This window comes from Amblyomma americanum, chromosome 11 (genome assembly GCF_052857255.1).
Source record: "Amblyomma americanum isolate KBUSLIRL-KWMA chromosome 11, ASM5285725v1, whole genome shotgun sequence".
NCBI lineage: Eukaryota > Metazoa > Arthropoda > Arachnida > Ixodida > Ixodidae > Amblyomma > Amblyomma americanum.
In genome coordinates this window covers 90,184,772-90,256,860 of record NC_135507.1, presented here as the reverse complement: position 1 = coordinate 90,256,860, position 72,089 = coordinate 90,184,772, and the positions used below count along the sequence as shown (strand labels likewise).

The following is a 72,089-nucleotide window of genomic DNA, read 5'->3' as shown; positions in this document are numbered from 1 at the left end:
TCAGACGTGGCTGTAGGTCCAGTGGACGAGGTTCCGGCCACCCAGAGAAATGGCAAGACAACCACGTGGAAGAAGAAATGGACGCCACGAGCGCCCGGCCGAATGGGAAAAGAAGACCCCGGAAGAACAAAGCAGGAGACCAACCCGTCATCAGCCGCTAGTAGCAGCTCTTCAGCAGTGAGGCCCCTAACGAAGCGCGCTTTCCTTGAGAAACCCCCACTTCCCTTTAGGTCTGGGGAAAATGAGTCTAAGAGTGAGGAGGACACTCCCAAGTCCAAGCCCTGTAAATACTGTGGGGGGGGGGGGGGGGGGTAGACGTGTGACTGTGAGGTACCATCTGACAATAGTGATGAGTCAAATGACTCCTAACTCCACTCCCGGCTCGCGCGCCACGGACTCCGAGGGAGCCTTTTCACGTCCGCTGACTAAGAGACCGTTCCCCCTCCCGCCTCCCGTCTTTCTTCTGCTCGCCCCGCACCAGCATGGCCTCCCTTGTATTAGGCACGCTCAACTGCAGAGGCTTCACAATGGCAGCTAAACAAGCCGAGGTCGGCCTTGAGGCGCGAAGCAAGCGCAGCGACGTGTTAGCCTTGCAATAGACATATGTCCATAGTCAGGAGCAAATTTCTACTTTTGACACGTCGTTCGGTCCGAAATCGTAGTCGAGTTTTGGTAAGAAGGATTCTGGGCTGTCGCGCTAATTTTCCTTCGCGACATCGGACTCAAAGCGCTGCGTCATGATCAGGACGTTGAATGCCGTATCTGTTCCGTGGATTTAACCAACCGCATGCGTGTGCTAAGCATTTACGCACCTTGCTCACACGGCCAACAACATCAGGGTTACATGAAAAGCTGGTGGGCCCTGCGCGTGTGATTCTCCTTGGCGATTTCAATAGTGTGTTGTATCCTGATGATAAGCAATCCCATCGTTGCAGAACCCTGTGCCCTTATCGGGAACCAACTAGCACTCGACCACAGCTTGCTATCTTGGGCGAGTTGGATTTGACAGACTGCTGGCGCGCGCTGCAACTAGATTGTGCGGGCATGACCTGGGCAGGCCGCGGTAGCGAGAGCAGAACGTACAGGGTGTATGTCTCGCCGATTCTCTCGAGCAGCCTTCAGTCCGCATCGCTTTTTACAACCGCCTTAAGTGACCACAGGTTGATTGTGACTGGTCTGTGTAACCAGACATTGCACCACGCGCCAAGGGGCGCTGGAGACTAAATGTCAGATTCTTCGATGACCACAGCGTAGGCCAAGATGTCACACGTGTAATAAATCAGCACATCAACCCCATCCATGGCAGCGCAATCTTGGGACGAGATGAACCAACGCGTTAAGGAAACTTTTAAAGAATGGGTGGAAAAGCTTGCACGGGAAGAGCGAGAGGAAATCAGAATAGCGTCTCATGGCATTATTGCGCAATCCGACCCTCTCTCGCAGGGACCGAGCATTTCTCCAAGCCCGGCGGCGCTGCGCAGGGATTTACGTCAGCTGCTCAACCTCCGCTGGGACCGGCTACGCGCAAGCGAGCGCGCCCAGCGATGGAAACGCGATGCGTGGCGTGCTAGACATTTGTTGCGTCGCCGACTGGTAACGAAGAGTGACATGCTCACCGCGATAGCGGACCCTGTCACAGACGCATTGTCAACCAGCGCAGACTGGGTGCCTTATTCCGCGCGGAACTTTTACGAGGATTTATATACAGCCGCGCCTTGTGCTTCGGGTGAGCTGAATCATTAAGGTCCGGCGATGAGCCCAAAGTTGGAGCGACTTAAATATCCGAGGACGAGCTTTACGCGACGCTGCAATTAATGAAGCTTAATTGCACAACCGGGTACTTACGGACTGTCCTGGAGCGCCCTATTACGAACCTCCTCAACAGGCTGTTGCAGCAAGGCGCGCTGACGGAGAGCACGCGTGAAGGGTTGATCACCTTGCTGTGCAAGGATAGCAGCAAGTCTACCGACTTGAGAGCATAGCGGCCTATAACGCTGTTAAACAGGGGTTGTGAGCTGCTAGCCAAGTGCCTCTCTATGCGGCTAACGCCAGCTCTCGCTACCATCTTCGTGCCGCAGCAGGCCTGCTGTGGTCGAGGGCGTTCGGTAGAGCTGCACGGACTGGCGTTAAAAATCTTGTTGACGTGGATGAAGTCTCGCGATCTGGGAGGCCCATTGCTCTCCCTCGATCAGGACAAAGCTTTCGATTGCCGCAACCAAAGCTACTTAATCAAGCAGTTAGGTCATGCACACATATGCGAAAGCTTCATAAACATGGTGCGGATCCTCTATGCGGCACCAACGCGCGCCAGTAATGGTCCAGGGACACATCTCTGGATGGTTTCCGGTTGTGCGTGGTGTTGGAAAAGACTGCCCGCTCACTCTCCGCTTCTGTATGTAATAGCCATCGAACCACTGCTACCGCGTCTAGCAGCCGACACGAGCGTTAAACGTACAGTCCTGCCGGTGGGTCCCCGTGCTGTATACCTGTTTACGGATACGCGGACAATATCACCATCGTCGTCCATGACGCAACATCAGCAGCGCGCGCATTACACTCTAAAATTTTTCACGATTAGCAAGCGTGATTGTCTATGACTTTTTTCCACGTTTATTCTAAGCGTTATGTGTTTTCACGCTTAGTAAGCGTGAGTGTCGATTCAGAAATCACGCTTCCTAAACGCGACTCACAGAGGGAGTAACGCTAGCGAAACTTGAGTGGAAGCAATTTTTCTCGCTTGTTTTAGGCTTGGTGCGCTTACAGCGCTCACGCTTGCCATGCGTGACTGGCGATCTCCCGAACGCTAAGCATAAAAATAAATGTTTTTAACTTAATGGACCCTGCATTCTACTGTTCTTTAGGCCGTCATAAAACTCTTAAAAGGAAGCTGAAAGGAGGAAATTCTTGTTATGCCCCATTTATGGGATTGGCGGCTGCTTGTAAAATACTGATGATTGCCATCAAATAGCTAATTACCAAAATTAACTTTCAATTATCATCTCGCGGCTATATGCAAACAAGCACACAGCGGTGGGAAAACGTAAAGAAATATAGCTAGCTTTTTAGAAAATCATATTGTCTATTTATAGTACAAGTATAGAAAGCAAAAATTTGGCCATTCCTTCATTAATTCGTTGACTACTCTCACCATTTTGTATTTAACGCACTGCTCGAGACCGCGATTCGTCATTGTGTGCTATGTTGCTTGAAACGACTATGCCTTCACAACAACGCTTTTTGACGCGTATGTACTGCGCGTTAATACAAGCGGATTTCAAAACGCTTAAAAAGTTGCCTATCTACGCTTATTCACTGCCGTTGCCTTTACAATCTCAGCATGAGCCTGAATGTTCTAAGAAAAGTGTTAACATTTTGTTTTTCCGAAGCTCTAGTTTCGTAACATCTTCCTACATATGGACAGCGTATCTAATGATAGAAGTGCAAAAGAAGCTCACCTCATTTCAACATCGTTTAGGAGCTGCATTACGAAAATACTCATTATGTAAAGTTTGTAGGTTTTATATCGTGCCGGAAACTGAGATTAAAGAGCACGAATTTGTTAAGTTTTCTGAAGAACACAAGCTCCGTTGAGGGCAGTGCGAGAAAAATTTTCATAATGTATCTTTCGAAAGTGCACCTAGCCAGTCCTACAACAAACTCTCTGATGTGCACTATACGTCATCCACTATACGTCATCCACTATACGTGAAATATTGGAGGCCAAGGCAATGCTGCGGCATTGTTCGCACTTGCTCAGTATCTCCATGCTAGCGGGTTCTTTTTTACTGAAAAGCGCACAGTTATCTTTTTTCTTAAGAAGTAAACTCGGAAGTGCGGCAGTTCTATTTGATCAAAAAGACCTTTTTTTTTATGTGCAAGTTAGAGAAATATGTCTTATAAGAAGAAAAAGCTCTTTGTAGAAGCTTTGCTGTTGATATCCTCCCGGAGTTGCTAATCATACCTTACCACAATGGCTGTAATTTTCCCTTTAGCAACACAACTCAAAACAATACCAGTGACGAGTGTTTATTTATGGTGCAATGCTCAAAGAGGCAGCCAGAAGAAATACAAGTATGGGAGGTGAGGACTCAGGATTTCTTTCCGCAACCTTCGTTTTTTAAACTTTCACGCGTCAAGGTTTTTGTATTTCTCCATTTCTAAAATACGAGGTGGCACATTATTTTACTTATAGCGTTAAGATGGTGCCGTGACCACCGTTGTTTGTAAAGCACGCCGGATGAGGGCAGTTGCAAGAACGCGTCCTTGAAGCAAATTGTTCTAAGTGGTGAGGACCCTCAGCGATCTAAAGCTGGACCCTCGTGTAATACGCGGGACGCGTTTTATACTCCGACGTAACACGCACGCGGCACGACGACGTCACGTTGGCCACAGCGAGACCCTCTGCACTCCATCGGCGCTTTACCGCCGACGCGTTCGGCGGGTTCAGCCAACACCCCCCTGACAGGTTTTCACCCTGTCGAGTAATTTGGATGTCGCCTTTTTATCAGACGCCTTGAATGGCGGATGTCTTTTCGGTTCAATGCGGTCTTAAACACTCCGCCTTTCTATGTGGGCCTCCCTTAGCGCCCTCCGAAGCTCAGAGTCCCGGTGTAATGTCCATTGCTACCGGTGGAGACGCGGAAGCAGGCGTGGAGTTTTCAAGAGGGAGGGACTTCCCCTCATTTGTCTGATGTTTCCCAGATGTCTGCGAAAAGCTGTGCTCCGGAACAAGGAAGTCTGGTGCAGCCGGAGGCTGCTTGGTGAGGGGCCTAGTGGACGCGCATCAGTGATGCTCAATTGCGTGCCCACTGAGACGAGACGCCGTCCGGCCCCCAGGCGTGCGGGGTCAGCATAGGATCTCTCGGAGAGAAGCGAGAGCCTTTTCCGGTCTCCCAAGAATTTGTTGTTTTCTGTTACTTTCAGCTGAAATTTTTTTTTGATATTTCTGGCATGATAGCGAGTAGGCGGCATGTGCCCCGTGGCAGTTTGGACACTCTACTTGAGCGGCACTGCAGTTGTCGGCTGGGTGCTCATAGCACCGCACTTCGCACATGTGAGTTTTCCCGGGCAAGATTTTGATCCGTCTCCGTAATTCTGGCAATTGAAAACATCTTCTCGGGTTGGGGATATATAGACGTACTCTGCAGTGGAAGAATGCTGCATTTACAGCGTCTGGAAGGCGGGACCGTTCAAAAGTCCGGATCCGCGCCTCTGGAGACCTCAGCCGTGGCTGCAGGTCCATTTGACGACGTTCCGGCCACCCAGGAGAAACAGCAAGAGGACCACGTGGAAGAAGAAATGGACGCCATGGGCGCCCGGCTGAATGCGAAAAGAAGGCGAGCTTTCCTTATGAATTCGCCACTTCATTTTAGTTCTGGGAAAACGAGTCTGAGAGCGAGGAGCACACTCCCAAGCACGATGGAAGTCTATTCTTCCACCATGCTCCCAAGTCCAAGCCCTGTCAATACTTGGGGGGGGGGGGGGCGTAGAGGTGTGAAGGTGGGGTACTCTCTGACAATAGTGATGAGTCAAGTGACCCCTGACTACTCTCTCGCCTCGCCCAAAGCAGACGCCAAGGGCGCCTTTTCATGTCCGCTGACTAATAGACCGTTCCCCCTCCAGCCTCCCGTCTTTCTTCTGCTCGCCCTACACTAGCATGGGCTTCTTCCATGTATTAGGCACGCTCAACTGCAGAGGCTTCACAATGGCACCTAAACAAGGAGATGTGGCTCATGAGGCGCGAAGCATGAGCATCGACGTCGGTCGGTCCGAAATCATAGTGGAGTTTTGGTTAGAGGGATTCGGGATTGCCGGTTCATATGTGCCATCACGTTTGGAGCACATTCGCAATGTTGGCACATTTATATGCAATACTAAAACATTTTCCGGTTCATTCCTTCCCCGCACAGCAGTAGACTGGAATCGCCTTCCCTCCTTTGTTGCAATGATTACCCGACCTTCAATATTTCAGGCGACTATACGCAATATATATAATAAAGTTACTAGCAAGTTTTGTTACAGTATAACGGATCACCTTCCTTGTTTCTTTCATTTGTATTTCTGCTGCTCTATGTGTACTCTGACATTTGACATTACAATAGGAACTGTCTATTAGGTTGTAACCTATGATCCTGCTGTATTCACACACGATTAACACTGTTACACTTATATTGCAGTCGTTCACGATATTTGTTACTTGTATCGTGAAATTCTTCCTGTGTTTACCGATATCATTTATTAACCCACTCCCCTCAGTAATGTTTCTACCTTGAGGGTATCAAGAAATAAATAAAAAGAAAAGGAATACAGTTTTTCAGGACTTGATCAATAGTGTTACCGAAGAGACGGACCCACTAACCAGTCAGGCGAAATTGCGCTTTTAAGCACTGTTAGCGGTAACGCGTTACAAGTAACGGCGTTAACGGTAACGTGTTACTTTTTTCGGTAACTTAGTAACGTACTCGTTACCTTTTCGGAAGTGTAACGGGAAACGTACTTACGTTAATATTTTTCGGTAACGTGAGGTGTCACGTTACTAGTCACTTTTTGTTCCAGTTGTGACGCACTCTGTTGTGTACGGCATGGTTGGGCGTCGCACGGCCGCTCCATCTGCCATGCCCCCTTCGGGCAGACCGAGGAGGTCATTCACCCCGCTGACCACCTGCGACTCATTAACGTCCCCCTCTCTCTTGCTCGTCCCCATCTCCCGCTCCCTCTTCCTTGCTCTTGCAATAAACCAATCTCTAGTCTCTCTGCCCAGCAACCGGTTTGAGAGGTTCCTCACTGACGGGGCTCCCACGCACCGAACCTAACACTGGCGACGAGAAGTAGGATTTAGACCGTACGCAGTTCGAGATCGCGCTGATGGCTACCGGAGTACCGCACGGTGCCGTCGAGCCTTTTAACGGCAAGAATTGGTCATAGTGGATCCAGCGCCTCACCTTCTACTTTGTGGCGAGCGACGTCTCCGATGAAGCAAAGAAGCGCGCACTCCTCCTGACGCTGTGCGGGGCTGACACCATCGAAACTGCCTGCGCGCTGGTCGCACCGAAGACTCTCCGAGAGGTCAGCTGTGAAGACCTGGTCACACTTCTCCAGAAGCACTTCGATCCTAGACCATCTGAGCTGTACAGCCGGTACGTTTTCCAGCGGCGCGACCAACTGCCGGCAGAATCGATCAGCAGCTACGTCGCAGCCCTCAGAGGTTTCACAGCTGATTGCAACTTTGGAGTGCTTACGACAACGTCTGCAACATTGCCGCCGCCGGCAGAAGGCCATACACCCGTCCTAACGAACCCCACGATGCTGCCACAGGACGTCATGCTTCGCGACGGATTCGTCTGCGGGATCCGCGGCGAGCACCTCCAACAGAGACTGTTCGCGGAGAAAAACTTGACTTTTCAACGTGCTTTGGACCTGGCTCTGTCATCGGAAAGTGCGTCGAGGCAGCAACGAGGACTCAAGGGAGTGACTAGCTCTGCAGAGGTGCACAAAACTTCTCAACTGAAAAAGGACTTCAAACATTCATCGCAGCAACGGCGCTGTTATCGATGTGATGGCTGGCACGAGGCTGATACCTGCAAGTTCAGGACGGCGCAGTGCCGTTTTTGTTCCAAGAAGGGCCACATCGAGAACGCTTGCATCGCCCGGAGGAAGAAAACCAAGGAAGGCAAGTCCAGCACCAGGCAAGGAACGCACAGTGTGAACGCTCAGTCTACGCGCAACGACACTACGCACAGCGATTCATGTTACGAGCTTCACTCCGTAAGGGAGCGATCACCCTGCCCCAAATTCCTTGTTGACGTTAAGGTCGAGGGAAGGCCCCTGAAATTCGAAGTCGACACGGGCGCCGCATGTTCCCTAATCAGCGAGGCTACGTGCCACCAAACATGGCCAACGAACGCCCCGAAGCTTTCGAGGGAACCTCTGGACTTGCGCACTTGGTCGGGAGAGGAACTTCGCACCATCGGATCAGCACGAGTTCATGTACGATTTAAGTCAAAGGACTATATGGTACCGCTCCTGGTGATGGAAGGGACTGGCTGCAACCTGCTTGGACGGGACTGGTTTTCGGCGCTGCATATTCGCGTGCATGGAATTAACCTGGTTGCCGAACCAAGACAAGAGCTCCGGGAGGTTCTCGCTCGCCATCCTGATGTGTTTAAAGAAGACATCGACGGCTATGTGGGACCTTTGGTTCACTTGGACATGGAAGAAGGCGCAACACCCAAGTTCTGTAAGGCGCGCCCAGTGCCTCTAGCCTATCAAGAGCCAATGGAGGAAGAGCTCGACCGTCTGCAAAAACAAGGCATCCTGGAGCCGACGCAACAGGCTGAAATGGCCACACCTTTAGTGTGAGTGCGCAAAAAGGACGGAACCTTTCGCGTTTGTGGCGACTACAGGAGCACCGTTAACGCAGTGGTGAAAAAGGCCGCATACCCGCTACCGACCACAACGGAAGTATTCGCTAAGCTGCGAGGTGGAACCATCTTCTCAACACTGGATCTCTACCCCTCAAAAGCTAAGGGTCAATGACGAGACAGCTGCACTGCTCACCGTCAACACCACCAAAGGACTGTTCAAAGTGAAACGGCTTCCTTTTGGAATATCCGCTGCGCCAGCCATCTTCCAACGTATGATGGAGACGACACTGGCAGGAATTCTCGGGGTGAGTGTTTACCTGGATGATATTATTGTCAGTGGGAAGGACACTACCGAGCATGCACAACGTCTATACAAAGTGCAGTCGAGGCTAAGCGAGAAAGGTCTAAGCCTCAAGCAAGCGAAATGCCGCTTCGGCATCGACTCAGTTGGGTTTCTGGGTCACAAGATAGACGCTAAGGGTATTCATACGACCGAGGAAAAGGTCCGAGCAATCCTTCAGGCACCTAAACCGACTGAAAAGACCTCTCTGCAGGCGTTCCTAGGGCTCTTGGCATTTTATGACCGTTTTTTAAAGAACCGAGCTACGGTTGCCGCAGAGCTATACAAGCTGCTCGAGAAAAACATGCCCTGGACGTGGGAGAAAAAGCACCAAACCGCCTTCGACGCGCTTAAGAGGATGGTTCGATCATCGACAGTGCTTGCATATTATGACGAAAGGAAGCCTCTCCTTCGGTCCATAGATGCGTCACCATATGAAGTAGGCCCTTCTCTTGCGCAGAAAGATGCGTTCGGCAGAGAAGCTCCCATTGCATTCGCGTCGCGAACCTGGGGAACGCAGAAAAAAACTACTCCCAGCTTGACAAGGAAGGTCTCGCGGTAGTTTATGGCGTCAGCCATTTTCACCAGTATATCGCTGGCCGGCACGTGACCGTGCTAACAGATCACCAACCGCTCCTGGGCATGATGGGAGAAAAGAAACAATTGCCCCAGGTACTCTCACCTAGAATGACTCGATGGTGTTTAAGTTGGCAACGTACAGCTACGATTCGGTGTACAGGCCTGGACGCCTGCACCAAAATGCCGACGCACTCAGCAAGCTGCCACTGCCCTCCCAAGTAGATGAGCCATGCACACCTGGTGATGTGCTCATGCTGGCGTCCACGCCAAGCGTTGAGCTGTCTCCACGTCAACTCGCGGAAATGACCTAGGAGGACCCAGTGCTATCCCGCGTAATGAGAGCTGTCTCAAGTGGTGAGCTGCACAGGTTGCCAAAAGCGGAACTTGCTGTGCTCACAAAAGTTGGATTTGACCATTGCCTCCTGTGGGGTTCCAGGCTGGTAGTTCCAGCAAAAGCCAGAAAAGACGTGCTCATCTTGGCACACGCAGGCCACAGGGGAGTGGTAGCTATGAAGGCGTGCGCTCGTGGCTATTTTTGGTGGCCCGGTGTCGACAGCGACATTGAGCGACTGGTCAAAAGTTGTGCGGCTTGCTGTAGGCGTCAAAGAGCGCCACCGAAGGCACCGCCTCCCAATTGGAAGCGCGCAACAGCACCATGGCAAACAGTCCACGCCGACTTCGCTGGCCCCGTGGAGGGAAGGATGCTGCTGATTGTTGTAGATGCGTACAGCAAGTGGCTCGAAGTTCGCCACTTGCGGAACATACAGTCACCAACAGTGGTCGAAGAACTGCGGAACCTGTTCGCAACTTTCGGCATTCCAGAAAGACTGGCAACGGAAACGGCCCGTCCTTTGTGTCCGCGGAAATGGAAGATTTTCTAAAGAAGAACGAGATAGCACACATCACGAGTGCGCCCTATCATCCGGCAACGAATGGCCAAGCGGAAAGAATGGTTTTTGAGACGAAGCAGGCACTGGCCAAAGATCAGTATGGAGCATTCTCGTGCAGGCTGGCTCGATTTCTGCTCAAGCAGCACACAACCGTCTCAGCAACGACGGGTAGGACGCCAGCCGCACTCATGTTCGGTCGCGAGCTCTCAACGGCACTCACCCGCATTCAGCCACGACCTGCTGAAACGGCGACCTCGGAGCACAGCGTTACGAATTCGCCGAGAGGAGTAGCCGTGGGGCAAAAGATCTTTTTCCGCAACTTCACAGGAAGCCCGGTCTGGATTGAGGGAACCGTGTTGGAGAGACTTGGAAATCGATCTTGGTTGATCAAGTCTGGAACTGGAACGGTTCGTCGGCACCTCGATCATATTAAGCCAGGTGCAGAATTCCACCCGACGCACGATCGCTCTAACGAACCAACATCTAAACAACATGGTACTGTGCCGTACTTATCGCGCTACCAGCGGCAACTGCGCCTGCGCACGGCCTGCCTGCAGCGCCCCACTCCCGGCATGCCCGGCTGGATGACTGCGCGACGCAGCCTCGCGACAACCGACCCAGCGGATCAACGCAGCACCAAACTCCTCCAAGACCTCATCGGGAACGGCGTCCACCCAACTGCTGCGGTGACCCGATCTAAGGAGGAAGGGATGTTGTGTACGGCATGGTTGGGCGTCGCACGGCCGCTCCATCTGCCATGCCCCCATCGGGCAGACCGAGGAGGTCATTCACCCCGCTGACCACCTGCGACTCGTTAACGTCCCCCTCTCTCTTGCTCGTCCCCATCTCCCGCTCCCTCTTCCTTGCTCTTGCAATAAACCAGTCTCTACCCAGCAACCGGTTTGAGAGGTTCCTCACTGACAGGGCTCCCACGCATCGAACTTAACACACTCCACCCCCTTTTTTTTAGAAAAAAGCGCTGATCCCCTTAAAAGATGTTGTAAATAAACAAAATGTACATGTCCTCTTGACGACCCTTGTTGCAGCTCGCATGCATGCCAGAAAACACCTGCCCATGAAGACGCACCCAACTAAACAAAAAAGACAATAGATGCATTGCACGAAATTGGCTCAGGAACACGCATTCACACACTTCCCTTCACCGAACTCCCCTTCTTAAACCACTCCCACACACAACTCTCTGAAGAGAGGATGCATGCCGAGCATAAAGATCCCCAGGTGGTCGAAATTATTCCGGAGCCCTCCACTATGGCACCTCTTCTTCCTTTCTTCTTTCACTCCCTCCTTTATCCCTTCCCTTACGGCGCGCTTCAGGTGTCCAACGATATATGAGACAGATACTGCGCCATTTCCTTCCCCCAAAACCAATTATTATTATTATTATTATTGTTGGAACATCAAATTTTTCAGAATTACCTTAAATTTGTTGAGAGTTCAGCGATGTTTTTTTATGAAGTTACAATTGATGATGAAGCGTCAATTTGTGTTTAATGTCACATTCAGAACACGGCTCCACCACGTGTCACAGAGTTTCAAGCCTTCACATGTAACTCTACAGGCAACTTTAGGCCACTATACATTGCTAAGCTGCTGCACATTTGTGCAAAATATCCTCGTTAAATCTGGATTTCGCATAAAGTCTTGTTTGGGCTAGAAGTTTTATGTGAAATGTGAGCTTTACAAAGTTGTTATCGTAAGTTCTTATTCGAAGACTGATTAAAATTAATGGCCTTGAAGTAACGGCAAAGTAACGTGCGGTACTTTTTTTCCGTAATGGTAACGATAAGGCGTTAACGTTTTTCTAGGTAACGTAGAACGGTGACGCGGTGACGCATTTTCCCCCCGAAATGAACTATGTTGCTCTTTTTCCAGTTTTTCTCTCCACAGTTTTTGTCGAGTAAGTATGTCCTTGCTGGACTCTGTAATGGCGAAATGAATGCTTAACATTTCTGTACAGATTTTTTTTTATAAAGTGTAAACAGCGACGCCTGCCTTCTTCTATTACATCGTGAATGCAGTACCCTGCGTTCTGGAGCTTGGCAATATTACGGGAGGGACGCGAGAATTTAAAGGCTTATCATATTTTATGCATAAAATGTAACCAAGCTTAGCATAGACACTGGAATTTTCAGGCCAGTTCCAGAATTGGACTTTATCTTGAGCGAGCTGGCGTATTGGTTGAGTAATCGAAATTTACACTGTTGCAAGGTCATCTCCGGAGAGTTAAATAAGTAAGCGGAGAGTGCATAAGTTTTTTTTATGTCAGAATGTTTACAAAGCAAAGTTTTGTGCAATAAAACTATTAGTTCTTTCTTCAGATGCGCAGTAGTTACGTAAACATCTAAAATCCAGGGAAAAAACTTTTAAAAGATTATACGTGTATTTAAACAAATTCGAGAATTTATATTACACTGCTCAACGCCTCAGGAATCATTCACACACAAAAAACACAAGTATCCTGCTTCCGTTCGTTACGAAATGCTGAAGGGTTGAGTCGAAGCAATCCCAGAAAAAGTGAAAGTCGAGAAAATGAACCTTCAATACCCTTTATATTGCCATCGCCTTTTATTATTTAGTTTATTAGCTCGTTTGGTTTGTATCATTTGCATTTGGTCGGAATAGTACGGCACTGCAGGCAACGTAAGCTGTATTCTTCTTACCCCTCTCTATAGTATTACTCAGGTGTTTCGTCTTAAGAAGCCCGTCGCATTTGCAATGCTCCGAAGCCCCCAGAAGCGCGATTAGCTACCAATTTCCTGACTACCACAAATTCAGAAACGTCATTTTGTACAGCACATTTTTCTGTCATTTTATATCAAGGGACAGATGAAGACTCGATGTTTAGGAAAAAAAACTTTGAAAAATGGCTGTGGTTTAGCTCTGGTTAACCCTGGAGTGACGCGATAGCTACAGCTGGCCGAGTGGAACTGGCTGAGTAGTCGAATTACAAAGTCAGTCTTTCGCCGCTCCGTTTGGATGGGCGTTACTTCTTTATCTTCGTCCCTGGACGTGGGTTCACTCTCTCCCCTTCCCCTCACTCAGTTTCGCCGGTGGGCCACGCCGCCGACAGCTACTCCGCACCACGTGACCAGCCACGGCGGCCACGGAGTGGCCACGCTGCAGGATCTAAATGCTCGCGTAATATAGCTGTCGCTACAAAATAAAACTTTCGAGCGAATTTCTATTTTATATTCAGTGCCCAGCCTTTATACAGAGCTCCAGAATAGCCCGGACAGGCTCGCACATTATGCGGACTGCGTGCACTGTGCATCCCTTGTGCACGCCGAGGTTGCATTTGCCGCCTCGGCGACTAGACGACTGCTGTTGTGACGCCATCTTTTTGGGATGACTTCTCGGCCTCAGCAACGACGGTCGCCGATAGAGTTTCGTCTAATGGGGCTTCCGCCTTGCAATGTAGCTTTCGCTACAAAAATATTGGCTTGTGGTTTAAAATTGCTTGCACAAAATATTTTACTTATTTATTAATTTATATAGGTTATTACATACAAAACAACATCTTGGACCCATAGCCAAAGGCTATTGCGAAGCACAGCTTTTTTACAGGTTGACACCAACGCCACGCAACTATTTAACGCGTTTGAGGTGTCCACTGACCCAGGGAGAAAGTTATGCGCGTCTTTTTCATTGCTGACGCCAATTTGCTGAGAGGACGCTGGCGGCTTATGCTTCAGTGTTCAGGTTCTGCGGCAGTGTTTTGAAAGCCAACGTATACAGTGCACATCTCTCTGTCTCTAGCGCCAAATTGCTCAAAGCGCGAATATAAGTCTGATATTAGTATTAGTTGATGAAGAACACGATGCGCAATGCACAGCCCAAGAGTGTGCTGCAGTTTATCACGAAACGTGATCGGCTGCTTTGATAGAACGGTTCCTTCTTTCAGTGGCCAGGGAAGCTTGTCCGCGCCGCCGCAGTTTAGAATTCTAGTAGTGGCAATATTTTTTTTTATTTATTCACGGCTTACCCAAGGTCACACTTAAGATCAAGCATCACACAAACCAGTGGGCCAGTTTGACCTCTCGAAGTAGTGTTTTGGCACTTGATGTTAATTGGGATAAATGTTGACATTCTTAAGAAAAATACCTGGTAGTACGTCGTGTATTCGTACAGCAGCGGCCTTGTTCATTGCAATAATATAAATTATTTTCGCACACTTCCAGTCGGCGTAATAAGGACCCCAGCCTAAAGTTTTCCGCACGACGACAGCGCCGTGCTCCTCCCGTAGCGGCGGAATTCTGAAGCGTCGATCGGGCGCGACGGCGCCAGGGCGCTGTGACTGGCCTTGCTCGCGTGCGGCGCTTGCTTGCTCTCTCGGCGTGCTGCTCGCGCCCGTCTCCTCGCGGGAGCGGCGGATGCGAGCACAGCTTGACGAGTGCACAGTGCGCTGTTTATGTCCATCGGTGGGCAGTTTTTACGCGGTGATCGAAGGGGCACGCGGTACCATGGTTGCCTAACGGCGGGGAAGCGTCTGGCTTGACTTGTGGCCTTCCCTGAAATGACGATTTTGCTTACTGCCGTGTGTACTGTCAACAGAAATTACCCAGGTGCCATGAATCGTTCAATGCGAAGTACCGGTGCAGTATCGGGCGTTGCGGTATTAATTAAAAAATAGTGCTAATGATCCATCACCTGTGGCAACAGGTAAGACCGCTGACGGGCACTTAACATAAGTGCACTTACTCGGCCGACACCACGTGAACTGCCAGCGCACACAACTGCGAAGGCGAAGATGGCAGACACGATTCCACATGTGAACTAACCTTGTGTCGTACACACGCGGTAGCAGTGTCGCTGTGCAAGTTACAGACCGCAGACTGTAGACCTCGGGCGGCCGCGCAATAATGTTACGTGCCCCGTCGATGCGCATCACAGCTGACTCGTGCAAGTGGTTTGTGAGTTAAACGTCCTAAGGCTGAATGTAGAGTGTGCGCAAAGCCGTACGTTTTTGAAAGGCTCCGAATTAACAGATAATATTTTTGTATATCTGTGTGGTAAATACGCCATCTGCTGTAAATACGACCATACCGCAGAAGCGGCTAGGCAAGCGCGAGACCGGTAGGAACGGCAATGCGTTACCCTATTGGTCGTATCAGCTGCACGCCCATGCTAAAACTCACAAAGCTCGACAGAATGGGATTCAGTAATGCGCACCGAGATCACGAAATGCACTTTCGCATTTCGTCAAATCTAAGCGCGCCGCGATTAGACCTATGAAACTGGGGTGAGCAGCCTAGCGCCAAAGACATCGAAACACCGCGGAAAGGGAAAAGAAAAAAGTAGCAGAAACTGTCACCAGCAGGCACGGCGGAAGCAAGCATATCGAGCTGAGAAGAACAATTTGAAGACACGAAGAAAAAAAAAGCGCGAAACGCATTTGTGCCGCAGTTTCGTTCGAAGGTGAGCTTTAATTTCAGTTTTCACTTCGTACACCCCGTTGTTATGCGCTCTCTGCACATACGTAAGGTGTGACTAAAACAGCTCCCTTTTGGACTATTTGCTCAGCGCGGCGCACACGAGCTGCTGCCTCGCTAAAGCACGAGAGTGTGATGATGAAATAACTTTATTTGCACCCGTCAAGGAATCAGAGGGCGAAAAAGACGAGTCTTGACCGCCGTCATCTTCCTCCCCTTTCAGCAGGATGGGATCCCTTGGGATTCAGCGGTGTCCAGGGCCAGACGGATGACTCCTTTTTGTTCTTCTTCTTTCTGGCTGGCCATTAAAGCCTCCCAGGACTCTATATTCCTGTCTGGTTCGTTGTGGCTAGGGCATGTCCACACCATGTGGATCATGTCTGCTATTTCATTACACTGTTTACACCTGGGGTCTTGGATCGCCGGATGCCATCTGCTTAGTGCGAGTGGGTTCGGAAAAACTCCCGCCTGTAACTTTCTCCATATGACCTCTTCCTTTTTGCTGAGGCCCTTGCATGCTCCAGGTAATGTCTGTCTTCCTAATCTGTAATGGTTAAGAATATCTTGGTACGTGTTCAGCTCCTCGCTCGTCTGAAGGGACTCTCTACTCGACGAGACCGCATTGGGGTCCCGGTGTGTGAGTCCTCGGGCCAATGCGTGCGCTGTCTCGTTTCCCCGGAGGCCCTCGTGGGCCGGAGTCCAAACAAGGTTAATTAGTTCTGCCGGTGTCGGGCCGGCTGTGAGAATTTTGACTGCTTCGACAGATACCCTGCCTGCGTTGTAGTTGCGGATAGCCGATTTGGAATCTTTTATAATCACCCTAACATTCCGTTGAGTTAAAGCCAGCGCAATGGCTACCTCCTCAGCCGCTGTTGCATCACTCTGTTGGGTGCTGCAGCACGAGACTCGGTCTCCGCCCTCCCTGGTCGCCAGGGCTACGAAACCCGTTCTGCCTTCATATTCCGCCGCGTCCGTGTAAACCACGTCCTGTCTATTGGCTAATTTTTTCTGCAGAGCTTTCGCTCTGTCCTTTCGCCTACCCTCATGGTGTACCGGGTGCATATTCCTTGGGAGTGGTGGGATTCTGATTTTGTTCCTTATGTCTGTTGGGATATTCTCCGTGTGTTTGAGCCGCGCTCGAGGTTCGAAGCCTAGCTTTTCTAGTATTTTTAGCCCCGAATGGCTGCGTAGAAGTCGTTGTTGTTGCGCTACTCTGGTAGCCTCAATGAGCTCGTCTAGGGTGTTTGAAATCCCCATGTTCAGAATTTTCTGGGTGGATGTGTACGGGGGGAGGCCCAGAGCGGTTTTGACGCCTTTCCTAATTAGGATTTCAATCTTGTTTTTTTCTGCTTTGGCTAGCCGTAGGTATGGTGCCACGTATGTGATTCTGCTGATTACAAATGACTGAACTAGTCTTAAGAGGTTCGTCTCCTTCATTCCCGCGTGTTTATTTGCTATTCTTTTGAGTAGCCTACACGTCTGGCTTACACTCGATTCGAGTTTTCATATCGTTTCGGTGTTCTTACCGTTTGTCTGTATCCTAAGACCCAGTACTCTAATCATCTCCACTGATGGTATTTTGTCCCCGTTTACCGTTAGCGTTATCCCATGTTCATGGGGCTTTGTTCGTCTCTTTTGTGGGCCGAGGAAGAGCGCTTCAGATTTCTCGGCAGAACATTTGAGTCCTACTTGTTTTAGGTACGACTCAATTTCCTCGATCGCTCTTTGGAGGGTACCTTCGATGTGCGCGTCACTGCCTCTGGTTACCCAGCCTTATGCCTTTCTCTTCCTTCCCTCCTAGGCTGATAGTAACTGTTCTGTTTGAAAGAAAGTCCTTCACGTAGTTGTATACCTTTCCCCCTACATTTAGAGTTTCTAAGCGTTCTAGTATGGCTGCGTGGTCAACGTTGTCAAAAGCTTTGGCCACGTCAAGGCCGACTATTACTCTGGTATCAGCTGTTTCGTTGTCTAGCACTTGTTCCTTAAGTTGAAGCATAACATCGCATGCAGAAAGATGTGTCCTGAATCCGATCATTGTGTCGGGGTAAAGCTTTTGTTCTTCTAGGAATCTGTTTAGCCTCGTTTGAATAACGTGCTCCATTAGCTTACCTACACATGAGGTAAGCGAAATGGGCCTCAGGTTTTCGAGACTTAGTTTCTTACCTTGTTTTGGAATAAGGACTAGGTTGGCCTCTTTCCAAGAAGGTGGTATTCGGCCCTTGTCCCAACATTCCTGCATGTACGCTGTTAGGTTTCTAATTGATGCATCATCCAAATTCCTCAGCATGCGATTGCTGATTCTGTCTGGACCTGCCGCAGTTTTAGTTCTGAGTCTGTTCAACTCCGCCCTAACCTCTCCGATGGTGATGGGCCCATCTAGAAGAAGATTCTCTGCGCCCTTGTACTCGGGGAGGGGTGTGGGTGGTGTGCACCTCAAGTACCTGTCCCTCACTTCAGAGATTAGTTGATCGCTAGTGCCTTCGTATTTATATACGAGTTTCTGTAGTTGTTGTCGTGCCTCATACTTTGTCTTGTCCGGGTCTAAAAGATGTCTGAGCATTTTCCACGTGTTGGCTTTGCTGATTCTGCGGTCCATCTGCTCGCAGATACTACCCCAGTTTTGTCTGGTTAAGTTCAGCGCGTGCTCCTCGATATCTCTATTCTGTTTGGCTAGGAGCTTACGTATGTTTCTGTTCCCCTTGTTTTGAGCAAGGTTTGCTTCTAGCTCCCTTTTCTTGCACCACAGGCCTATCATACGCCTGTCTACCTCCTCTTGCGTTTCGTCTGCTTCCACCTCTTCGGTGGCTTCTTTAACTGCTGCGAGAAGGTCTGTGCCCCAAGATTCTATGTCTCTGATTGCGTCTCGGTTAGGAAGGTTCGCCCTGAATAGATCCCAATTTACCGCTGCGACCTTTTTGGGTCTCGGTGTGGGCGGTCCGTCTTCTACCACAATCTCAATAATTTTGTGGTCGCTTCCTAGGTCCTCCCCCGTGTTACACCACCTAGCCGTGATTTGGCCTCCGGTGAGTGTTAAGTCAGTTGTAGTGTCCCTACTCACGCTATTGCCCTGTATTGTTGGTTTGATGGGGTCAGTGATCAAGATGAGCTCATTGTGGAGAATGCTGTCCCAGAGTTCTCTGCCCTTGATTTGCGTATATTTGTATCCCCATGCGGGATGATGAGCGTTAAAGTCCCCGACAATGACGATAGGGTTTTTGCCCGCTACCTGTTTCGTTTTTGCGAATAGCCTGTCGAAGCCGCAATCCTTTCTCTGTTTCGGAGAGCTGTATACGTTTAAGACGAATAGGCTTTTCTCTCTCCGCTTACGCGGTATCATTTCGATTAGAGTGTGATCTAATTGGACGTGCCCTGTCTCGTGCTGCAGCGCGGTAACGTTGCGTTTGACAAGGGTGGCAACCTGCGTGTTGTCCCCTCGGCCCGGGTACGATTTGTAACCGGGCAGCTTCGCGTTTTTCCCGCACTCTTGTAAAGCTATAATTTCCGGTTTGTCTCCGTTTGCAAGGAACGATTGTAAAACGGCCCGTTTACGCAGAAAGCCCCTACAGTTCCACTGCCAGATAGTATTATTGTTCTTTGGCCAAGGCATTTTTGGTTGCTTGGAATTCCGCGTATATCCATTGGTCCCTTTTCTCAAATTCCGCCGTGAGAGCAGCGTCTCGCTTTGCAAATTCTACTCTGATCGTTTCTGTGACTTGTTTCATGAATAGCATTAGTGTTCCGTTCAGTAGTTTCATGTCCTGTTGTTGTTTGTCGTTTAGTTGTTCGAATTTGGTCTCAAGATCCGACTCTTTGGTACGTTTCTTTTTTGAAGGGGGTTTTTCAACCTTCTCTGTCTCAACCTCTCTATCCTGCTCCACTTGCATAGGCGCCATTGCCTTTTCCTGTTGCGGTTTGTTTTCCTCGGGTTGTTTAGCTGTCGTTTCTAGCATTTTGATCCGCTCTTCTTGCTTCTTAATATAATCAGTTAAAGTCTTAATCTGATCTGCCTACTGTATAATAAGTTCTTTTAATTCTTTCAAAATTTTCGCAGCAATGTCGAAGTGCAAGGACAAACCTGGAGCGGGCGCGCTCTCCTCTCACACCGGCGTCCATGCATAAGCGGAAAGAGCATGGCGTGTGTGTAGCGAGCTCCTCTCACAATGGCGCCGATGCGAGAGACAGAAAGAACGAGTGCGCGCGTGCAAAACTAGTTTCCTTCACGTGCGGGCGAGGCAACGCACACAAGTCAGTGGCGAAGCTCGTCGTCCTGCCCGATCAACTAGGAGGAATCGCCCGGACAGGGCGCTATTGACTGGCGTCCGCAGCGCCCTCTGGCGCAGGTTGTGTCCCCTATGAAACATGCGTTATCCCGGGGCTATAAAAACTAAGAAATGAATATCTTGTGCACGAAAAGTCAAATTATTGGCATACGCCGCATCTATGGCATGAAAAATAAGGTCCATATCAGTTGTTAATCACTGAACGTTTAATCGTCACTGACTCAGCATTTCGAACGCGAAGTCGCTGTAGAAGCCTTATTTCATGCCGAAGTGGAAAAGCGCAGGTGGCATATTAAAAATAAGTAATTCACATCCGCCTTGCTTGCTTCGAAGTGCAAAGAGCGCCATGCATTCAAGCCAGGCTTTCGGCTGTGAAGAAAAAAAAGCGCTTCATAATTTTTGGCAACTTACACGTGACATTTTCGACGCTGTGGAATGTCCTTTGCCATCTTTTGCGAGTTTCAGGGAGGCATTCTTAAGAAGCTTTTCATACTCAGGCCAATTAGGTCACTGAGATTTCCCGGAGGATGTCGCTAAGCATACCGGCAGCTCCTACCCTTCATCTTGATGAAATTCGAGCAACGTATCCTGTGTAAAGTGCTCCTTAATGCAGTCCTTAGCTGAGATAGGCTGATTATCTTCGTAATCTCTTCCCCAAGTACTTGGTAGGATTGCAAGCAATATCATCCTAAATCACTGCGAAGACGCCGCCCTGTAGTTCAAGTTGCTTATCGTTACGTGTAATGAGGAAGTCAATTCTCATTGCCATGCACCCAGTCGAAGCTATACGTCTACAAGTTATGTACGAGAGTCTCCCCGTAGTTTTTTTTCTGTTGTCTACAATCGACGCTACATTAAGATGCTGGCAAATGAACCAAGAGGGGAGAAAGCCGGGCCAGTTGGTACATGCCAAGAAAATTCAAAGCGCTAAGGACGGGACAAAGCTAAAGGAGACACACACGCCAGCGCTACTAACAACTGACACAATTTTATTACGACAAGAGCAATATATACCTATGGGCAACGCCCATAGTATAGAAACATAAAAAGATAAAAACAGTAGAAAGTTTCTGCGCATGCTCAGCCATCGAGGTATTTAATCTCTTTTTCTTTCAGCGTTAAGGAGGGCGCGCTGACACAGGTTTTCCCTCTGCGATGAATAAGATAGCCTTCTTAGATTTCGCGCCTAACGCTGATGCTGGTACTCTCTTAGAACAGTGCTTTCGTCAATGTTTGCCGTGAACTTGCATGTGGCCACGTGGTCAGGTAAGTTTTTTCTTCCGCCTTCTTTTAAAGGGGCCATTACATGGCCGTTCTTCATATTTCAGTTTTCTGCTTCAGTTACTAATGCAAGAGCTTATGATTCAATTTCCGAAATTTCGCTGCCCTGAACGCGCTGTATTTTCCAAAAACTGTGATCGAAATTGAGACCGGGAGACTCCTCCCACCGGCAGCAACCGCCATATTAAAGCTCTCGTGACGTCACTAGCACATGCACGGAGCAACCTCGTCTGCTCTCGTTGCTGCAATATGCGCAGCGAGGTCTCATTCCCCCCTGTACTTTCGCGGGCGATCGAAGTAGCAGTCGTCCCCCATATATGAATCACTGGTACTGCAAACGCGATAATAACGCAGTTTTTTCTTCGGTATAGGTAGGGTCCGGTCACACTACAGGCCGACGCGACGGTGATCGACGGTGCGTGGGCTGATCGGTACGCAAATGCCGTCGCTGACGCACTGGTCTGTCACGCTAGACCGACGACGACGCCAACAAGATTTACGATCGCGTATCGTAGTAATGTTAAAGAGTCAGCTTAGTGGGAACCAGAAGAGAGTGGTAGGGGACTAGTTCGTATGACATTATATAAACTTAGGAATTTGAAAATTTATTGAATCTCATGCTAGCCACGGCGACATACGCGATGTGCGTGCACCAGCGAAGATGTGGTTTCATTCGGTGCCTGGCATAGAACCGATCGGCGAGGCAAGCGACATGGGCAAAAAACGCCGCACGACGGTGCCGCTCGCCGCCGTCGCCTGGGCTTGTGCGGCCGAGCGAAAGCATCACGCCCGGTGAGGCGACGGCCGGAAAAACTGCGTTTGTACTGATCCGGAGTTCCCGGGTTCGAACCCGACCGCGGCGGCTGCGTTTTTATGGAGGAAAAACGCTAAGGCGCCCGTGTGCTGTGCGATGTCAGTGCACGTTAAAGATCCCCAGGTGGTCGAAATTATTCCGGAGCCCTCCACTACGGACCTATTTGTTCCTCTCTTATTTCACTCCCTCCTTTATCCCTTCCCTTACGGCGCGGTTCAGGTGTCCAACGATATATGAGACAGATACTGCGCCATTTCCTTTCCACCAAAAAAAAAACAATTATTATTATTACCTTATGCGTACCGAAAAAAGCGAAACAAGCGGCTACATATCGTCACACTTTATCACTAACCAGTGACAAACTATTGCCATATTCTTTAATTTCAGTTGACGGTTCACCGCCGGCCCCTTTCGTGACGAGGCCTAGCGAGTAGGCAGGATTCGTGTGTGGGTTTTCGGCGACTGTGGAGAGCGAATTCGCAAGTTTTAGCGCTTGCAAATAGCTGTCGAGCGTAGTTCTGGCTACAGGGCACAAAAAGCGATGACTGCCTACATCGCAGGACGCAAGTACAATAAGGGGGAAGTGCCGATATACGTGACCCGTCTGCATAGCATGTGCAGAAGACAGCCGGCAGCAGCCGTCGGCGTCGACTGTGGACAACAAATCTGGTTGTTTTCATTAATTCAAGTAATGTCCGAACGTGTTTTTAGCTAAAGCGATCTAAAATTAAATTTTGGTGACAGAGAAAGCAGATACAATTAGCGGAAAGCGCCGGTATCCTACGCGAAGCGTTTCCCAAGCAGGCGATATAGCATCAGCGGCGCTTATTGCAGTGTTATCATGGTGTGTAAATGAGTAAAAGTGCAATTTGTCAGCAAGAGTACGTAATATTTAAGAGAAGGATAACCCACCTGTCATTTTATGCCACACAAACGAGCAGTACTGTTTGCGTACAGTCATGTAAACAACCTCAGCGCGGGGACGCTCTCGTAATCGTCGCACTCCTGGGGCACAATGCGCGCGGAAAGCAAAATGCGGTACTATTATTTCGAAGCACTCATTTAGACGGCGGCGACTGTTCATCGGTGCATACAGTGAAAGCATTCGAGTCACGTAGGGTATTGGAAGCTGCTTGGTTCCTGCAAAAAGGTTCTACGAGTAGAAGGAAATGTATGTTCGACTTACAGACGCGTACATGCAGCGCGGAAGTAGTCGCACCCGGCACTTTTCTCTGCTTCTTTCGTACCTCAAGGTTACTCTAGTGCCCCCTTTTGATAATTTGAGTTTAATTATCGAGCCGATGAATAGCGGACAAGAACATGGTAGCTAGCTACAAAACGCTGCGGCTTTCACGGTGCACATCGGCGAAGGCATGAACGGCACGTGCCGCTCTTCGCATACGGGAGCCCTTGACTGCTAAAAAAAGACCACACTCATAACATACAAACAGCATGCTTCTAAGCGTAAATAATAAAGCAGAGGTCAGCTGGTTTCCGATTCCTCAACAATCGGAAAGTGAGCGCCACGAGCAAGTCCGATTTCCTAAGGATCACTCAGCTTGCGTACTAAGTTGAAGGCTTCCCAAAATAGAAGATGGAAAATGCATTTTATTTCGCTAGGCTAAAAGAAAAAAAATTTTCGAGTGACCGCTGTCTACGGTGTGCATGCAAGCACGTCAACAGTTCGCAACAGACGACGCGTGCCGTGTAAGAGCTCGTGACGTCAGCGATCAGACGTTGCCAGACCAGCAAGCAGTTCGCAAATGAAACGAAAAAAATTAGTTTTAAAAATATTTACCACACAGAATCAACTGAAAATTGGGGGAATTGTAATTTAACCTGTTGGAAATTAAAGTCGATAAGCAGGGTATGCGTGAAAATAGGCTGTCATGGCCCCGTTAAGTCTTTGTTATGCTCTCGTAGCCCAATGTAAATGAGTAGAGATTAGATTCCTCCATGGCTGAGCGAGTCCTCCCCCCAATGGTTGTCCCACTAACCGCCTGCTGGTTACGCGCTCCGCTCTCGCCATACTCCTATTTTACGCGGTAACCGTGGTAACCGTCCCCCTTTCAAGGTGATCCCCTCCACATGGTTACCGCGGTTACTGTGGGCGATTAGCATCATTCAGGAACCGTTGGTCACCATCCTCTGATTGTGCATTCCTTCTCTCTCGCCATAACCTTCTCCTTCCTTCCACGGTAACCACTCCCCGGTTACGCACATCTCCACTCTCCTCAAAGTCATGCTTCCCTTCTTCCAACGAAACTACTCTCCCAGTTGTTTCTATTGGCAACCACACGATGGGTATGCCGACTACTTCAGCTACACCAACACGAAACCCAGTGACATAAAGGCTTAAGAACTGTCGCTGTAAAATCAGAACTGAATGGTGCTAATGCTGTTAATACGAGGGCCCCTCTTCGTATGTGCTAATGACTGAGCTTAATTTGGATTCTAAATAAACTGTTGTACATGTTAATGAATGTTCTTTGTGAATTTCCATTAATGTTTTCGTTTCCAACAACACCTCTCTTAATAATGAGGGCATGTCCTTTCCTTCCTCGCTGTATTCAGCTTTGGCGGGGTTTTACTTTGTTTCCACGGCGGCAACTTATCGACTGGGCAAATCCGCAATTTATTCAAACTTTATTCTTTAGAGAAAACCTTCTTCTGGTTACATTAGATTATGGACACTTAAGCTTCTGTATGTCATTAGAAGGCAGAAGTTTAGAATATAAATATTGTAATTTAAACCTTATATCTCGCCGTTTTATCCATGCACGGATCAGAAAAGATCGCGTCAGCTTCCAAAAACATCGCGGATGATTGGATGGTTTGGCGTATAAAATCATTGTGGTGATTACACGGATCTTTAGCCGTATTTCCAACGGCGCAAATGCTGCTGCACTGCGAGTGACGCAAACAGGCTTCGACCACTTTCTATGGCTATGTGCATATTCTCTGACAACAAAATGACCTGCGTTGCATTTCTATCACTTCTGCTCTTCACCTTTGTTGTCGAGTAAGTATCAACGTGCCGACTGTTTTATGCCTTAATGCGTAGTGTTCCTAGTTTTGCAGATTTCATAAACCCTAAAAGGAGCACCTTTTAGGGATTTCCTGTGTGCTGGAACTATAAACACGCACGCTCTTGAGCGCCTACCAGAAACTTGAGCTTCAGAATTGCTCACAAAGGCTTGCACATGCTGTAGACCACTTGCGCCGCCTGTGGAGAGGCTATATTTAGCGGCAACAGTCGAAACCATAGTCAGTCTGTTTCATACGTCTTCCTACCCCCGCTGCAGTCATAATCGTCTTCAGTCTGACTACACCCAATGCAGAGAAAAGGCCTCTCCCAAGTCTCTCCATTCACCCTCTCCTGTGCCAGCTGCGGCCATCTTATCCTCGCTAACCTCTTGATCTCATCAGTCTGCATAACTTTATGCCACCCCCTACTACGCTTGCCTTCTCTTGGAATTCACTCCGTCATCCTTAACGTCCATCGCTTACTTTTCTCTCGCATTACATGCCTTTCCCAACCCCATTTCTTCTTGATTTCATCTAGGATGTCTTTAACCCGCGTTTGTTCCCCCACCCACTCTGCCCGCTTCCGGTCTCTTAACGTTGCACCAATCATTTTCTTTTCCATGGATCGCTGCGTTGTCCTCAGCCTAATATCAACCCTTTGTTTCTTTGTATACCTTTAAGAGGGATATTGGCAAATGGTCATTCATTACCCGAGGAAACCCGTCAAATGCGTTCCACCTCATTCTTATTCTTCTAGTTATTTCACTCTCGTCATCCAAATTTGTGGTCACTCCCTCCCCTAAGTACACGTATTACCGCACCACTTCCAGCGCCTCGCCATCATAAAGCGTGGTTCCCTTCCGCGACTCTAGAACATTACTTCAGTTTTCTGCATATAAATTGTTTGACCCACCTTTCTACTCTGCCTGTCCACGTCACTAATCATGCTTTGTCGTTGCCGTGCCATTACAATGAATTAACGAGATAGCGGATGCTCCAATATAAAAGGAAACACTCAACTGGCACAGAAGGACGATTTTAATGTCACCTGTGTGCTGACGTTGAAAATGCCTCATGAAAGTCACCTTGCAGAGGAAGTCTATTTGAAAGAAAGAATAAGAGTGCGTTTCACTTATATTTATGGAGTTACCATTGGCGAAATTGGGATAATGATTTCCTTTTCTTATTTTGGGTATGCATGTACAATCGGAGACAGTCTCTGGACCGCGAGCTCTATAAACGAAGCCAATAGCTCCGTTATTAACCGCCGGCTGCTGTCCGCACCTGTGAAGGTTAAAGTCAAAATCCTGTTTTATCTTCGTGAGCGTACTCGACAGGCCGGGCTGGCGGCTTAAATTTGGGAGCACGCGGTCCACAGACTTTTGCTCTGGACTGTACATAGTTTTGTTTTACGTTCATGGCCAATGCGATCAGATGCGCGGCGCTGGCGGCAGTAGTCACTAGCGATTTAACTTCGCGCGGGATGTTAGCAATTAGCAAGTAACAAAATACGCCTTGCACAGACCTGTGCCATGGCGATGCAAATTATCAATATGTTCATTTGTGGAGTAGCAGGCCAGAGTCACCTTACCGCTGGGCCAATTCTCCACCTTTCCTTTCAAAAACTTTTTCTCTCTTTCTCTCTAACATGCTCTTTGCTTAAAGGATAGCGCCAATGGAATATTCTACGAAAGGGACAGACTTAGGTGCAGGCCTAGAGCTCCCATAACAATAAGAGTACAAAAAGTTATGACAAAGTTTGTTTTGTGGAAACAAAGTCGCCGCTAGTGTCACCAACACTCTTCTAGAGTTGTGAGCGGCAATGCGCCTGCTGTGTATGACGTCGGTTTATCACAGCTTGCTTGAACACACGTACATATACGCTTTCTGTGATTTTTATGCGAACTGAAAGCGGCAGCCCATGCTGCGCCTCGCTTCTTAAAGCACTATTGACGACTAATTTTAGTGGCGTGTTCTCTTCTTTCAAAATATGCTTTGGATATTAGAATACACAGATCACGATGTGGTATTCGGATAAGGCCGCTCTATAATTTATAATTTAATTTCTTCACTCGTACAGTTCCGGCTTCAATTTCAGCAACTGAATGTTCACTGTAACGTGTAGATGGTATTTAGGTCACGTGAGGTACAAAAATGTTCAATGTAGTCCCTGATACGCAGTATTTTGGTTCGCTCTGAAATCGCAACGAGTGACGTACCAACCGTTATATTTCTTTTTGCTCATGCCTCATGTGACCTAAACACCAACTGCACGTTGCAGCCGTCGTTCGGTTGATGAAACGTATGCAGAGGCGGTATCAAGAAGAAATTCAGTTATAATTTTTTTACCATGCGTAGGCGAATACCACGGCTAATATTTTTATACGAACGTCTAACCCATCATTTGAAAGAAAAAAACGCGAAGCAAAAATGCGGTGTCTGTATAGTCCTTTAAACCTGCGGTCATGCGGCTTTGACGCGGAAAGACCTGCTTTGCTTTAAGTAATATATGAAATATTGGTTAAATTATCAGTTCCTTGGCTAGGCTTCAGTAGACGTGCACAGTGCACAGTGCACTCGGTGCATCTGTGCTGAGTTTGTGTCTGTCGCCAGTCTCCTCTAGACACAATAGCAAGCTTATTGAACATTGCACCATAGTGCGGTGTACTAAGAAGTGATCGGCGCGCTACTTTAATCGACTTTTAAATGCGCAGCTAAACGCCTATTACGGCTGAGGATGACTGCGTCGAAATGCACTTCTATTTCCTGCTCAGCTTGGCATCATGCTGCCCACCTAAGGAGCAGCGCATATTTGGTTCAGCACGCGATTCGTGCAATATGCAGGGAACAGCGCGTACGTTTTCCATCCCAGTTGAGATGCGCCTTCCACGTGCGCCCTCTTCCGGCGGACATGAACCGTGAGGACTTTAATGACCGGCGCCTGGCGCGGGCGGAAGCCCTGGCCCGCCGCTATGGATTGAAACCCTGCGTATTCTACGTGGATGCCTCCGGCCCCCACCATGGGGGATGGTGCTCGGCCGCAGTTCTCCACCAGTCCAAAAAAATTGGAGGACGCTTAGGCTTCGTCTTTAAGAGTGCGACGCGACAGCGTGTTGCAGCGCTGCCAAGGAGTCCACGGAATGCCAACGTCCGTTCGGCGCGACGCGTGGCCCGTTGGACAATTTAAGGAAAGGACGCCTGTCTCACATATCTCAGTGGACACCCGAACCGGGACGTAAGAGAAGGATATTAAAATGAAAATTGGTTTTAAGCAAAATAAATGGCGACTGTATCAAAATTCTCGCTGGACACCCGTACCGCGCTGTAAGGGAAGGAAGATCTCTTCCCTTTCGGCGCGGTTCCGGTGTCCACCGAGATGCGCCATTTTTCGCTCACGGCCAAAGACGCTGAAGACACCGGCTTTCCTGCAACACGAGCTCCTTAACGCGGTCGCGTTCAAACAGTGAACGGCCGCCGCGGTGGCTCAGTGGTTAGGGCGCTCGGCTATTGATACGGAGCAAAAGGGTTCAAACCCGACCGCGGCGGCTGCGTTTCGATGGAGGCGAAACACTAAAGCGTCCGTGTGCTGTGTATTGTCACTGCACGTTAAAGATACCCAGGTGGTCAAAATTTTTCCGGAGCCCTCCACTATGTCACCTCTTTCTTCCTTTCATCTTTCACTACCTCCTTAAACTCTTCCCTTACGGCGCGGTTCAGGTGTCCGCCGATATGTGAGGCAAATACTGCGCCAGTTCCTTCCCCAAAAATCAATTCCATCCCCCCCCCTTTCCGAGCCCGTGGTATAACACACGCGGAGGAAGTCGCCAGTGCATCGGCTGCATCTCATCCCAATTCCAAAACAATTATTTCCGACTTGCTAGGGGCCTGTCAGAACGTCCAGCAGGGCTGGGTACTGTACATAGCCTTCCGCCGTCTCCAAAACAGTGACTACACCGGAGACCCCGCTCACCGGAATATCGTTTGGACTCCTGCTCGCATGGGCCTTGAGGGAAATGGGGCAGCTGACTCCGCCGCCCGCGCGCTCTCTCACTGGGCATTCCCCTTAGGCCCCGACGATGAGGAACTCGAAATCACTCCAGCTTACTCCTTCAAAGACATTGTTTTACTTTATGAATCTGGCCACGGCCTTTATCCCCGCCCGTGAAAAGGTCTCTCAAAGGCGGAGGAGCGGCTTCTGCTCCGCTTGTATTCTAATACTTTGCTGTGCCCGGCAGCTCTCAAACACTTCTCTTATTTCTCGGGCAGCTGTCTGCACTGTGCGGAGAAGTCTTCGGACATCTACCACATGATGTGGGCCTGCCCCTACAACCCAGCTAGCCCCCCTCACCCCAACCCAACCCGGGAGGACTGGGAGGCGACTCTGCTCGGCTACTCTAACCTGCATGTTCAACGGACCTTGGTCGGGCGAGCCCCGGCGGCGGTTGACGCCACTGGAGTGGACCTTCATATATTACTTATAAGGGCTGGCCCCCTCTGGGACAGATCATGCATAAGCTCCTCTAAGTGTATCTGCCCATAAATGTTTTCCACCACCACCACGACCACTACACAGCGTACTTCAACTACCTAGTTTCCATAGCTTAGCAGCGCAGCACCTTTGCAGTCTTAGTTGTACCATTTTGGTGGCTTGGCACCGATAAATGTGAAATGAAAATGGTAATGAGTCTGCTCGCATTCTACTCCCGATCAGATAACGCCGCCCTAAGCTACAACGTGTAAAGTAGGCATTAAGCAACTTCTGATCTTCTTCTTTATTAAAATTAATATTTTTGAAACTAACCCGCAGCCGTCCTCAGCTTTTTACATTCTCACATTTCATAAGGATGACTTTGGTGCGCAGAACAAACTACTTATTCATGTTAATTGCCACTTTGAGGCAGAAATTATGAAGCAAATGCACGAAGGGAAGCGTCAGCAAAGCATCTTTTAATGTTGCACATTTTGCTTGTACGGGCTCGGCTGACCGAACGCACAGTCGCAATGTAGGGCTTGCTTATTTGATTTGTAAAACAATTCAACAGTCACATTAAAAAGAAACGTATTTCTTGTAGCATGGTTCTTCCAAATTTCAATTTGCATCTGACATTCACAAGAGCACTTCGAAAATGATGCACAGCGCTCTCCAGAATTTAACTCTAAACAACAGCACAGGCGGTTTTCTCTAAAGTGTGAATCCTACCTTATGCTTTGCGATTTTAAGAAGACTGAGTAGATGGTTTGCGGACACATGTATTTAGCGAACATGTATTTTACGCCAATAAGTAAAGTCACTGTATTCCCGATAGACATCGCTATCTTTAATATAGCGAATCTTTGTTCCAGGGCAGTGCATGCGTGTTCATGATCGCGTGGTGGCCAAAGCCGACGCGCGGAGCGATGGTGCCTAAGTTTTGCCCTGCCGCCAGAAAGGTGCACGCACCGACCTGGTGGCACTTGATAAGCGAGGCGACAGCGTCGAAGGAGCTGCCGTTATTACGTCGTGAGCGTGAACCCTAGAGCACAGGTCCCGTGGCGCCGTCCATCAGCCTTGTGAGTGACCAGCTTTAATTCGTTGTTCTTGAACGTGGCGGCCAGCGGAGGCGGCGACGGCGGCGTCAGGCTAAGGCGAAAGTCTGAGGGCTCTCCGTAGTCCTTTCTTGCACAATACATTCTTCCACCAGACGTGGCGGGCGCTGGTTGTGCAGGTCACCATAGATAAAAAGTGGCAACGTGGGGCATGCTCTATCCAAAGAAAGAAAAGTGGCTGAGGAGAGGCGCTCCCCAAGGCCCGTATCAGCATCTAATTTGCCGCCCTAGAATGCGGTACAGCCGGCCAAATCTTTAGCTGGCGTGCGCGACGGCCGCTTTTTCTGCGCTCCTGCGCTTTGTGACGAAGCAAGCTTGCAGAAAGCTCGATGTTAGGCACGGGCTTAGTGAGCCTGTGCTTAGATTTGATATTTCCGAAAGTTTGCTCCGCCATGAGCTGCAGGAGCATGGAAAAAGTGGCCGCCGCGCACGCCAGCTAAAGATTCGGCCGGCTGTACATCTTTCCTACAGTGCATTTCATGATTACATCTACTCTCGACGACGCGGCAGTGTGGGAATATTTTTGGAAAAATTATCTGTATCTCCATAAAAACTTCCGAATGGCTAGAAAATCTTGCATGCAGGCGATCGCGAATCTTGTAGCAAAATTTAATTGCTTCTAAATGCCAAGAATCTGGAGAAATACCTCCTCGTGGTGACCAACACAATGACAGTGCCGTGAGGTGGAGAAGAATAAGAAGCCACAAAGAAAAGCCTTAGATCGAAATATTTACATTAACATTCACATTCTTAAGTAAATTACTCAACGGGTGACTGCGTTGGATTTGTAACTGTAATATACAGGATGCTGTGTCACCTTTACTGCGCGTTCTCAGATATCTGCCACACCCTTACATGCAAGGTTTTAAATTCCAAAACAACATGCGGTCTCGGTGAAGCGACATAGTAAAGGTCTGCGAAATTATCTCTCTCCGGCGGTTCAGTGACCCCCTTTGGTTCTTCACATCACACTGGCATTTTCGGATTGTGGAGCGAAAGCTCCAATAATCCATCTTTCGCTAAAGTCCTCGACTGCTGCCGCATGTCCTTCAACCGGAATGCGGCCGGAAGTGACGCCGAACGTCATACCACGTGATGCGCCGCTGTTGTAGCCGCTGCGCCGCCGCCGTCGCTGCGCGCTGAACCCCGCATCGCCAGCTGTGGTCACATGACTAACCACGTTACTAGCCGTTCGCCTAATAGGGAGACGAAGCAGCCGCCCACGTTCAGTTTCGCCATGGAGGAGAGCGCGGCAGGCAGTGCGGTCGTAACGCCTGCGAGAACCTTGGTCTATAAACAGCAGGCTGAGTCGGAGCACCCTGCAGACGTGGCTCGGCTGCAGTTGCAGAGAAAGCGAGCAGCTAGTCGAGCCAAAGGAGCAGCCGAAGCAGAGGAAGAACGCGAGCAACGACTCGCCAAGCGACGGTTGCAAGCCAAGGAAAGGCGACAGATGAAGGTTTTGGCAGAACCTGCTAACAGGCAGTGATTTCGCTCAAACTCGGTTTAGAAGAGTTAAACCACAGCCATTTTTGCGGCATAGAAATATGCGTTTGGCGACTGCGAAATAACCAGCCTGAAGCAACTGTGTTTTAAGGCGGTTAAAAAATTTAGCGTGTACAGACAGAATAGACGCCCGCTATTAGACGCTGCCCGCAACACTGCCAAGTGTGGCGCTGCGTCTGTACACGCTGACTGACTATACTGTTGAGCATCCCGACTCTCGGCCAACCGCACTATATATACGAGTGTGGTAGTGTGTGGACGCTTGATGCGAGGGCAGGAAGCGTAGACCTCCAGTTGTACTCAGTTGATGATGATGATGATGTCCTCAGGCTGAATCAATATGATGTACTCAGTTGGTCACCCGTCCAGAGAGTGAAAAGCTTCTAATCTTCTTTTACTTCGTCCAGACGCCAATCTGCGCCTTCCTAAAATCGACAAGTTCCGCACGGTCCTAAACCAACGCCTATTCCAATGAAAGTGGGGGAAATGGGGAGGCTTCTTGCGGCATTGATTTCGGGTGAACATGATAAGGGCGCTCCGATTGTCTCTGACTAAATTATTCAAACGCTCTGATTTGCTATTGCAGTCCTAATGTTGCGTTTCTGCCACCTAATAAAAATCGGAGCGGCTTAATTGCACTTATTATGTTTCTGTTCTTCCATTTCAGGGTGGTCGGCCCAAGGAATCCATTTTACCCTCACCTACACTGCGTTAGAAGGGTATGATTCATTTTTACGGCATATTCCCTATTGAAAAAAATATGGGATATGCACGAGAGTTCCGAAAGCAATTATTGCTGCGTACACTTACGTGATCATACGCGTACTATCAGCAATAAATTTTTCATTTTTTTTTTCATTTTTATTTGTTCTTCACAACATGACGTACACATTGTGAAAGGCGCCAAGAAGAAAAGCCGTTCCTTTACGGCTTGAAAAAAAAATCCTGGTCCCCCCTGGCATTGACGGCAACGAAGCAACACAATCCAGAAACAAATGTACAGAAAAAAAATATACAGAAATATACAGAGACAAACAAAATTATAACTTGGCATTTTTATGAAAGGTATGGCGACAAGCTCATGGAACGGTCGGGAAATAAAGACATGCAGTCATAATGAAACAGTGGCTAAATATCTGTACAAGGTGTTTTGTTTATGAAATGTGTGGTGTGTATTAGGGACATGCAAATTAATAAAACAACGCCTTCAGGTTCCGGAAATTTAGTCCTAAAATATCTGTTCCCGCTTTAATATGTTCATTTAGTAATCGAGGCAGGTTATTCCTAAGACTCTGAAACCCATAGTTCGTACGGCATTTTGGCACTTTCCAACGGTCTGTTGTCCTCGTATTGTAGGCCGCGTTGCCTATTAATTCTAAGTTCGATATGTCCAAAAACAGCCTTTGATTTTCCTTGATGCTGAGTTTATATTCGCGTAGGAGTTTATAATGATACATTTTAGTTATTGGAGTGACCTTAAGATTTCTGAAGATAAATTTACTTGAGTAAAACTTAGGCAAATTATTAATGATCCGTAAAACCTTTTTTTGCATCCTTAAAAGACTACTAAGGTTTTTGTCGGTCGTTGTGCCCCAGACTAAATGAGAATTGTTCATGTAAGAAGAAAATAAGGCATAATAAATAGCTAGTTTTGCAGACATTGGAAAGACATAACGATTTCGACTGAGTATACCTGTTATGGAACATAATTTCTGCAAAATATGGTTTACGTGGTCATCCCATTGCAACGTCTTGGAAAAGAAAACGCCCAATACCTTTATTATTTCGACGACCTCAATCCTTGTACCTCTAAACAGAAGATCGTAATCGGTAGATAGCTGCTTACCCTTAGGGTGAAAAATTACTGCTTTTGTTTTTTTTGTATTAATATTCAGTTGATTACTGTCTGTCCAAGCTTCCAACTTTTTTAAGGCTATGTTTCCTTTAACGAACGCGTCAGCACAAGAGGATGAAGGCACAAATATACTAGTGTCGTCTGCATATATAACAAACTTCAGGTCAGATGATATACATACTATATCATTAATGTATAAATTAAAGAGTAAGGGACCAAGAATACTTCCTTGAGGTACGCCTGCGACTATTGCTTTCTGATTAGATATTAAATGGCTTACTTGAACAAATTGTTTTCTGTGAGAGAGATAACTAATTAACATATTAAGTGCATGTCCTCTGATACCGTAGTGATGTAATTTATCAAAAAGAATAGAGTGATTAATGTTGTCAAAAGCCTGCGTAAAGTCAACAAAAATCCCCAGAACGTAGTTTTTATCCTCGAAGTTTTGCAAAATGTATTCTTTTTGATCAAGAAGTGCCAGTTCTGTGGACCGATGTTTTTGAAAGCCATACTGCGATTTTGTGATTATATCATATTTGTGGCTGAAACGTGAAAGTTGTTTGAATAGGATTTTTTCCAGACCTTTAGAAAACACAGGCAATATTGATATGGGGCGGTAGTTCGAAATATCTCGGTTATCACCCTTTTTTTTGTATAGCGAAATCACTCGAGCCACTTGCATTTTTGTTGGATAAACTGCAGCTGAAAGGCAAAGATTATATATGTAGGTTAGTATGGGACTTATAACGTCAAGGACATATTTCACTGGACTAATTTGCACATCGTCAGCGTCGCAGCTACGCGAATTTTTCAAATTTGTAAACACAGAGCAAACTTCTTGAATGTCGGTTGGTTCTAAGAAAAAAGTATTGGTGTTAGCTGTACCTTGCATTGTGTTGTTTCCTGAAGGGCGTGCAGTCACATTCCTGTTAACAAAGAACTCGTTAATAGCATTAACCACTGCGTCCCCTCTCAGCGTTTTTCCGTCATGTATAATCTCTACTACGGAATCTTTTTCCTGCCCACGTCCCATAAGAGCATTCATTTTACTCCATAATTCACTCATTCGACCTGAGCACATAGAAAAGTAACGAAAGTAGTAGCGGTCCCTGCACTTTTTCAGTTCTTTATTTAAAACATTACGGAAACGTTTAAAAGCTAGAAGGTCCGCCTCATTACGGGAATTCATAAATTTCTTGAAAAGTCGATCTTTTTTATGGATTTTTTTATGAAGTTCACGGGTCATCCAAGGTTTTTTATAATTTTTGTTTTTACACGAACAACGCGAACAACAAAACTAAGGTGCCAAGCCAAAGACACCAACTTATTAGTTCTTGGAGTGGAAATGCAAGCGAGGGCGATTAACACTTCTCGAGAAGAGTCCTCATGCCTTCGATTTTAAAATAACCTGCGCTAAGCATTGAGCTTCCCCTGGCTAAGAGCTTCATATTTGCTTATTCTTGTCTCGGTTGTCTAATTTGCGCTTCATTTATTTATTTCTCTATTTACACACACCTTACAGGCCTCCTAGAGGCATCGTGTAAGAGGGGGTCAAATAAAGAAGTTAGTGTAAAAGAGGTTCTTAATCAAAAGCATACTGAAAGGGCAACAAAACCGACAAAAACAAGTGAGTTCAAATATAGTTTACAAAAAGTGATACAGTTACGATACAACTATGCATCATGGAACAAAAATAGGGGAAATGCAACAAGAGTTACACAAAAGCGAAGGAAAACATTTCAGGCACACATGAGGATAGCTGTGCATGAATACTGCAGGAAAACAATAGTCTCAAGTAGCTTAAAACAAAGTTATATGAGTCATGAGCATATAAATGAAATGCTAAGCGTTATCAACGTAGTGTTTGAGTAGATGTTCGCGAAAGGTGTCATGATTACGCTGCAGGATGGTGCAATACGGAAGATGGTTCCAGAGCCGGGTAGTGCGTGGGAGTGACAATGATAATACAAGATCGCACGCCTACGCTATCGTAGGCTTACGTGATCATAGATTTACGTTGATGGTACACGCACGAGAATGTAGATCTACGTTTTCGGAGACCTACGTGAAGTGTACGACACATACCAGAGGTGCAGATGATTTCATAATCCCTTGCCACAAAACTAAATCAGGTAATGTTGCAGAGCTGATGTTTTGAGTTGTCGTATATTTATGTACCCATGATGTTTTGCAAGAATGACAACTAAAGGTGGATACACATGATGTACCGGCCGCCGCGGTGCCTCAGTGGTTATGGCGCTCGGCTGCTGACGCGAAAGACGCGGGTTCGGTACCGGTCGCGGCGTTCGAATTTCGATGGAGACGAAATTCTAGAGGCCCGCGTGCAGTGCGATGTCAGCGCACGTTAAAGAACTCCAGGTGGTCGAAATTTTCGAAGCCCTTCGCTACGGCGTGCCTCATAGCCAGAGTCGCCTCGCGAACTTACACCCCCACAAACCAAACCACAAATATGACGTACCATTGGCCCATATGTGCCCGTCATCAAATGATGGTTGACTTAATTGAAGCCCGCGTCTGGCCTGCACAGGAAAGAAGCCCACGTGCGTGTATAATTGGTCTAATCCGCTCATCGCCGCTTTCTTCGACCCTCACCTTTGCAGGCTGCGACAAGCCCATTATGCATGGGCACGGTCTTTCGCGGTAAAAGGGTCACAGTACAGTGCATGTGCGAGCCGCACGAAGGGAAAGTCCACGTCACATCACTCCTAGTCCCACGCATGCGCATTAAATGTACCTTGCACTAGTGGTATTTGAATCAATAAAGTTTTGCAAGTCTACATCGTTGCACTCTCCCAGCACTGGTGCGTAAAGAGGCTGCTACTATAAAGTTTAGCTTGGACGATTCCAGTGCATGCGGGGTAAACTTCTTTATTTACGGCGCATTTCGCAGCATCGACGCCAGATGTTTGTTCTGGGTTTTGAGCCACTCCCCCTAAGAACGCTTCTCGGTGGGATGCCCAAACACCTATGCAGCACTTGCCTCTGAAAACAATAATACAAACCAGACAAATATTTCCAGTCATGCTACCGTGAAGGAAAAAAAAATTTCGCTTTGCAACTGAAAAAAAATTCAAAATACTTAGTGCCTCTGGGTAGCAAAAACTACAAATTGCTGGTTAAGGAAAGACGCATAACTGTTTGAACGTTTCCGTGTCCCTTTTGGATATGAACATATATCTGTATCTGTGTGTAGTTGTGGAATGCGTGAAGTCTGACGTCGCCTCTTCCGCGATATCTTTTCACGCAGAAAAAAACCCCGCCGTTCTCTGTTTATTCTTAAGTAGTAGATAGAAAGCTTGTAATGGGAAAGTATATAAGGTCGCTGTGATATAGGTATTATTATTTGATTCTGCTGGTTCATGAGAGGGAAATAACTAAAAGAATAAGAATTGGGTGGTGCGCATATGGCAGGTTCTCTCGAATCATGAATGGCAATTTAGCAATATTCCTCAAGAGAAGAATATACAACAGCAGTACTTTACCGGCACTCACCTATAGGGCAGAAATGTGGAGGCTAACGATATGGGTTCAGCTTAAGTTCAGGACAAGGCAGCGAGCCATGAAAAAAAAAAAAAAGATAGGTCTAACGTTAAGAGACCGGAAGCGGGCAGAGGGGGTGAGGAAACACATGCGGGCCAATGATATCCTTTTCGGAATCAAGAGAAAGAAATGGGCTTGGGCAGGGCATGTAAATCGAAGGCAAGATAACCGCCGGTCGTTGAGGGTGACAGCGTGCAGTCTAAGAGAAGGCAAGCGTAGCAAGGAGAGGAAGAAAGTTAGGTGAGCGGATGAGTTTAAGAAGCTTGCGGGCATGCTCCGTGGAAAAACACAACTGAGCCGGTCCCAACATACAACAGAAATTTTTGCCCTCCTGTCATTACGACAGATTTTTGTGTAGTATGGAGAAATTGTGTGTTGTTGTGACAGAACTGGCTCTATTGTTACGACAGGAGACTGCTCAATACTAAACGAATCCTATTGTTACTACAAGAATTTCTGTTGTGAGGTCTCAAAATACTACAGGAATGCCTGTTATGACAAAATAAAATTTTCGTTTGCGTTTTTGATAGGGTACGGTGATCGCAGTTTGTAAAGGGCAGGGTTGATTGGGGATTCATAAGACAGGTCTTTCTTGCAGTGGGCGTTGTCAGGCTAATGATGGTGATGAATTGATTCTGTTCGATCTTTGCCGTCACATGGTCTCTTTTACTGATTCAGGTTGAAAGGAGGGCATATAAGCAGATAATAAACTGCAAGAAGAATCAGAATTGAAATTCGAACGGAATCATATTAATGCTGTGCCCCTATTTTCAAGGATAAGGATAACAAAGCGCCGTGTAACCATTCACTGATGATATAACAAGGCCTGTAATTTGAAATACAGCCATTCACAAACATATTTGCGCTTGGAATGATTCCGATATACTTGAGTCCACAGTGATGTTTGCTAAAAGCGGCGCGCATTTACACGGGTTCTTCTGGTGAAAGAAGATTCTTTAGCAATACAGGCTTGATGCCTCAGAAGAACGGCCGTGTCATGGATTGTTGGTTGGTTTGCCTCAAACAAAGATGGCACACATCCACTAAGGGGGAGTGGCGAAGACACAGGTGGCGAATTCCTGGAGAAAGAGCGTTAAGAGGGGGAAAAGGAACAATATTAGGATATAGGCTGACGTATTGGACTACGCAACGACAGGGGTACTGTCGACTGGGAGATCGAAGCCGGAACAATAGCTTTATGTGCAGATTCCTTTACAACGCATGCAATGTTTCAATTTAGAACTGACTGAGAGCGGGGAGAGAGAGGCTTGCAAGCATTCTGCAGGACCACTGAAACTTTTTCTTTCCATATTCTCTGTATTACTGGCATCAGAAAACTGTCGCGAAGCCACTGAGATTTTTTTTTACCTCTGGAGTGCGGAAACATCCGCGCAACAGCTAAGATATAGATTTACAAGCAAACTGTAACAGCAACGTCTGCATGTGCCAGCGAAGCACTGATGCTTCGGTGCAAATGATGCAGTTCCGCGCGTGGTGGTCCCTCTTGGACTAGTTCCCGGCGCCACCGCAGCGTGACGTCGGTTTCAAGAAAATCGGTGATAAACGAGGCAACCATTCCAAAACGAAACCTAATGACGCAGTTAAATGCGATGACTTTTGAACTGCTGTCACGTCGCTTTACTGATTAGCGAGTCTGCTACCAAACCACCAAATGCTAAAGCACCTACAAAAGTGCTCGTGCTTTCCACGCAGTGAACGATTGTATGGTATACAGGTGAGCGTAGTCTCTGCCCCAGAAGCGACTTGGATGATGCATATTGATTTCAGCATATGAATGCATCAATAATGGTGCCGACTAGTGATGCTTCTACTTTGCCCCTGCGGTCACATGAAGCTGTGTAAAAAATTTTTTGTGCGTCGTGCACTTGCTGAAGCAAACATTTCGTTATAGATTACCGTTGCAATAATTTTTAAAACGTTCCACCTGCAAATTCTGACCAGAGACTTTAGTTTTTGGATCAGTGCAATCCGCTGCTAAGGGGAATGGACTGCCCGGTTGGCTGTCTCTGCTTCCCGGAGACAAATAGGCTTTGGAGTGGCACGTGCCTGGACCCCATCAAACCGATCCCTCCGGGCCACAGTCCTAGGCTCCATGCACACATACTACCGCAGCGACGTCGGAGACCCGTAGGCTCTTAACCCGTTGCTGTGAAATTATTACGCATTGCGAAAAGAATATTCAAATGTTCAGTACTTTAATAAAACACAATAAGATCGCAAAGAAAAAATTCTATCTTTTATGCTGAACAATTACGGAGTTTCTCGAAAGTCCTGTTTGTCAAATCTACTAACGGCACCAAGTTCTTAAGCGATGCGGCTGGGGAAAAAATTGAGCTCGGCGTAATGACGTAAGGCATCTGCCTGGAATCTCAATTGCTTTAAGGTGCCTTGTATTCCCTAACAAGACAGGGGGTGAGCTCGCAAAAAAAACGTCATAATAAATTCTTTGCAGAGCACAAGTCGGCCGCAGGTTCTCGCTGCCGAGAGTGCAAATATAAACTCATTACAGCTATGAGGGCTTGAATTATGTTTGTTCTGACTGATTTTTCACACTCAAAAGCTTAAATTCTTGCATAAAATCAGCGATCATGACGTATGTAAAGCTTTCATGCAGTTAAAGCAAGAAACGAAATTACACGTTCATCAGCGCTGCCCTAAAACAAGAGAGTGCTCATCTTCAAAAATCTACCCCGCGAATTTCTTTTGGCCGCCTTAACATGACGAAACGAGGCGTGTCTGAGAATAATCCGAAAATTAGAGGCTGATTTTCGCAGTAGACTTGAGCCAAGCAGTACAAAGGCAGGATCAGCTGCATGTTTATGAAGAAATAACATAAAAAATGACGTTAGCTGGTGTGTTGGTGATCTGCTCTATTAAAAACAAAAAGTTGCAAGATGTGCTAACGTCTTCCCGTTTACTGTATTTAGCATGCACAAACATACTGCACTCCGACGTCGCAACTGTGGATCATTACTACAAAGGCGGTCGGGGAGGATTTGGCAATGAAGACATAGCGAACGAAAAGCTCAAAATTGAGAAAATACTAAAATTGCAATCCTACGTTCCTGTTCCCGTTATTTGTATGCGGATGACTGTATTTCTGATGCTATATCAAATGGCGACTGGCCACACAACGCGTGTTCCGCGCTGACATCCGGCGAATGTAACGGCAGGTCTACTGGCAGTAGCTGTGTAAGCAGGCGGGATGGCAGGGCTCAATATACCGGGTTTGTGTAAATTCGCGCGCGTTGCTTGGCTCAATATGCAAAACCCGACCGTCATCAGAAACCCGTGGCCGAAACACGGCGCGCAACTGGCGTCATCAACCCTCCTGGAGCAATAGGCCGCCCGCGGTGCCACCGCTCCATTCGGTCATTCCTGCTCCTATAGGTGGCACGGCGGCTGTGCGACAAGGCGGACGAGGCGGTGATGGCGCCGATGCCATAGCGTGCATCTCTATAGAAGTAAAGCGGCTTCCTGACGTTGTGGCACCTTTCGCGCGATTTTTAGTCTATATAAGCAGAAGTAAATGTTTGGTTGTTAATAAGATCCTATCCTTAAGTTTGGCTGCATTACAGGCTCGAAATAAATTTTTATCGATATGCGCATGGAATCGCCTGTTCGTAAGTGCCGCAAAACCTCTGTTGAAACTTGCGAACTCAGCATAGTAAAGTGCGACAAACACTTTGAACTGTGATTTTTTGCGCGTTCACTTCCTTGTTCTTTCGGCACTTACCCGAAAGCCGAGATAAACTACTTTAATAACCCAGAAAGTCTGCCAATATATTTGGTGCCTACATGAGTGCAGCCCTTACCCGCATATATACGGTTATGTGTATTGCTTGCGCGCTGATCTCATAAAGACGCACTTGAAAAGAAAATCAACAGTTGGTAACAGTGGCCACGGTACGCGGCGTAAAATAACTGCCCTTAGCAATTACACCAGCGACCAAAATCAACCTTTTAATGTTGGGCAGCATCAAACAAGCCAGAATGATCAAATCCTTGAGCCTACAATTTCGACTCGTGATTGGCTGCTTGTTTAGGTAAACAGAAAAATTTTACCAGGGGTCTACATTTTCTCACGAAGAAATTCTGTTCGGTGCTCCGTAATGTGAGTGGAACTTTACTGCAGACTTAATTGTGTCCTACTATAGTCCATCTGCAGCGTACGTTGGTCACATATATGCGGTAATAGAAAATTAAATGTAGCTGTTCTTTGAAGCGGCAGCAAAGGGGTCATTCGAGCTTTGTAATACAGTGGAAATTAGCGCTCAAAATGTGTTTTTGACTAGCGGGGGAAAACGCTGTGATGGGGTGAGCAGACAGCAGTTGCCAAGAAGCGTTTGCGGTTATTCATCCGCATTGCGGATTATATTCGAGAAATGAAGGTATAATTGTGAAGTTCTTGCCATTCATATCGCTATTTAGCAATCACGTTGTGGCCAGAAAGCAGTGTTTAATCTAGACCAGAACTGACTGAAGCTTGATGAAAAACCTAAGTTTTCTGCAAACGTCCGCCTTAAAACATAACCGATACTTCATATCAGCTCATTGTATAAGCACTGCACTGTTTTCATGCAGCTGTAATACGCTACATTGGTCGAATGAACAAAACTCCGAACAGGAATGCATTGACGACACGATGTCGTGGCGTCAACAGAGTACGCCGCTTAGACGGGTCATTGGGCTGAAACTCTGTACCAACCTGCGGAATGCGCTTAGTAACTGCTTTATCAACTCTTTAAATGTTAGCAGAAACAGCATGTTTGCTGTTTGGAATGTTCGAACTCCGTATAATAACAGAATATGCTCATTTTTGACGTGTATCTACGCTGCAAACCACTGCGATTGCACGCGCCGCGCCGAGTGATCACCGGCTCGCCGCTTCAGGAAGAGGCCGCGTTGCTGCGCCACCGTCGCTGTAACGACCGAATACCTCAAAGCGCCATTTAGATGTCCAGCAATCCAAGGAGCCAGATATGCGCCTTTCTTTTCCTCAAAATCAACGGAGTCTATGCCTTCCACTAGTTTTGTGGAAATGGAAGGAGCACAACTACCTCAGTATGTATAGGTCGACGCAACCAGCTATTCCATGTGCGACTGTCGTCTCCACAGACCAGTGGAAACCCCAGTCGCCCCTTCCCACAATGTCATCTACCTGCAAGAAGCGCGAGCATCTGCTGTCAAGTATCTGCATGAGCATCTGCTGATATTACACGATAGAAACCTATTCCCAATCCCCAGTTGCATTCCTTGGTCGCAAATTCCTTCACTGCAATCCCATATCATCATCATCAGTCTGACTACACCAACTGCAGGGCAAAAGTATCGCCCAGGTTTCTCCAAATAACTTTCTCCTTTGCAGGCTGCGCCCACCCTATGCCCGCAAACTTCCTAATTTTATCCACCCACCTAACCTTCTGCCGCCCTACGTTTGCCTTCTCTTGGAATCTACTCCCTTACCCTTAATTACCAGCGTTTATCTTGCCTTCGCATCACATGCCTTGCCCAAGCCCATTTCTTCCTCTTGATGTCGCCTAGGATGTCATTAAAACGCGTTTGTTCCCTCGCCCCCTCTGCCTGCTTCCGGTCTCTTAACGTTACGCCTATCAATTTTATTTCCATGGCTCGCTGCGTTGTCCTTAACTTAAGCTTAGCCCTTTTCGTCAGCCTTCACCTTCCTGTCCCGTAGGTGAGTACCGGGAAAATACAGCTGTTTTACACTTTTCTCTTAAGGGATATTGGTAACCTGCTATTCATGATCTGAGAGAACCTGCCATATGCGCTCCACCCCATTTTTATCCTTCTTGTTATTTTCCTCTCATGATTCAGATCAGCTGTCACTACCTGCCATAAGTAGATGTATTCTTTTATCACTTCCAGCACCTCACTACTAATTGTGAACTGCTGTTCTCTTGCTAGACGGTTGAACATCACTTTGGTTTTCTGAAGGTTAATTTTTAGACCCACCGTTCTGTTGTCTCTCTAACTCATTGAGCGTGAATTGCAGTTGATCTCCTGAGGAAGTCAAGGCAATGTCATCCGCGATGCAGCAACGGCCTAGAGGTCGAGCATCCACCTCGCGTGCTAGAGGACCGGGACTCGAATCCCGGTGCCGCGCGATTCTCCACCAGGTTTGAAAAAAAAGCTTCGCGTGTCGATGGAATTGCATAAGCGGGCCTGGGGTGTGGCCTGATCTCGATGGCCATAACCGACAACGCACTCTCTCACCAGAACAGGATTTTGCCACCCAGGTGTATTACTTGGCCACAACATACTATGAACAAAGCAATCCCTTACACTCTGCAACAAGACCGTCTTGACCACGTGCTTGTGGAGGTTATTCCGCAAAACGGCACAAGACAGGACAGTTTCATTCTCAGTGTTTATGGGCCCCCTAAGCAGAAGCAGGCCTCGATGGGTGCTCTCGTCTTGATATATTAAGACTTGGCACCGCGCTATTGCCTACTCGACCTGGAAGACCTCAACGCCTCCCACGGTACATGAGCCAGCCGCACCGATAACGCTAAGGGGGCCGCCGTATATCACGCAGTAGGTGAACGGAGACTAAATCTCCTCTCCGATTTCACCTCACCCACCCATCTTGGCAACAGCACCTACCGTAATACCTTCCCCGATCTCACTTACACCCAGAATATTCCACGACCTGCCTGGACCAACCTAGGGGAGGCCCTAGGAACGGCCATTTTATTCTGTCCGCCAGTATCCCGTCCCATCAACACTGAAAACCCATGGGCATCATGCGCATTGCGAGCTGGCACAAATTTCGGGAGACCGCACCAAAATCCTCATCAATAGCAGAAGTAGCAAAACAGATCCAACCTCTATACGAGCGTCACTCCTAACACACCCGCAGCCATCAACGCATAGAAGAATACCCCTAATCTGGAAACCACATCCAACACCTCTGGGAGGCACGGTATGACCTCCTGTGTAGATGGCGACGACAAAAGCACACTCGCGCACTCCAGCGCTCCATAGCACACTTCCCGGAGGCAGCCAAAGAATACTCCTCCCAACTCTCCTCCCAAAATTAGCTCCAGATTTCTGATTCTGTCAAGGGTAGACTAAGCACAGCCAAAACCTGAACCATCCTTTTTGGGCCCTCTCAACTCGTACACCACCAAAGCTGCCACCCATCGCAACCTCCAAACCATAGCCCACACCTAAAAATGGTCAGACCAATTGTTCTGCTCGATGACCTTCGCAAACAATACTTTGGTACCCACAGCCCGCCCACAGCCATTGTTCCATACACCGTGCCCTCCCCCCCCCCCACAACTCAGTATTAGAGATGCCCCTCTCACCTATGAGGAGGTGAATGCTGCCATGCGATTGGACACCAGGTCCAGCGCCCCAGGAGCGGACGAAATTACAAATACCATTGTAGCATGCCATCGTCGTCCGGCCACAGATAGAGACCACCATCAGCCCAGAGGCGCAAGCACATTTGATTTTTGGTGGCTGCACAACCAATGCCGGCAGCACGCTATCCGGCTCATGTAAGCCTGAGAAGGGCCTTTTAAATGCGGTTCTAGAGACCCGACAATGACCTATGTCTGCGGTTCTCTCCATAAACTTGGCGACTGTGGACTTCGCGTCTTCGGGTCTTCGCTCCCTTCTCCCTGACCTGTGCTTGCCTCAACCGCTACTGCTCCCCGGAACTCGAGACCACGGCTGCCTCCGCCTTCCTGTCTTCCGTCGTGTAAGCCATGGCCATGGATTTTTCAGCGCATGTACCGTCTCTGTCGCTACTTACGCCACCACCTCGTGAGTCCAAGGTATCTGCTCTCAAGCTACGCGACTTTTGGTCATCGGACTCAGAACTTTGGTTCAACGCAATCATGGCCTTGTTCCAGGGACACCGTATCTCTTCTCAGACGGTGTTTTTATGCATAAAAAATCATAAATAATTTCGTCCACACCTAAAGATGAAGTCAGCTTCAGTTATTCAATAGGTTTTATGAACCCCATGGGTTAGAATAATAGGCCAAGCAATAAAAGGTTGTCAAATCATTAAAAACCTACCATGGTGGTATCAGGATGTCGAGTAAACACAAAGCAAAACTTTGGATTTAATACCGGGGCATTTTCCTGATATGGAAGACTGTTCCCATCGAGGTCGAGCAGTGATAAGCATTTGAATAAGCGGGATCACTGATTTTCCAAATTTTGGGAAGGCATGGAAGGCACGGTGAACAAATAAAGCAAGCGCTTTTTTTTCTGCAAGGAGTCAGAGGTTTTTTGTACCTTAATAGTTTTCAGAGCTCTTGTGCTGTAACACCCTTTTCCCTCAGAAAATATCTCTTTCTTTCTTAAATTACAAGGGTACGAGTGTTTTCTAATTATGGGGACCTTACGTTCTCGGCTACAGTGATTGTGGGTACATGAGTTTGAATAAGTTCCTATATTTTAGTTCAAAAAGGGTCTCTTAGTTCTATATGGATCTCTGCTGAAAATAAATGAGGGACTAGTTACAAAACCATGTGCGTGGTTTCTTATTTTTGTATAATCGCTTCTGTGGCACATCGTTACTTTTTTTAACTTTCCGGCGCCTGGAGGACGCCACTGGTGCGAAGCATGCATAGTTACATGGCCGCTAAGCGTTGAAAAATGCGAAAACTACAAGACATCATCTAGATGTGACATGAGGAGGATCTCAAGTATGTTAGCAGACTTGTGAGTATGCCTGGCTAGCGTTTAAGGCTTAGAGCGTACTATGCATTCCGGTTACAACGGTGAAGTTGAACTCGACAAGAATTAGTATATTCGAATGGGGGCGTAATCAAGTTAGGTCGTGCAGCGCTACATGAAAATCTTCAAAGGAAGGAATCATCGAGATCTGGTGGCCGGTAGAGAGCTGCAGTTGTCACGGGTGAGAAAGTACACCGCAAGGTATAAAGGCAGCCTCAAGCAGGCGGGGTATAACAAGGCTAGAGAAATGGAGGTTGCTATGCGCGGTGATAAACAAACCACTTCCGCGTTTACCGCCATAATCGCGGCCGCAGTATATACAGGTTGTTAGAGAGAAAAAATCATAATTAGGAACTAAGGAATGTAACTAGAATTCAGTTTCTACAGCAATAATACTACTGACAGTGTCAATGAGGTTAAGAAGGGAGCCACATTTTGGGATAATGCTTCTAGTATTAGCGTCTAGCAGTAAGAGATAGTTATGATTTATGCTGCTTTGATTTGACTTAGCAAACAGTCATGTAGGGAGTAGGATGACTTTCTGGCTAGCATGGTCAGAAATTGAAGCGTTTTTGTCGATTTCCATGATTTTAGAACGAAGCTTCCATCGACCAGATTAGTGTTTGCCTAATAGAATGAGTTGTGTTCTTTCAAACACAGTTGGCTGAAAATCACTTAGTCATGATAACGTCTGTCCCTTAGAGCTTTCTGGCCCAGCACGCGCTCTGTATCTTTGAAATGCGCGAAATTTGCGATAATCGACGTTTCTTTTTGTTAGGCTTACTTGCGTCAATTCTGTTTAAGCGCTCGATATCTCTGGGCTTCGTGCTAATGCTCATTTCAGTGCAGCATTGCCCAAACGAAATTTGCTCGAACTGAGTAAACGTTTGCACACGCTGTCACCATGGCCAAAAAGTTGATAGATGATTACGGTAGTCGGTAATGCGAAGTGTGAGCGCAGCTCTCCACACGCCACCTGCCAGCGGCGGCAAGTAGCGCGTGGAATTTTCCCGCGGCAGCCTCCTTCCAGCTGTCCATTCTCGGCTCTCGCCGTGACAGGTGGCGTTTCGCTCTGCTACTCGTGGCGCCGTCGAAAGAGGACGCTTTTTTCGGAGCTCCAGCGACTACGTCCGAACCTAAGCACTTTTTGGCATTTGCTCTTCTACATGCTGACGGGTGGTAGTTTTAAAACGTGCTAAGAGTAGGAAGGCCAGCGGAAATGCGTGTGCAGGAGGTTATTGTGTAGGAATTTTTTGCGTGCTTTAACGTTGCATAGTGCCGGAGGCTTTTGTGTAGTAATTCTGGTGGGCTTTTACGGTACGTAGTGCCGACGGTTATTGTGTAGGAATTTTGGCGGGCGTTTGCGTTGCGTAGGGCCGATGGTTCTTGTGAGAAAATTTGGCGTGCTTTTACTTTGCGTATTGCCGAAGGTTTTTGTGCAGCAATTTTCGCGGACTTTTACGTTGCGTAGTGCCCAAAGTTTATTTTAGGAAATTTGGCGGGCTTTTATGTTGCGTAGTGCCGAAGATTTTTCTGTAGGAATTTTGGCCGGCTTTTGTAGTGACGAACGTTTTTGTCTAGGACATTTTAGCGGGCTTTAAGGTTGTGTACTGCCGAAGGTTTTTGTGTAAGAATTTTGGCGGGCTTTTACGTTGCGTAGTGACGAAGTTTCTCGCGTAGGAATTTTGGTGGGCTTTTACGTTGCGTAGTCGGCCGGACGATGGGTCGGAGAGCAAGGAAAATTATGTGGACGAGGAGTCTGTGCAGTGCCAGGAGTGCGAACGTTGCTGCTATTTAGACGAGACTGAGTTCAGGAGCTCAGCTGAGGCAGATGGGGCTAGCTTCGTGTGCAAGCTATGTAAGCGTTTTGAGGAGGCCGTTCAGACGTTGAAAGGGGAATGGACAGCTAGGATGAAGGAACTCAAAGGGGACCTGAAGGTGGACCGAGGGGAACGGATTAAGTTAGAAACTCATGTCACCGAGTCGCTTAAGAGGGAGGGGGCTAATGACGACCTGTTGGAGCGAATTGTGGGTGATCTGAAAGAGGAGCGGGAAAAGCGGGCCCAGCTAGAAAAGCAGGTAGAAGCGCTCAGGTCGCGGCCGGCAGGGCACCCCGGTTTGGAGCAGTGTCAGGTGGGGGACGAGGCTCGTCGATCCTAAAGTACTGTAGCGCAGCAGGCTTTGAGCAGGGAAGAGAGAGAGAGGTAATAACGGACATTGTGACGCGCGACAGTAGCATACAGCGGCAAGAGAGACAGTTAGTGCGATCCGGAGGGCAGCACTCGCAGCCAGGACGCGAACGGTTAGAGCGCAGGAGGGTTCTGGTAGTCGGTGACTCGAACGTAGCAAGGGTTGAGGGAGGCGTTTTGACGACAGTGAAGGCGGACAGACGTGTGCAGGGGCCCAGTCAGGGAAATGCATCGTAGATGCAATGGCCAAAGCCCAGGAGGTGATAGGGCACAGCATGGATGGCGAACGCTTTGTCGTTATATATGCTGGTCTCAACGATGTACTGAAGCGGAGCAGCCAGAATCTCGAGAAGCAGTTAGAAGATGGGATGCGTAGGCTTAGAGAGGCCACTGAGAGTGTGCATGTGACCATACGCACATTCCCAGAGGTTGAGACACAGGCTAGCGAAACGGAAAGAAGGGTCATTGAGGCTAACCGTGTAATTAAGTTAATGAGTCGATGACTAGGATACGGGGTAATGGAAGTTAACAGAGAAGTGTACGGGGGCAGCTCCCACCCTTTTGCACAGGATGGCATTCACTACGGTGGTGCCGCTGGCAAGAGGGTGGGTAGTAATATAGGTCGCCAGGAAACAGTTTTTTTTGGGGCACCCAAAGCTTGAGGTAACCAGTGAACAGGAGGACGAACCAAGGTCAAAGAGACTTGGAACCATAGGAGAAGAAATTGACACGAGCGCCAGGGCCAAGTTAATTCAGATATAGGTTTCGTTAACATGCGAGGTGGCAGGAATAGACTGAAATGGGAGGAAATAAAAAAGCAGTGAATGCACGAGGAATTAATGGTATATGGTTTAGTGGAAACGCATCTCATAAACATGGAGCAACCACCCTGTAACCCAGGCTATACATGAGAATATTCCAATAGAACCGAGTGCAGGAGAAAGGGAGATTGGAGAATGGGAGAAATGGGGCATTCATTCATCAAAGTATGAATTTTCAAAGGGTTAAACTGGGATGCAACGAACAATAATGGCTAAAAAAAAAGTTGCAGGGGAGCAAACACTCCTTGGCTTTGTATCTATTTATTTATTTATTTTACAATACTGCCGCTATCAGCCGAGAGCCTAGAAGAAGGGTATGAACAATGATTTCTTGTACGCGTACAAGTATACGTGTGAGTGTCACAAATCAGGGAAAAACAACATAATTCATCAAAATACAAGCGACAAGGTAATAGAAGCATACAAAAGAAAACAACGTAGTACATAATGACAACAGCGGTGCACGTCATAGTCATAAGCAAAAACGGGAAAGTTTAAAGAAGCAACTGCATTTCAATTCTACTTATTGAGAGTGCTACTTAAAATAGAATCGAGAACAAACATTAGAAGATATTAAAAATTTTTTGTGATTACCACTAACTGTGAAACAAACCGAATAATGAATTTGTCGTTGTTAATGATGAGCTAAGTTCATTCCATTCTGTGATCACGCGAGGAAAAAATGAGTACCTGAATGTGTCGTTAGTGACAGAATACTCAGCGTATGCTCGTGTTGATGCCGTGTTTTTCTAGCTTGCGAATATGAAATGTATTGGGTGGTATCCATTGTATACTGGCTATGCAAAATTTTGAAGAAGGAACTTAAGTCGAGCTTGGTTTGCTCTCGTATATAGTGTGCTAAGGCCTGAACAGGCCTTAACACACTATACCTGTGGACAGGAGCTAATGCCAAAGAGGAAAACAGGAAAATGTTAGAATGTATTGCAAGCGACATTGATGCGCTAGGAGTACAGGGCGATATAATTATATTAGGCGACACGAACGCACACATAGAGACCTGGATGGGTACACAGATTCGACAAGAAGCATGCTGCTGGTTATGCTTGACAGGTAATGGTTTTGTTGTATGCAACAGTACCGAGAAGCGTGAAGGGCTCATAACATGGGAGGCAGGGAGTGTGACATTAGTGCATAATCTGCACTAATGTGCAAAGAGGTTGTATAATAGATTACGGGTAATGAGCATAGATGAACCTGGTTCCAAAAGTCTAGGTAGTGACCACAAACGTGTAGAGCAGAGTTTCAGAAAAGAATCCAGTGTAGGACTGAAGCGAGATGAACAATTGGAGGGCAATTTTTACTCAGAAAAGCAATTGGAAGCAGCAACCCAACAAACAGAGAAAGTAATTTCTGAGGGTAATGAAACAGAATGTACTTATACCAATTTAACTCAATTACTTGAGCTAGAGCTAGCTAAAGTGCGAGTCAAGTCAAGAGGGAAAAAACGCAAACACAACAGTTGGTGGGATGAGGAGGTCAAGAAGGCGATAGATAAACGTCAGGAAGCGCCCAGGGAACACTGATATTCCGAGAAGAGGGGGGAACCAGAAGCTGAAGTAGTCAGAAAATGGGATACCTTCATAAAGTGTAAAAGGAAAGCATCCATTGGATTCATCAGAAAACTAGAAGAAAGGTTGCCCAATGGATGTCAAAAGTGAATAAAAAGGAGAAAAAAGCAGCTAAGAAATTTTGGAAACATCTAAGTGCAATGAGTAATAAAACTAGGCTAGAGCAAAGGTTTATTGATACAGATCAAGGGTATTTAATTAGAAAGGGATGAAGCAATGAAACACATAGGAACAAGGATAACAGAAAAATTTAAAAAAAGCAATGTTGCACAAATTAATTCTAAGGAGGATGGACCGGTCACTGCAATTGCTTCATTTGAGCAAAGAGAGTGGGAAAGAGCTTAGAAGAAGGCTCCTAGTGGTACGTCAACAGGACCAGATTTTATTCCGAATATGTTAATAAAGAAGCTAGGACCAAAATATAAGCAAACATTAATACAGGTAGTGAATAAAATGATAATGATAGCAAAGTCCCCGATGAATGGTAATTAAGTACAATGAACATGATATATTATGGAAAGGTGGACAAAGCTGACGTAACTACCGTCCCATAACAGTGACATCTGCTGTTCACAGGGTGTTGATGCCGATTATAAAGGAAAGACTGCAGGCTTGGGTGGTGAACAAGGGGGTGCTAGGGGAGCTACAAAATGGGTTCCGGAAATAAAGGAGGTTGGAGGACAATCAGTTTTCATTGAGGCAGAGTATAGAGATTGCGATTGCTTAAAAGGAACACAGGCCCCTATGGCTAGCATTTCTGAATATTAGGGGAGCCTACGAGAACGTTATTCAAGTGTATTTGTGGGACATACTGGGCACATTGGATGTGGAAAAGATGGAGTAAGAGTAATTAAATTTTTAATATATATATATATATATATATATATATATATATATATATATATATATATATATATATATATAGTAAGGCTAAAGAAGAAGATGCGTCGGATGATTTGAAAAGACGAAGACGAGGTGACAGTGTTCTTGAGAGTTTTTGCCAGCGCTACGCTTGTGTGTCTTTTGCCGATCTGATCCCAGACTGCTGCCGTTGCCGTTCCCGTCGCCCTAGTACCTCGTAACAAACCCCCCATTACATTTGGTGGAGGTGCTGGGTAAAAACATCGGCCCTGGAGCTCCGTAGTCGTGCTCTCCCGGCGCGCACGATGCCTGAGGACGTCCAACACCAGGCCGTACAAGTGGGCCAGGCTGTCATCTGTGCCGGCTCTCTTCGTCAACGGGACCCGACCATTTTCAGCGGGACTGACGAGAACGATGTGGAAGATTGGCTCACATCGTACGAGCGGGTGAGCGTATACAACAAATGGGACGATGTGACGAAGCTAAACAACGTCATCTTTTATCTCGCCGGTGTGGCTAACCTCTGGTATCGCAACCATGAGGCAGATATTCAAACCTGGTCCATTTTTAAGACTAAATTTGCAGACGTATTTGGTCGACCGGCTGTCAGGCAACTCCGAGCCGAACAGCGATTGCGTGAACGATCTCAGCAGGCTAGTGAAAGCTTCACTAGCTACATTGAAGATGTCGTCGACTTGTGCAAGCGGGTCAACGCTCGTATGTCGGAAGCCGACAAGATCCAACACATCTTGAAAGGCATCGATGACGACGCTTTTCAGATGCTTCTAGCGCGCGACTTGCGTACCGTTGCTGAAGTCGTCACGCTGTGTCAAAGCTTTGAGCAGTTGCGCAAGCAGCGGATTCTGACACGCCAGCGGCCACAGCAGGTTGAGTCGCTCGCTGGGCTCACGCCTGCTCCTGACCCCTCGCTGCTACAGCAGATTAAAGACTTCGTGCGGGAAGAAGTGGCACGTCAACTTTCCTTTCTGCCGAGCGCTCACGACCGACCATCATATCTGACTCCAGCGCTCCGACATACAATTCAAGAGCAAGTTGCTGAGGCTCTTCCACCGGCTCATCCGTCACCACCTGTCACGGTTCCGCTGACATACGCTGACGTTGTCGCCAGACCACAACCTGTGGCGGCTCCGCTCACATATGCCGAAGCCGTCGCGAGACCGCCTCCTGTCGCGGCTCCAGTGACATATGCCGATGTCGTAACAAGACCGCAGCCGCCAATCTATAGTGCGCCTCCGGCGCATTTGCGAGGGCCAGTGGCTTACCGACGACCTACTCCAAGGGTCAGCGATTCCTGGCGCACAACGGACAATCGGCCGATTTGCTTCTTTTGTGGTCTCCCAGGTCATGTAGCTCGGCATTGCCGCCGTCGTCTCCCGGACGCGGAAATTCCTCCCCAAACTCCTGGGTACTGGCCCCCACCGAGTCAGTACTCTGTACCAGCTGCGCCGCCGCAAAGTCGTACTTCCTCGCCGGACCGTTCTACCCTCTCCAGCCGCCGGCCCTCTTCTCCACGACGCCGGTCTATTTCGCCTATGCGACGGCGCCCCACCGCTAACCAGGAGGAAAACTAGGCGCCGCAGTTCCTGAGGCGAGAACTGCGTCCACAACGAACTTCGAAAGGCCTCATCCGTCAGCCGCTAACCTCATTGAAATTTCCGTCGACGGCGTTTCTGTCCTGGCGCTTGTCGACACTGGTGCTGCCGTTTCCGTCATGGACGCAAAGCTGTGTAGTTCTTTAAGAAAAGTAAGGACGCCAATTGCTGGACTCTCACTGCGCACCGCCAGCGCTCAGAACATCCAGCCGTCAGCAGCGTGTACCGCTCGCGTTGTAATCCAGGGGACCATTTATGCCGTCGAATTCGTCGTACTGCCCTGCTGTTCTCATGCTGTTATCCTGGGCTGGGATTTCCTATCGCGCCATGCTGCTATCATCGATTGTGCTCGAGCTGAAGTCGAGTTCTCTCACCTGCCCGAAGCTGTCTTGGACACTGCCCCTCCTGGTGCCTGTGTTAAGGCCCTAGTTGCCGAAGACATTGACCTGCCTCCCTGCTCTTCAGTCCTCGTACCCCTCTCTTGCGGCCCTCTTCGCGACGACACTGTCCTCTTCACTCCGTCCCCTATCTTTCTGCACCGCAAGTGTCTGCCTCTGCCATACGCTGTACTGACTATATCCGCTGGCCTCTCCGTACTGTTCGTGTCTAACCCATTCTCGTTCCCCAACGCCATGCGCCTAGGTGAATGTCTCGGCACGGTACAACCATTCGCGTCTCTGCTCATCCGCGAAGAGACGGACGACGCGCCGCACCTCTCCATAGCCGCACTCAGCCCACCTACTGCTGCGCCCGATCCCTCCTCAACCGAAGCATTCCTTCGCTCCATCGACGACAACCTTCCAGCGCCGCAAAGGGCACAGCTTCTCACTTTACTTAATCAGTTTCGCTCATCATTTGACTCACATCAAAGTTCCTTGGGCCAAACTTCCACTGTCACCCATGCCATCGACACAGGTGACCACGCACCGCTGCGACAACGTCCCTATCGTGTGTCTGTCGCCGAGCGCCAAGTTATTGAAGATCAAGTCGACAAGATGCTCCAGAGCGGCGTCATTCAGCCCTCAAGCAGCCCATGGGCGTCGCCTGTGGTGCTCGTCAAAAAGAAGGATGGCTCCATACGCTTCTGTGTAGATTACCGCCGCCTTAATAAGATTACGCGCAAAGATGTCTATCCCCTCCCGCGCATAGACGACGCTCTGGACTCTTTGCAAGGGGCCGAACTCTTTTCATCTCTTGATTTGCGTTCCGGGTACTGGCAAGTTCCTATGAAAGAAGCCGATCGCCCCAAAACCGCCTTTGTGACACCGGATGGCTTGTATGAATTTACGGTGATGCCCTTCGGGCTTTGTAACGCCCCCGCGACTTTTGAGAGGATGATGGACACCATTTTGCGCGGACTTAAGTGGAAGACATGCCTTTGCTACCTCGACGACATTGTGGTCTTTTCCCCGGACTTTGACACCCACCTCTCCCGTTTGAAGCACGTCTTGACCTGCCTCTCTGACGCCGGCCTGCAGCTGAACTTAAAAAAATGCCGTTTTGCCGCTCGTCAATTAACCATCTTAGGTCATGTTGTCTCTAAGCAGGGCGTCAGTCCCGACCCAGCGAAACTTCGTGCTGTGGTTGACTTTCCCAAACCTACCTCTATCAAAGACCTGCGCAGCTTCCTGGGTTTGTGCTCATATTTCCGCCGGTTTATTCGCAACTTTGCGTCCATTGCTGCGCCTTTGACTCAACTGCTGTCTGGAAGTGCGGATTTATCACTGTGGTCTCCAGCGTGCGACGACGCATACACCACCTTGCGCCGTCTCCTCACGGCGCCGGCCATTCTGTGCCATTTCGACTCGGCCGCTCCTACCGAAGTGCACACGGACGCCAGCGGTGTTGGCCTCGGCGCTGTCCTCGCCCAACGAAAACCTGGCTTTGACGAATACGTCGTTGCTTATGCTAGCCGCACACTCACACCAGCAGAACGCAACTACTCCGTAACTGAAAAAGAGTGTTTGGCGATTGTATGGGCCCTCGCGAAGTTTCGACCGTACATTTATGGGCGCCCTTTTGACGTTGTGACCGACCACCATGCGCTCTGTTGGCTTTGCAACCTGAAAGACCCCTCCGGCCGCCTCGCTAGGTGGGCCCTTCGCTTGCAAGAATATGATATCCGCGTCGTGTATCGCACCGGCCGCAAGCATCAAGACGCCGATGCACTGTCACGCTGCCCCCTTCCAGCCGAGATCGCCAGCCTTTCCACCTCCGACGCTTCTCTGCCCTTGCTTCGCCTCAGCGACATGCCTTCAGCGCAACGCATGGATCCCTGGATCGCTTCCCTTCTCGAGTTTCTCGCCAACCCGACGGCTGCTTCACCGTCACGTGCGCTCCGCCGCCAAGCTGCCCATTTTGCGATCCATGACACCCTACTTTATCGCCGTAACTACAACTCCGAAGGTCGCAAGTGGCTGCTCGTTATTCCACGTCACTTACGCTCGGAGATATGCGCATACTTCCATGCTGCCCCCCACAGCGGTCACGCGGGCGTTTTCAAGACCTACACCCGCATACGGCTGCGCTACTACTGGCGCGGAATGTACACCTTTATCATGAAGTACGTGCGCGCATGCATTCCCTGCCAACGTCGCAAGACACCTCCCCATCGTTCTGCTGCTGAGCTGCAGCCGTTACCATGCCCTCTACGCCCGTTCGACCGCGTTGGCATTGATTTATACGGTCCGCTTCCATACACTGCAGCCGGCAACCGTTGGGCTATAGTAGCGGTGGATCACCTTACACGATATGGCGAAACTGCTGCCCTTCCGGCTGCCACAGCGACGGACGTCGCCTCCTTCATTTTGCACCGATTCATCCTTCGCCACGGTGCACCTCGTGAACTGCTCAGTGACCGAGGCCGCGTGTTCTTATCTGAGGTGGTGAAGGCGCTTCTCAAAGAGTGCAACACGATTCACCGAACTACCACCGCCTATCATCCGCAGACCAATGGCCTCACTGAGCGATTTAACCGCACACTCGGAGACATGCTCTCCAAGTACGTCGCTTCTGACCACACGAATTGGGATCTCGTCCTTCCGTACGTTACTTATGCGTACAATACCGCTACGCAGTCTACCACCGGATTCTCTCCTTTCTTCCTACTTTACGGCCGCCAACCCTCTGCTACTATCGACACTATCCTCCCTTACCGCCCTGATGAATCCGAATATCGGCCTGTTTCCGACGCCGCGCAACACGCCGAAGCCTGCCGCCAAATTGCCCGGTCACTCACCACTGACACCCAGCATCGCCAGCGCTCCCGCCTCGACCAAGACCAAACCCCACCGAACTACACTTCTGGTGCACTTGTGTGGCTCTGGATCCCTTCAGGAACTCCCGGTCTCTCCTCAAATTTTCTTGCGAAGTACCATGGTCCCTACCGTGTGCTGGAGCGCACCTCTCCGGTTAATTATATCGTGGAACCCCTCACGCCGTCTCCTGATCTCCGCCGCCGAGGACGGGAGACCGTTCATGTCCGCGCCTCAAGCCCTACTACGACCCCGCCGTCTTGCCATCATCCTAAGTCGCCAGGATGGCTCCTCTTGTCCCCGGGGTGATTGTAAGGCTAAAGAAGAAGATGCGTCGGATGATTTGAAAAGACGAAGACGAGGTGACAGTGTTCTTGAGAGTTTTTGCCAGCGCTACGCTTGTGTGTCTTTTGCCGATCTGATCCCAGACTGCTGCCGTTGCCGTTCCCGTCGCCCTAGTACCTCGTAACAAACCCCCCGTTACAATATATATATATATATATATATATATATATATATATATATATATATATATATATATATATATATATATATATATATATATATATATATATGCATGCAAAGTTGTGAGACGCTTCACTTAGCCATAGATTTACTTTAAGTCGACGTTTCGGACCGAGCCTGTCCTTTCTCAAGACTGCAGTTACAGGGATCTTCCTCTTCTTAAGGAGTTGTCATTGGCACATTTAACTGTCTGCATATAACTCACCTTCCACAAAACGCGTTAAAATAATTCTTGCTGAGGGATAATTACGAACCGTCGTCTTTTAACATCTTAGACATATTGCACCTTTATTGAGACTCCTATCTGGGTCCCTTTAAAGAAGCTGAGAGAGAGGCGTAACTTTTACATGGCATTCGTACATTCCGCAATAAACCTGGTTTTGCGGCTTAGCGCTTTTCTGCGTCGTCCCATCCATACCACGTGTTTCTTTCGCACTATTTTTTCATCATGAACCTCGAAAGATTCGTGCTCGACGTCATTTGAGTTGCCGACCAAGAGCTCTTGGGCAGAATGTTCTCACTTAATTTCTTGTTCGGAAGGTACTCATCTGTGATGCAGTAAAAAGAGGGTGATATAAGGCAGCAGGCATGACAGGGGTCTGAAAACGACGGGCAGGGAAGGCCAAGCGGTGTGATGTTTTTAGTCGTTGTACTCGATGTCAGCCACGGCTGGAGTTTACAGCAGTGCAGGCGCAAGTTCCAAGTAAACAACATATGCAATGAAGTCTGCCCACTTGACTTTGCACTGTAGTTCATCGAGAGTCATGGAACTGTGAATATATTGAATAAGCGTGCCCATTCACGCACGCACTGAACAAGGAACAACGCGGTCACTGTCCTTTTTATAGAAGAGCGTTCATTAGTGATATATCCGACCTATACATACAGAGCGTGTACACGCACTTTCAAGAATAGGATGTCCGATCATGTTAGCCAAATCCATGCTAGCAGCGCACTAAGGACGAGGAACAAGAAGTACTACGGGACGAGGCACAAGAACGAGGAGTAGGGCGGGACGAGGTAGAAGACAAGGAAGTACGACGGGATGAGGCACAAGGACAAGAAGTACGGCGAGACGAGGCACAAGAACAAGAAGTACGACGGAACGAGGCACAAGAACAAGAGGTACGACGGGACGAGACAAAAGAACGAGAAGTGCGACGGGACGAGGCAATAGAACAAGAAGTACGACGGAACGAGGCGTGTCGTAGTTCTTGTTCTTGTGCATCGTCCTTATTGCGCTGCTGGCATTGATCCTAGCCAACTAGCCCATCAAGTATCAACGTGAGCTAAAGTGTCATCGAGGCGAGCAATGATCAACTTTTCACCTCTGTGGATTGTTTCAAAGGGCACATTCAATGGCATTACCGTCATCACATGTCCATTCACCTGCATTTAAAGTGCTACTGGTTAAACTTATCGGGGCTACCACATTGTAGTCGCAGTAGTAGTTGCAGTGCTTTATTAAAATATTAATAAAAAGGAAGGATAAGATTTTTGTTAGCCCTGGCATCTGCCATCGATAGTGAAGCACCTGAGTTGGGGCAGGGGAAATAAAGGGTGAGAGGCAAAACGGGGAAATGAAATGAAAGAGGTGAGCGGACACGAAGAGAGGATAGGGGCATACGTAATATACACAAACTATTTACACAATAAGCAATGTGTACAGGTTGCGTGCGTGATACGTTCATGATGAAGCATACCACATAGCCCCAAAATCAATTTTAAAGCGAAAGCTTTATTGGCCGCAATTTCGCGATTTCGCCGTGGCGGTACTCCATGGTGGCACGTGACGTCACAACGCGCGCCTCGCCGCGAGAGGTTACTGTACTTCGCGCGCTCGCCGCGCCTTCTGGCATGACGTCACACCGCGCCGCTCGCCGCCGCCGCCGATGGGTATGACGTGACACCGCGTTCCTAGTCGTTGCGCTCGCCTCCGCTCGCTTCAACAGCTGCGTCTCATGCGTGATGAGATGTCACAGGATTGAAAAGGAGAGCTGGCGTGCGCCGCAACCACAGCTGAGGCGACAGTATGGACGGCGACAATTCTGATAAGCTGGAGAAGGATTGGAATCGACAGCAGAACGAGATGAAGAGGAAACGAATCGCGCAGGAAACACACGAACAGCGCGCCGAACGACTGGCTGAACGCCGCCGTTAAAATGCCGCCGCGAGACAGGCACGTCTGACGTCCTGTGTCTCGACCGCTAACAGCAGCGACAGCAGCCGGAGGAGGGACCTGAGTCCAGTTTCACTGAAGACGGCCCGTGATGAACGATGGAATGCGACCAACAGACTTCAGCGGCGTGCTCAAGAGACCGAACAACGCGCCGTTAGCCTAGAGAATAGGCGTAAGAGGGACGCGACCCCTTCAATCCTTGGATAGCCTCGGTGCTGAAATCAAACATGGACCTACAGGTCATACTGGGCCTTTATGCCTGTGCTTCATACGTTGTGGAATATGTGAACAAGGCCAACCGGGGAGTTTCACACTTGTTTCGCTACATATATCCTGGCATAGCCGAGCTAAGCCACTGCCATTTTTTACCTTCTCATTGCGTATTTTCCGACACGGGAACTTTGAATTCGATAAATGAATTGCAATGAAAAGAAATTATTTTGAAGCTAACTTTTAATGTAGAATGAGCCCTGCATGCAGGCGCGCACTTTGTTTGACCTGACTGCGACAATAAGAAAGTGGTAAGTTTACAGAGCATTGACATCATTACGAATGCCCATTTTTAGTCGCCATTGGGAGCTGTGGCCCTCATGCAAGATTGCATTAGCACTCTGCACAAGTACTAAATCTGAAATTCAGCTCATTGCCGGATCGCCGTGCTTAGGTTGTTGTGCATGCATGAAATGCACTTGTTAAATCCAATATACAACAAACATGTGATAGGGGAAAGATAGAAGTGTCGCTCCTGGTTGTCAGGGAGTCAATTATAATCGGAAATTTTGGATATAAATATACTGCATACACTTTTTCTTTGTTTTTCCCAGATTTTCAATGGTGGCGGCTAACTCGTGAAGTGACATTTTTGCACTGAATATTTCTCGCTATACCTCAATCTAGGAAGTTTGTACGCCATTTGTGCGGCCATATGTATTTTAACACGAATTTGAGTGAGCCCAGCGAAACGTTTACGATAATTCTGGACGGACAACATGAACTAGCTCACTAAACCACGCTGACATATCACTGAATTGCTAGAAGCAATATTACGCGAATTTATTCGGAATAAGTGTTAAGATGCAGACTTGAACGCATAACGATGCTATTTCACGACCGCAATCCCTGTTTGCCTGGCGCATAGAAACTGTCTCCCTCCCGAGAGAGAATCTCTCGTCGCCCCCTCCCCCCCTCCCATTTTTTCTGGTTTTTGCCGCCAGAAAAGTTGTGGAAAACAATCGCACCGTTGTATTATTATTAGGTTAGGTTACTGTCCTGCTGCGGCGCCCTACGGTACGTGGCACAAGAAAAAAAAACCATATCCGCGATCGCAGCTGCTTTATGTTGCCTGTTACCTCCTAAAAAGTACAGTCCTCTTTCCGCGAAAAAGCCGCTGTGAGTGCATGCGTGTGTGTGTGTACTCGCTCGTCTGCCCCACAGAAGGGCTCCACAATCTTAAGGCCTTTTCCCACCAGGCGAAATCAAATTAAAAAAATCGGCAGCCTTGCTTACATGAGCCCGACGTTGAGGGTCGAGTCGGTGCGCGCCAGATGTCTGGCTGGTCCAGCCCGGCCCGACCGAGTTTAATGAACCCGTTTTCTTTCGGGCAGGGATCGTCGCTACCCCTAGCGTCGAGCAAGCGAACCACGCGCGGACACTAAAAGAGGAAGAGGAGGAATGCCTAGGCTTGCGCAGCGCCACCAGACCAGAGAGGTGGCCGGATAGGAGGCGCTAAGCCCATGCGGCAGCATATACATGCTCCTTCCAACCAGGTCGGGCCGAGTCAACCCACCCCCTGCAGTCGGGCTGGGCAGCTCGACTCAACGGCCGCATAGCTCAACCCCCTAGCATAAACATGAGCCGGACAACCGGTTTTCAGCACGAAAGCATATTCGACCTGGTTTTTGTCGGGCTCGTGTAGACGCATAGAGCGGGCAGGCGATCATTCCAAAAGTGGAATGCACGATCTTTAATAATAATAATAATAATAATAATAATAATAATAATAATAATAATAATAATAATAATAATAATAATAATAATAATAATAATAATAATTATTATTATTATTATTATTATTATTATTATTATTATTATTATTATTATTATTATTATTATTATTATTATTATTATTATTATTATTATTATTATTATTATTATTATTATTATTGGTTTTGGGGGAAAGGAAATCGCGCAGTATCTGTCTCATATATCGTTGGACACCTGAACCGCGCCGTAAGGGAAGGGATTAAGGAGGGAGTGAAAGAAGAAAGGAAGAAATAGGTGCCGTAGTGGAGAGCTTCGGAATAATTTCGACCACCTGAGGATCTTTAACGTGCACTGACGCCGCACAGCACACGGGCGCCTTCGCGTTTTGCCTCCATAAAAACGCAGCCGCCACGGTCGGGTTCGATCCTGCTATCGTAAATTTATCACATCATCTAGCGTGATCGCTTAAGCATATTTTTTTGTTTCCAAATTTCGGGCTCCAAGATGGGGTAGCGTGCCTTACACTCGCTGAACACCAGCTTACACTATTGGAAAACTTTGAATATTTGACTTTATACAGTCGAACCTTGTTATAAAGAATCAAATCAAATCAAATCAAATCAAAAAATTTATTTCATCATTGATACAATGTTGATGGCTTCCGTGAAAAAAAGCTGTGAGGACAGCTTGACTAGGTCAGGGAACCATTTTGGCAGCAGCGACTTCATATGCACTTCAATAATTCAAATACAAATGAAATGTGCAACAGACTACATACATTGTCCTACTTACTGAGTACAATAGTTAAAATGCAATTGAATATTGTAATGGAATACACGGACTTCATTCATCAACTTAACTACGCCACAAAAGAACAATGTGCACTACAATCAAACTACGCAACAAACGAATAAAAATTAGTACCATAAAGAGTTTGACATGTGAGATCCCGATGAGAAGGCAAACACACACACACACTCACTCTGTATGCCCAATTTCACAATTACCACTCAAAATCATAAAACAGTCTTAGAAAATTGCCCAGAAACAAACATGCTGCGCAATGCGGTGCGCGTTAGGGCAATGGAACCAGAAAATTGCGTTTTAATCTTGTTTAATAGAAATGGTACGTTGTACGTTAATGTTTGCAGAAGATAATTAGTGCGTGGCCGCGGTACAAACCATTCCTCAGACGACCTGGTTCGATATGTGCGAGTTTGCAAAGTAAGAGTACACGCTCCTTCAGGAACTGCTGGTAAGATACACTAGAGAAGTACAGCAGGTATAGTAGACGGTAATCGTGAATCTGTTGTATACTGACCAACTTGAACTGAGTAAAGAGGTCATGAGTGTTGTGAAAGTATGAAACATTAGCGATGCAACGAACAGCTTTCTTTTCGAGCCTATGTAGTATAGTTGTTTTTTTTAGTAGTCGTGGCCCAAATTAACGTGCAGTAGTTAATGTGGGACCGAAAGACGGAGTGAAAAACTTGAAGTTTAATGTTAGTTGGAAAAATATCTCGAGATCGACGTATTAAGCCAACAGCGGAAGAGAGTTTTTTCACCAGTTGCTGTATATGCGCATCCCAAGTCATACGGTGCGATAGTACCACTCCTAAAACCTTGTGCTCTTTGACTATATCGATTGTAGAGCTGCCCAAGCGGAGCTCGCCAATCAAACTTACTGGTTTGTTTTTTGAAGCAAACAGAATGGCTTTTGATTTTTTAGGATTTATTCTTAAACAGTTTTTGCTCGACCAATCAAGCAATTTGCAGAGAGTTTCATTAGCGGTATGCAGTAGGTGAGAGCTATTATCTGATGTGAAAAACAAGCTGGTATCATCAGCGTACAAAACAAACTTGACAAGCTTATCAATACGAACCACATCGTTAACATAGATATTGAACAAAAACGGTCCCAAAACGCTGCTTTGAGGGACGCCGCATGGTATTTCTTTAAAGGACGACAGACTGCCATCGATAACTACAGATTGCATGCGTGTTGCAAGGTACGACTTTAATAGTGAGTGGGGTACGCCCCGAATGCCATAGTGATACAGTTTATTAAGGAGAACAGTATGGTTGAGGCAGTCGAAAGCTTTGCTATAATCTACAAACACCCCAAGCGTCAGTTTATTCGCATCCATGTTTTTGAGTATCAATTCCTTTTGAATCAAAAGGGCGGACTCGGTAGAGCACCCTTTTCTGAACCCATGCTGACATTCAGAAAGAAGTTTATGCTTGGTAAAAAAGGGGTCGAGACGAGACAGAATAACTTTTTCAAGACCTTTTGAAAACACTGGGAGAACTGACACTGGTCGGTAGTTGGCAGCATCATTTTTGTCGCCGCCTTTATATATAACTGAAACTTTAGCGCGTTTCATGTTTAGTGGAAAAAAAACCAGTCTCCAAAGCAAGGTTATAAATGTGTACGAGGGCTGGACAGATGACGTCGAGGACGTATTTGACCGGTCGGACCTGGATATTATCTATGTCAAGGCTTTTACTGTTCTTTAGTGACGTAAATATGTTGTAAACCTCAGCTGTATTAGCTGGCACCATAAAAACAGTGTTCAAGAGGTTGTCGTCAAGGACGCAAGACGTTACAGAAGGAGCAGCATTGTTAGTCATGGCAGTTATGTAGTGGGTGTTGAAATGCTCTGCTAGAGCACCCTCAGTAAGCAGTTGACCTTGGACAGTCATCTGAAACTGATTAGGCGCAGCTGTACGCAGGCCGAGTGCGTCGTTCACAATCTTCCAGATCCGATCAGGACGAGATGTCGAGGCATCCTGAATCAGCTGCTGAAAGTACTGCACTTTGGCTTTCCTTAGTTCTGATGTGATTCGATTGCGTAGTTTCTTGAACTCTGCTAATATGGAAGGCTTACGCGTTTTTAAGAACAGGGCGAAAAGCTTATTTTTATCTTCAATCATTTTTACCTGCTCGATGCCGATCCAAGGTTTTCTTATCGATCGACGCTGCCTAACAGATTTAAGTTTGAAGCATGCCTTGTAATGGGCAGAAAAAATAGTCATAAAAGTGTCGTATGCTTTATCTGCAGTACTTTCTGCAAAAACCTCAGACCAGTCAGTGCTAATAATTTTATTCCTAAAATCATCGATACTGGTGTCATTTATAGATTGAAAAATGAACTTTGAACGAGAAGGTTTGCGACGCACAGCGACGTCTGAATAAGCCATAGAAACAGGACAATGATCACTGAGGCTGCAATTGACGGTTCCGGCTGCGGTTACTGGTGTGTTGCTGTTCGTAATCAATAGGTCCAAAACCGATGAAGTTGTTGATGTGACACGCGTTGGTGTTTTAATGACGTTTTGAAACCCACAGGCTGCAAGTTTGTTGTTCAGTTCAGTAGAAGAGGTATTACCTGCAGTAGCATTAATATTAAAATCTCCACCAAGAACTAGCCGCAATCGTTCGAAGGATGCATATTCGAGTAGGTTATCCACAAAGTCCATGAATCTTTTAACATCGCCTGAAGGAGGTCGGTATACGACAGCGAAAAGAGTGCTCTCTTGTTGCAAACAAAGTGCTTCATAATGTTTGGTGATATCGGTAAACTGGGACACCTTCTCACTTGATAAACTGTCAGAAATGTACATGTCAACGCCGCCACCACGCATGTCGGTTTGATTGATAAAAAAATTATTATAACCGGGTAACAAAGGCGCACAGTTGCTCGTTGTGCACCAAGTTTCAGTTAGCATGATAACATTAAATCGGAAAGAAAACTGATCAAAGAAAAGAGCAAATTCATCGTGTTTTTTTTGCCAGAGAACGGATGTTAAGGTGAATAAAGGATACTGTGCATTTTGCAGATGAGCACAGTTTAGCTGTTCTAAACGATTCTGCTTGGAAGCTCGGTCAAAAAGGTTGATAACGAAGCTACGGCTATAACGAAGTAATCGCTGCCCCCCCCCCACCCCCTCTTCAACTTCGTTATAACAAGGTTTAACTGTATTTATTTCGCCATGCAAGCGCTTCTGGTGGTTCACCAGAAAAATTCTGTTTGACAAGCTTGGTATGGCTGAGGAAACCGATCAGTTCGACACGACGTGCGTAAAGAAAATGAGCGATCGTTTTGTTCCTAGGATCCCAGACCACCATTGGCAATGATGTGTTTATCGCGGTTTCCTGCACAACTACCTCTATCCACCCTCATCAGGTGATCATTCTCTTCAGAGACCACTATTGCTTTAGCGCTGTGCATATACTCCTAGACTGTATCCGATTCTTGGCTAGAACACAATGAATTCTCCTGCTGTAAGAACGCACCTATGGCGAAATATTACTGCATATTCTAAAATGCGCAGTTATTTAATGACAGATTTCAGATAATATTTATAAGCACCACTTAGTATGGATATCAGCGCAGTGCACAGCGTTATACTTCATGACACCATTTAGTAGCATATTTAGAGTTCTGCGCAAAAGCGAATTTGGTCTTGACCCGATAGACTAAAAAGAAATTATTGTTTTCAAGGGTGTAGAGAGTCGTCCTGCTGCTGTAGTTTGAAGTCTGTTTCATGTCGCCAAGGTGTCTTGGGGCCTACGGGCACGAATATGTTTTCTCGATTTTGATATCGATTTCAGTGGGTTTTTATTAAAACCTAAGATCAGAATCTACTCTTGTTCGTTCGTTTTCTTGTTTTTTTGTGTGCAGTTTTTCTCAATTTGCTACACATCAACACATATTGTCATCGATTTGGTGGCTGAGCAATTGAGTGAAAGCAGGTTTCGCAAAACATGACGACATTTGGAGTATATCCTTGTTATGCAGAATAAAACGCCAGCCTGCGATTTAGGAGCACAAATCGGGAGAGAAATTAGTGAAATTGGAAACAATATTTTATTACCACTGTTTTATGCATGCAGAAATTTCAAAAAAGCAATCTTCTACCATAATCATCCCTGAGTAACGCACAGCCCCCTCGTCTTGGTGCTATTGCGTTGAATGTAATTATGATGATGGAGATTGACTTTTGCGAGGATTTAAAGCGATATCAATGCTGCTAAATAGCCACTTAGAAAACGAGGTTTCTGACGCTTTGTTTCGCTCCGTCCACCCCGTGTCTCAGCGGATGACGGCAGCAGCGCCTTTCCTTTTCTTTCTGTTTATCCTTCTTGCAGAGTAAGTGAAACATTTTAAAACATTTCGGGAATAATTATCGCCAGTAGCGTTACGGTAGATTTTCTGGCGCTTATGTTGAGCGGCCTACGGTATTCTGACATGTCGGAGTAGCAACTTAAAGCTTTGGGGATTAGAATATTCTGAGGAAGAGGTACAGCCCCAAAAAAGGCGTTCTACCTTTTCCTGCGAAATGTACCGACTAGGCCAGACTAATACCCTTTTGCAATACATTTTTTAGAATTTTGTGAGCTTCTCAACTTTCTTGGCAGTGGGGTTCATATGCTATACATCACATAAACCATGTATGGGGCTAAAGTCATTGAAACAGAAAAATAACCGCCACGGTATTTTTCTTCGCTTCTGCAATGCGGATTGGCTGTATTTGATCACGTGATGACGTCTAGCATTAATAGTCCACGCTAGCTTCCTATGCGTGCTCTGCGCTGGGTGAAGCTGCTTTTCACCACGTATCGTTTTTTTGATGCTTGCTACACGCATTTCTACGGCGGGTTGAAAAGCCTCCGTCATTTCTAGAACAAGCTTGCGGCAGTGAAGAATATGGCCTGGTTGTTGGGCTTTTGGATCCAAATCTAGAGGGAATCTGGGAGGTCTCTTTGAGCGATTTGGAGATCGGTAGAATAAAGTCATCAGATGTGTCGCTTAGCTTGTATTACTAAAGTTTGATAAAATTTTGAATATGGATAATAGAAAACTCTGCCAATTACAATTCCAGAAGTTTCTTGCATCCGTCGAATCAAAGCCGCCTTTCTGGTGCCAATGATACTCACCTAAACTTGAATGACAAAGCGGTGGAAAGTCCAATGACTCTTCATCATCACTTCGCTTCGAACCCCTAGAAAATTTAATTTCGGCTTTTAAGGCGCTTCTGTTATATCCACGAAAAAATTCTGTCACTTTATTTTACGAAAACTATGTCATATACTATGTCTCCTTCAGCATGGACTTCCGCATGTGCACTCTGTGCTCATTTGTTTGCATCACGGGAAAAAAAACTGCTTGTTAAAGGTTAATATAGGAAATATAAATTTCCGGAGCCCTTCACTGTGGCGTCTCTCATAGCCTGAGTCGCTTTGGGACGTTAAATTTATATAAACCAAACCAAACCAAACAAATAACTGCACAGCTCGGCGGCGGCAATGCCAACATGCGTGCTCTGCAGTCGCCGAAGAACAGAATGCCAGCTACTCTCGGCTGCGCTCAATGTCTCCGGAGTCCTTTTATTTGACTTTAGACATGCTGACGAGATCGAGTGGTTGGTGTCGCTGCGCATTGTTTCTGGCGCCGGCAGTGCAGAGAGGGCAGTTGATAAAAGTAGCTTGCACGCTGTGCAGTGAAGCGCTCCATGACATGTTGATCTTAACAGGCACCGAGTCTTTATTTTTAATGAGAGGATTTTCGTGGATCTATATAAATAGGCAGCGTGATTTCTAAACTACCATCACTGAGCACACAAAACCTACGTAAGCGCGCGGTCTTTTGCGCATGAATGTGTCTGTGATGGCACGCCTATTACGGCGTCCGTGTGTGCTTACTTGGAATGTACGAAAAGTGGGGTGGAGTGGTAATGACTCACTCGAAATCATTTCCTTATAAATCGTACACTTCGCTATTCCCCATACCTTCGCTGTGACTAATAACGTGCACAAAGGTGTAGGTGAGTAGATGGTAAGAACGGATTAGAGTAAGGCGAAAGAAATTAAACGATTGTGGCCTTCCATTCAAAACGTGACGTCCATCCACTGGTTACGAACAGAGAGAGAATGCAGAGCGTGGTGGCTCGGAAGAAATATTACTCGGAGAAAGCGGTCTTATATGCTCTCGCTTTCCACGTGAACACATATAAAAATATATATTCAGCACCACGTGGTCAGCAACAATTTTGAGCACGAAAATACGCAAAGTGGGGTAGCTTTACTACGTAAAAACTTTGCGATAGAGATAACGTTTGTGCCTAGTTTTCTGTGCAAGACGCAAGACAGTTGCTTCGCCTTGCTTACCTGTAGTGCTAAATGCAAACATTCGCGTTTCTAGTTTTGTCATTTACACGTCGTGCAGGATTTCAGCGTGGACGTTATCGATTCTAAATTCTGGCAAAAGTGCACCTCAACGCTCCTCATTCACGCTATGCACTTCCACGCGCCAAGCAGCGATTTCTGCCTTGTCTTCGGATTAGTTCTTTTACAGCGTCACTGCAACGATTGCCTGGCGGTTTGATAAGCGCCTTGTAAGTGGGAGATGCTGTGGCGCGGGTAATTCGTCATTCATCCTACCTTGTCCCATGGCAATCTTTCGCCAAGTTGCTTTTGGCCAGACAAAACCCATCACAGCCACCCCCTTTTACGCCACCCAGCAAGGAAAGACCAATAATCAAAGTCCCAAGCATCTAAAAAACAAGCGCGAGGTTAATGTGAAATTTTAAAACTAGCACGAGCAGCAGTCCGCCACGCCGCCACACTGGTTAAACTGATGGACACTATCTCGGTCGTGAATATGCCTGGTAAACGGCCACAGGCAGGATAAATAGATCCCCGCAGAGGCGAAAAGATTGCTAAGGCCTTGCGTTCGCACAAATGAACAAAGAAAAAGAAAGGAAACGCTTGGAAAGTTTGTGCGCACTAACATACACATGTAAATACTCTAATTTTCGTCGGTGTGTATCAACATTGGTGTATATTATGCGAGCACTTACGTCCCGAAGGCACAGGTGGGTGCGAAAGAATGGAGTAGTGGAGGACTGCGCAATATTTGAGACCACCTGGAGCCCTTTAACTTTGCAGTGACCTCAGTAACCATTTGTTTATTTTTTTCTTACCATTTCACCAGCATCGAAATGAGGGCGCAGTAACTGCAAACAGAGCAACCGAAAATCAGAGCAACAGAGTCACCACGGCGGTTCGAAAAATTGGTGTTTATCAATGGAAGACAGATCTGAGATCACCTTGCTCCCAACTCTAGAAGCCACGGGATAGGATCGTAAATTATTTAGGAGCTTTGTGCAGCCCAGTTGTCTCCGCTGTAGATTGCGCCAATCGCACCAATTGTCGTTGTTCTGTGCATCACTAGAATGGCTTGTCAAATTACTCGAGTTGCCATTTTGCACGGATCGCTGCCACTATATTTTGTGCGCAGCCTGCAGCAAATTAACATGCTGGCGCATGAATGTAATTCAAAAATTACCATACTCTTGTGCTTTAGTGCCTCCAAAACACCTCTCTAGGTAATGTTATACAGGCGTGCCTGGTCTATCTCCGCCCAAGAAGCGAGCTGTAGAGGTAGGGTTAGAAGACAGGATATATAATGCAGTCCTGCCGTTTTCCTGATTTTGTCGCCAGTGTGGAGCCTACATAGCTATAGAGTGTGTTTTATGTCCGGTTACCGCCTTCCACGTGAGAGAACATACAGGGGGACTGTCAAAGATTGCAAATTCATTACGCTGGAGAAACTATATCATTCATGCAGGTATGTGTGCTGTGTGAATATCTCAAGCGCTTTCTCAATCAGATCAGACGAGGTCGATCACTCCAGATATATTTTAATCGCAGCCCAGTACTTTATTCCCCTCTTCTCTAAACGCTAATATACTCAGAAGTGTCACACTCTCAGATAGAGCTGATTACCTTTCTGTGGTTCAATTTCAAGGCAATGGATGAAAGGGATCCATTTTTTCTGCACCGATTTTGTCGGAGAGAGGTATGACGGATATTTATTTATGTTTTATAAAGTGAAAACGAGTAGTCTTTAAATCGAACAGCGAATCTAGGTGATATTTGTAAGGTTTGTTTTCCAGTGGAGCAGGATGTAGTGAAAAAGAATTACATGTCAGCTCAGCGCAGCTCATAACCGAAAACCCGAAACACACTGGTTGCCCGCCGTGGTGGCTCAGTGGTTACGGCACACGGCTACTGATCCGGAGTACCCGGGTTCGAACTCGGCCGCGGCGGCCGCGTTTCGATGGAGGCGAAACGCTAAGGCCCCCTCTCCCCCTAGGTGGTTCTAGGTTATTCCGCAGCCCTCCACTACTGCACCTTTCTTCCGTGATTATCTTGGTCCCTCCTTAAACCCTTCCCTTAAGGCGCGGTTCAGGCGTCCGCCGATCTGTGAGACAGATACTGCGCCATTTCCTTTCCCTTGAAAGCAGTTTTACTACCCGCCGCGGTGGCTCAGTGGTTAGGGCGCTCGGCTACTGATCCGGAGCTCGCGGGTTCGAAACCAACCGCGGCGCTTGCGTTTTTATCGAGGAAAGACGCTAAGGCGCCCGGGTGCTCTGCGATGTCAGTGCACGTTAAAGATCCCCAGGTGTTCGAAATTATTCCGGAGTCCTCCACTACGGCACCTCTTTTTTCCTTTCTTCTTTTACTCCCTCCTTTATCCTTTCCCTTACGGCGCGGTTCAGGTGTCCAACGATATATGAGACAGATACTGCGCAATTTCCTTTCCCCAAAAATCAATTATTATTATTAGAAACGCTTGATCAGCTTTCAGAATACGCCTTAACAACAATGACAACTTGCAAATTTGGTAGATATAAAAGTAACAAAAACAGAGCCCATTCCAATTCGAACTGGGCCCATTCCAGCACCTATGTTTGTGCACGAACAACAATGAGCATATTACGTGAACGTGTACATTGATTTCTTTCTTCTTTCCTCAGGCAGCTCTGCGCTGAAGAATCTAGAAAAATTTTTGACGCCTATTTAGTGAGTTGTAAGCTAGAACCAGAAGTCTTGTCGTGACTACGCCATGCAAGATGGAGTGTATTTCTATCACGGTGTGCCACCTTAAGCGTCATTTTCGCCGCACGTTTGAATCCGACACGACACGCCGGCCGTCACGTGCCATCGCTTCCTTTCAAAAGGATGTTTAACCGTATTTGCACTAGTGGACCGGTGCAGTCACAAACAACACGTGACCGTGTCTTGAGCGCGGAGTTCGATACCGGCGTCTTAGCGTGCATCAAGTGGAAGCCACAGGAGAGTGGTAGAAAAGCCACTGACGCATCTGAAGCCAGTGTTCCTTCAGTTTGGAGAGTTCTGTCAAAGCACCAGCTTTACCCCTTCCAAGAATGTCTGCATCAATGGCGCACCGACAGCGACTTCTAGCGGAGGCTATACTTATACAACTGGTGCCTCATCCAGAGCGACCGCGATGAAGACTTCTGGAACAATGTACTATGAAGTAACGAAGCGTAGTTCGACAGAGATGCGGTACTAAACTTGCACAAGCGCAATACTGGTCAGTCGGCAACTAGCACTGGCTACGAGCGCAAAATAATCAAGAGCGATGGTCTGCAAATGTGTGACGTTGAATTTAAAGTTTTTGTGGCCGTATCGTTGGGCCGTACCTTTTTGAAGGGTGCCTGAGGGGCACGCGCACACAGAGCGCATTTTGAAGGCTGTGCTAGCAGACCTCACATAGGAGTTTCCTCTCATTATTGTGCGTTAGATGTGGCACCAACACGACAAAGCGCCGCCACATTCATTTCCCGGCGCTGTGCGCTTTCTTGACACAACTTATTTTTTTTCAGTGGAATTAGGCGCGGCGGCCCAGTTGCATTGCCCCGAGAACCCACGTTTTGTCCCCGTGAACGTTTTTTCTTTGGGAGCATGTAAAAAATGAGCTGTGGCACACAG

The 72,089-nt window shown here is 47.4% G+C and overlaps 2 long non-coding RNA genes across 2 annotated transcripts in view; both read left to right on the top strand.

The window, feature by feature from the left end:
* The first annotated feature begins 24,767 nt into the window (after positions 1–24,767).
* On the top strand, positions 24,768–32,931 carry LOC144110380 (uncharacterized). The gene is made up of 3 exons (XR_013309819.1): positions 24,768–25,019; positions 30,368–30,574; positions 32,781–32,931. It is a non-coding gene; the product is annotated as an uncharacterized LOC144110380 (long non-coding RNA).
* Positions 32,932–66,331: 33,400 nt separating this feature from the next.
* Positions 66,332–72,089, top strand: part of LOC144110465 (uncharacterized) — a 13,612-nt gene continuing 7,854 nt past the window's right edge. Inside the window, exon 1 of the long non-coding RNA XR_013309846.1 lies at positions 66,332–66,438. This is a non-coding gene — a long non-coding RNA (uncharacterized LOC144110465). The remainder of the gene's footprint in view (positions 66,439–72,089) is intronic.